A 72089-nucleotide genomic window follows, 5' to 3' on the forward strand; every position below is an offset into this window, starting at 1 on the left:
GACGCGATACGCTAGCTTTGTTCAACAGGTCATGGAGCCCAGTGGTAGAGGCAACAACCAATGGAACCGTATTCGCTTTGACGGAGATGAAGGGAACTTTGAATTATGGTTGGTGAAATTTCTCGGTTACCTCCGGCTGAAAGGGCTGAAAGACACCATACTGTACGAGCCCGATATCGACGACGAAGAAATACTCGATGGAGATGAGGCCGCAGTAAGAGACGCAGCAGCCGAGGTAAAAGCCGCTGAGGACGCCGAGAAAAATGAAAATGCTTACGCTGAATTGGTTCAAGTGCTCGATGATACGAGTTTGTCGTTAGTTATGCGTGAGGCAGCGGATGACGGAAGAAAGGCGTTACAGATTCTGAAAGATCACTATGCGGGCAAGGGGAAACCGAGGGTGATCAGTTTGTACACAGAGCTGACGTCGCTCCGGAAAACTGCAGATGAAACAATGACAGCATATATTATACGAGCAGAAACAGCTATCACGGCACTGAGAAATGCGGAAGAGACTTTGAGTGATGGCTTGCTAACAGCAATGGTTCTGAAGGGGCTGCCAGAATCTTATAAGCCATTTTCCATCCACATCGCACAAAGTGATGACAGGATCACCTTCGCCGACTTTAAGTCCAAACTGAGGAGTTACGAGATCACTGAAAGGTTCAGTAGCAGTTCCGGGGATGACAGCGTGATGAGACTAAGAAGCAAGGACAACGACGTGAGACTGTCCTGTTATAACTGCGGCCAGAGAGGGCACAAATCGTTTGAGTGCGGAGATGCTGCTGGTCAGAAAGAACAGAGACAGTGGTGCAGTCTTTGCAGAAGTCCAACACATAATGATACCAACTGCAGACGAAGAAGACGGAAAGACAACGTCAATGTGACGCAGGATGAAGAGGAGCACGCGTTCGCCTTCAAGGTGGGCCAGGTGAACCGCAACTCGGACGGCGCCGGGAGACCGAAGCAGAGACTTTGTCGGAGTAATACTCTGAGCAGAGGGCTGATGGTCGACACCGGGGCTACGTCACATATTGTGACCGACGTGAAGAAGTTCCGAAACTTCGATGAGAATTTCGAGCCACGGAGGAATGTTCTGGAGATGGCTGATGGAGTGAGGGCCTCTGGCGTAGCACTGAAGAGAGGTACTGCAGTGTTTTACCTGAGAGATACCAAGGGTCGAGAGGTGGAAACGATGCTGAAGGGGGCGCTGTATGTTCCATCCTTTCCCCAAGACATTTTCTCAGTCAACGCAGCAACATCAAATGGAGCCACATTCATCTTCAAAGAGGGACAGAACAAGTTCATCCAGAGAGACGGCACGACATTCGACATTAAGGTACATGACAGGTTGTTTTATGTAAACACCGTTGATGAGAGTATTGATGTTGATGAATGTAATGGATGCTATGACATCAAGACGTGGCATGAGATTCTGGGACATTGCAACTATGAAGATGTGTTAAAACTGCAGAATGTAACTGATGGTATGGAAATTAAAGGCAAGGTTGATATTTCCAAGTTGTCATGTGATGTGTGTATAGAAGGTAAATTTGCTCAGAGCCGAAATAGAGAACCAGACCAAAGAGCTAAAGCAGCATTAGAACTTGTACACACTGATTTATCTGGACCAATTGATCCAACGGCTAAAGACGGATTCAAATATGCTTTAGCATTTACTGACGACTATTCAGGAGCTACTTTTGTTTATTTCTTGAAATCTAAGAGTGACACAGTCCAAGCTACAGAGAAGTACATTGCCGATGTTTCACCTTATGGGAAAATTAAGTGTATTTGTTCGGATAATGGTACTGAGTATACTTCTGGTCACTTTCAGGCATTGTTAAGCGGAAAGTCCATTAGACATGAGACCTCAGCTCCATACTCACCCCATCAGAATGGGACAGCTGAAAGAAATTGGCGAACGCTGTTTGAGATGGCCAGATGTATGCTGATTGAGTGCAAATTACCAAGGGAATTGTGGACATATGCGGTAATGACGGCTGCTGTTATTCGAAATAGATGTTTCAATAAGCGTGTAGGACAGACCCCATATTACATGCTGACAGGAAAGAGGCCAAACCTTTCAAGAATGAGAACTTTTGGGTCCCCATGCTATGCATATAAACAAAATAAGAAAAAGTTGGATTCACGATGTGAAAAAGGGATATTTGTGGGATATGATAAGAATAGCCCAGCCTATTTAGTGTTTTGTCCCGACACTGGGAAGATAACTAAGCACAGATTGGTAAAGTTCATTCAAAGGAATGTCATTGAGATTCAGACCCAAACAGAGTGGGATGATGATTGCAGTGGGGGAAGGACTGTAAACCACCTCCCTGAAGATAGGGAAACTAACGAGACACAAGAACAAGAGGTGGTTGTTGAAATGAGTAATTTGGCAAATGTTCAGGCAGGTGAAGATGGCCAAACCAGTGAGATACAGGAACAAGAAGTCAGTGCTCAGGCAGGTGACAGTGGCCAGAGTGCAACATATCCCAGAAGAAAAGTGAAACCACCTCAGTATTTGGAGGATTATGAGTGTCAAGTAAAATCTGATGACCTAGATGACATAAGCTTTGATTATTGTTATAGAGTCATTTGTGATGTGCCACACACAGTAAAGCAGGCAATGGCATCACCTGACTCTAAGTTATGGGCAAGAGCTATGGATGAGGCAATTGAATCACTAAAGGAAAATGACACGTTTACCCTGACTAAACTGCCAGAAGGCAAAGAAATAGTGGGGGGTAGATGGGTGTATGCTTTAAAAACAAATGCAGATGAATCTAAACAATTCAAGGCACGTTATGTAGCCAAAGGTTTCAATCAAAAACCAGGTGTGGATTATGAAGAGACGTTTTCACGAACGGCAAACCAGACTAGTGTGAGGGTATTGATGCAAAAGGCAGCACAAGAGAATATGATCTTACACCAAATGGACGTCAAAACGGCCTATTTGCATGCACCAATAGATTTTGAGATTTACATGAGACAACCAGAGGGATATGAAGTTACATCTGAGAATGGGGACATGCTGGTGTGTAAACTAAATCTTTGTATGGTTTAAAACAATCAGGGAGCAATTGGAACAAGATGTTGCATGATTTTTTTAACTAAAAATCAATTTATTCAGAACCCAGTTGATTATTGTGTTTACACAAGGGAAATGAAGGATCAAAAGGTATTCATTTTATTTTGGGTCGATGATATAATAATTGCAGCAAGTGATGACAATGTGATGATTGATGTCAAAGAAATGCTTACAGCAAAATTCAGAATGAAAGACTTAGGCAAATTGAAACATTTCATTGGTATTGATTTTGAACAAGGTGAACATTATGTGACTATGTCACAAAGGAAATATGTTGACTAGATTTGACATGCAGGACTGCAAGCCAAGAACGACCCCCTGTGAGGCAAAGCTGAACTACACTGACAGCAGTGAGTCATTGGGGGATGTGAGAAAATACAGGGAAGTTGTGGGTAGTCTAATATACTTGACTACTTGTACCAGGCCAGATCTGAGTTTTGTAGTGGGAAAACTTTCACAATATTTTTCTAAACCAACAGAAGAGCAGTGGATCACAGTGAAACATGTGCTGAGATATCTGAAGGGAACCAGGGAAAAATCCTTATGCTATAGGAAATGTGAGGAACTAGGCTTGATAGCATATAGTGATGCAAACTGAGCAGAAGATGCAAGTGACAGAAGTAGCACTAGTGGTTATTGTGTCAGCCTAAACCCAGAGGGCCCTTTGATTTCATGGAGGTCTAAAAAGCAATACACCGTAGCACTTTCAACTTGTGAAGCTGAGTACATGGCTTTAGCGGCAACTCTACAAGAGTGTTTGTATTTGATTCAATTGTTACAATGTATTGATGGATTTCTTTACATGCAGCCAAAGATTTACGAGGACAATCAAGGTACAATAGCGTTACCTAGAAATCCTGTACAGAGACAGAGGTCAAAACATATTGACATAAGATACCACTTTGTAAGATCAACTGTCAATGATGGTAAAGTGATTCTCGAGTATTGTCCAACTGAACAAATGGTTGCCGATGTTATGAGAAAACCAGCCAGGCTGTGTCAATTGAGGAATTTTGAGGGTTTCATGTTTGGAGAATAACATACAGTCCAAGGTTGTTTTTTTTTTCTCTTTCAAGGGTTCTTTTTTTTTGTTATTTCTTTGTGTACCAATTCACGATCAAGTGGGGGTGTTGGAATGTATGATCATTAATTGCCTGTATATATATATATCACTGTATGTATATTTATATCTATACCTTTATTGAGAGCACGTGACCTGATACCGGTCACGTGATCATGTGATCTGTGTATATAAGGAAGTGAAAATAAACACACAAGCTCTCAGCCATTGTCTAAGAAGCAACAGTATATCCGTCTCTCTGAGTTTCTTTGTTTGTCCTCCGTCATGTTTCCGGCTAGCTTTGAGTTATTGGTGGTTTGACGCGATACGCTAGCTTTGTTTAACAGTTTATATTTTATTTCCGTTTTCAGAACTTCCTGGTTTGGTCAAGGAGCTAAAGGCTGTTAAGGAAGATTTTGTACAGGCCTTAGCAGCCCTTAAAAGCCAGCATTGCAAATGTGCAATGGTGGCTGGAGAGGAGGGCACAGATGATGTTTGTGTACCTTCAGCAGAAATGGTATAGTTCAGTTCCTTTAATGAAAACATCTGTATGATTCCTGGACAAATTAAAATGATCTCAATATTGTTGTATAATGAAATCTGTGTAACTATTTTGTCTGCAGATGTATCTCCCACATTCGAACATCAAGGTGTCAAAGATTAAGTTTGAACGGCTGAACAAGGGAAAAGTAACGGTTTACACGCAAGAACTCTGCCACCTGTTGTTTGGGAGTGAGGTTCTTAGAACCTCAAATTTGACAGGCAGAAGCCCTGAGGGCAAACCATCCAAAGCCCAACTGGACCCAAAATTAGTTGAGGCTGTAATAGGTAAGTGTACAGAATCAAATCCCCAAAAATTCCAGTCCAGTAGCCTCACTTGTATAGACCCTAGGCTCACCGTGCGTGCGTGTGTGTGGATACTTGGAGTGTACTTAGTCTTTCATTTCATTTCTTACAGATACTGTAAAAGAGCAATTTCCACTTGCACAAGTGTCTGAAATCAGAGCATCAATTAGAAGGAAATGCAACAACGAAGACCAGACGCACAAGACCATGAACCGTCTCAGTGGTTCAGTGCTCGCAGGCTCAGAGAACTAGCCTGCTTTTTGTTTCATTTAGTTTTTTTTCCTGCAGTTAGTCGCTAACGCATTCTTTTGATTTGTTTTGTATTTATTTTCGTATCCTCAGTGACGTATCCTGAGGTCAACGGGGTTTCGGGTCTTCCAACATACCCCTCACTCAGGCGACCCAGCCGGGGTGATCAAGATGGATGATATACTTTGATTTATTCAGATTAAAAACAAAATGCATGTACCATTGTCTATCTGCTGTTCTTGATTGTATACATTATATATTCAAGTCAGTTAGTATGTTACTATACCAAAAACGTACTGCAGGATAGTATATTTTAAATCAACTTTTAGTTCAATTGAGTTGTATACAAACTTGTATGAATTTGCCCAAGTGAAAAATAAATATACTAAAATGATTTTCAGAAGTATATTTATTATACTTATTATACTTTGTATAAATGTATTATTTTATACAAACTTAAGTTGTACTTAGTTGCACTAAATTTGCACTAAAGATATGCTAAAATATATCTTTAATGTACTTTTATGTACTTTCCCCCCCGAGAAAAATACAATTTAATTACAAATATACTTACAGTACAGTACACTTTTGCTGATGTAATTAAGTATACAATCATTACATTTATAGTGCATTAACAATACATAACAAATACTAAATAAATATATAATATAGCAATTATGCTTAAAATAGACTATGAATGTATTACACATATACTTAGAGTATAAAATAACTGAATTTGAAGTGTACTTTGAATAGTTTCAAGTATACTATCAATGCATTACAAATATACATATTTTTGTTTCAAGAATATTATCAATGTATTACAAATATGCTTTAAGTATGCAATACATGCATTTGAAGTATACTAACACAGTATTACAAATATACTTGTACTCTGACATAAATTAATTTGAAGTATACTTTCAATGTATTACAAATATACTTAGTTTCAGTTGAAGTATATTTGTATTGGTTTTAAATATACTATCAATGTATTACATATATACTTAGAGTATGTAATAAATTAAGTATGAAGTATATTTTCAAATATACTATCAATGTATTACATATATACTTAGAGTATGTAATAAATTAATTTGAAGTATAGTTTCAAATATACTATCAATGTATTACAAATGTATTCAAGTATATTATCAATGTATTACAACTATACTTGTAGTATGAAATACATTTATTTGAAGTATACTTACAATAGTTTCAGGTATACTATCAATATATGTCAAATATACGTATAGTATGAAATAAATGAATCTGAAGTATACTTTCAATAGTTTCAAATATACTATCAATGTATTACAAATATACTATGGGGTGTTGTGCTAATTTGCTTATTTCCATCGAAATAAGTAGTAAAGTGTGCCGCTTGGGATATTATTTACATTATGAAGAGAGGATATATACAAAAAAATAATAAACATTTGAGTGATGGAAATAAGCGAATTAGCACAACCCCATTAAATTCAATGCAATTCATTTAGGGCTTATGGTAGGGGAAATAGCCAATAAGGGGCTTTTGCACAAAATAACACCTGGACCTCTTTGGTGGGGACGTAACAACTACAAAGAAAAGTAAAAGAATGTGATCACTTCCCCCTTCCCAATTTAATTTAAATTTCATATGGATTAAATACATAATTCAGTAGCTGAGAATAATAATACCACTAATAATGATATATTTTTAAATTGGCCTACAACATTTAAGGTTTTATATAATTATTTTTCCTGTAAAACTATGTTGCATTATAGTTCCAGGTATTTAATAATAGCACAGATAGTACAACCAGTAACAGTACAGAAGTAGCATACATTAAATAATCTAGCCATTACTAGGATTCAATTCTAGAGTTGATTTACTGAAGTAAACATTCAGTTGCACACTGCCCATCCCCATTAATATAGGCTACTGTATTAGCCTAATGTCTCTTACTAGGAGGGAACAGAAAATAAATAGTAGTTAACAGTAAAGACAAATATACATTTTATTATAAAGTTGCCATTGTGCCTTTATAATACAATTACACATATTATAGGCATTTATATATATATTTTTCGTGTTGAAAAAAAAGGCCCACTTACTTCATCCATAATCGGACCAAAAAGTCCAAAACAAATACTTTTTCCATAACCAGTAGGTAATAGGGCAAATACATTTGCAAGGGCACAAATTACTTTTTTTTGTTCTTGTTTTAGCGGAAATGGTACAGAAATGTTGTCCAGTGTCTCTTCTAATGAAATCATAGTTTGTGGTTTCGTTAGAACAGCATGGTCAGTGTTTACTTCCATCAGCTGGACTACAGAAAATAACATTGCAGGTTAACGGTGTATTTATGGTGTAATGCGGTTCTCTGACCTGTGTGTGGCAGTAGTGAGTTGGCGCTGTGATGGCGCCGCCGTAGAGTAAACCATCGAGGAAATTGTGTTTCTGCTCGGTGGATTCTGTTACATTTTGGCAAAAAAGTGCATTTTATAGTTGTGGTGGGGGGCTCAGAGTGCGTCCACTAAGGAAAGTAGGCTTTCTATTGACACAACCCGTCTTTGTATTGGTGAGTAGGTCAAACGTTCATGAGATTTCCACAAAAGAGGAGAGGCTGGTCTGATTTCCATTTGAGATTTAAAACCGAAAGTCCCATAGCCATAAGCCAAATTCCAATACCGCAACTTTCACACTCGCTCACTCCCCTCGCGTCCTCCACTCGCTCCTCGGCTCCGCCCCCAGCGAGGAGGAGTGGAGGAGGAGAGGATTCAATGCGAGGACAGAGTGGTGGAGTGGATTTGCCTCTAGAATCGGAATGTACTCCGCTGTCATTTCAAAGCGACGTCACATTCCGCGATCACTTATGACGTGAATCAATTCAATTCAATTCAAAGGGCTTTATTGGCATGGGAAAACATACGTTTACATTGCCAAAGCAAAAGTGGTGGAACAATACAGTGTCACACAGCTGGATCACTGGAACTCTGAACCCAGAGCCATACAGTCTACAGAATAGACAATTCATTTGTGTGCATGTAACCGAGGCCAATGTGTATGTATTGGTAACATGTGCAACATGGCTATTTATTCCTGAAATAGTGAATAAGCGCCAGGATGCGCACACTTTTATATTATATGATTGTGAATGTGAAGGGAATTCCTGACCTGCCCGCAGCCCGCGTTCCTTTTTGCTCGTATAAATACCCCCCCCCCCCCCCCCCCCCTCCTCGGACAGTCCCTCCTCCGACGGTCTTTGCAAATAACGGACACTATAACAGGAATTATTATAGGTAGTCTCTCTGACTTACATATTCAGTTCAGTCCACATATAAATAAATACATATTTGTCACCGTCATTCATAGCAGTCTGTGCATTCAGGCATGCACAGAGATAAATTAACTATAGCTTTTGAGGTGCGCACAATATAGCCTACTTTTATTATGCTTATATCACACAACGCAATAAAGCCAGTGGCTTGTTGTGGTCCTTTCACTTTCACATAGGCTATAGGCTACTGTATCATTCTGAAGCTCTGCTCTATTAATTCAGCGAAAATGTGTCTCTTCAACAAACAGCAAAGCTTTTTAGTTTAATGTGTGTGCGTGCATGTGTGTGTTGGGTCAGCGACAGCGTCTCATCAGCCGCAGCGGCCGGCAGCTAGTGGATGGGGGGGGGGGGTGCATAGTATCGGGTTTCAAGCAGTGTTTTCTGTGCCACATGTGGAGGAGGCGGACTTATGTCACTGGAGAAGGAAAAAAACATGTACACGTGATGCGGAAATCCGCAGCGAGGAGACAACATACCCCACCGAGCCTGCACCTGATGTACACTCGCTCTATACGGTCTCGGAGAGCCCACTCGGCTCCTCCACTCGACTCCACTCTCCTCCTCGATGGAGCACTTTAACAATCGGAACGTTAACCATTTCCGGGTCAAGCTGGAATGACCCCGAGTGATCGAGTGGGAGTGAGCGAGTGGCCGAGATTTTGGGTATTGGAATTTGGCTATATACTGCAGGGCAGAATCGTAGAAGCAGTAGAAGGCTATGGACCAGAGCTACCTCCAACCCTCATCCTAACCTCCCCCGGGGCAGCACACCTAAACCTAACCCCAACCCCCTCCCGACCCCCAGCGCACCTCGGACCAATGATCCTTCGAACCAATGCTCCATCGGATCATAGTATGCCTCCCGTTGAACGGATATGGTTCACTGTTTTAATCACCGTGGTTTCTTTCATCTTGCCAGACAGCTTCGCACACAAAACAGTGATGAATGATGCAATGAAGTGATGCCCCCCCGTCGGTAATAAGGTTTATTTTACCGAGGTCCAAAGCATTTTCATTAAAAAATGTCTTCAAAGCAGCAGTCACCTCTCCAGTTGTGTTAGTTTCCAGGGGCAAAAGGCACAGTAACTCCTCTTTGAACACATGTCCATCAAAGTACCTGACAAATACAGATAGTTGAGCTGTATCAGTTTGATCAGTTGACTCGATCATCCACTGCCATGGACATGCACTCTACCTCCGCTGATTTCAGATGTGACACCAAAGAATACCTAAAAAAATCGCATCTTGTAAGGTCAAGTTTGAGAAAGTCTCAATTTTAGAAACAGACACAGAAAGCACTTTTTCTAGTTCTAAATGGTCTCAGCATTGTATGAGGTTGTAAGTCATTATAATAACTAAATATATTGTCATAACCACTAACATTTCTGATCAAATAACTTGGCAACCACAATTACCTGAAATTGACGGAACACAACACCTGTGTTTATGCATATAAAGGAAGCTTTAGTGTAATGTGGAGTTGTGATCATTATAAGCCTTTATAACGAGTGGTATGTGCCTTACAAGCGCATTATAATACATAAATATAGCTAATAAATGCAAGCAGCGATAAGGTGGGACCAATAAAGAAGACAATACACAATAAAAACAATATGCACAAATACGACTGACGAGCTGAGTTGACAGTATCCGGATTTGAACACACAACCTTGTGGTCCGAAGGTGAGAGCTCTACCGACTGAGCTATGCAGACACACTTGACTCATTCTAAACAGTAACATATCATCCAGTATTTTTGGTAACAACTGTCCTGGTCTATCCATTACTACAGTGTGTTTTCACGTACAAACTTATCTTTGTACACTTTCAGTTCTATTTGGCATGACCCTCTACCATACTGTACAGTTGCAAAAGCATATGATGCTGCATGTATGTATTAGGGACAAAAGAAGAATTTTCACAAACCAGACATTTTCATTTGCTCATACATTTTTTTCATTTTTTGACTTAAAATAAATGTACTACGATTATTTGTCCGTATAGGTCCAAAGTTCACGTGTAGACGTTTTTGTGCATTTTTATCAAAGAGCCTGGGAGGAGATACATTTGAACTGTTTTTCATATAATTAAAAATGGCGGGTGATCTAAAGGTCAGAGGTCAAAAGTCAGACCACGAAAGTTGTTCGGCATGAGGAGACACATATGTGTATCAAAGTGTCATTGCCAACGGTCAAACGGTTCATGATATGCACGTTCAAAGCATTTTCAATTGAGTGCTATAGCGCCACCATTTGGCCAATCGTCATGGGCTTCGCATAGTCACCGTTTAGCATGGCCCTCTACCATGTTGACAAGTTTCGCAAAAAACGACTGCACGGTTCAGCCAGAACAGCTATTTTTGGCGGAAGGAGAAGAAGAAGAAGGAGAAGAAGAATAAACACAAAAGCAAATATAGCTGCAAGCAGCGATAAGGCGGGACCAAGAAAGAAGACAATACGCAATAAGAACAATATGCACAAATAAGAATCACAGGCTGAGTTGTCATTACCCGGATTTGAACACACAACCTTGTGGTCTGAAGGCGAGAGCTCTACTGACTGAGCTACACAGAAACAATCAGTGACTACAAGTTTGATAACGATCATGTGTATCCTCGTTTTGGGCATGTCATTATCCATTATTACAGTGTGTTCGCTGTTCATGTTTTCACGTACAAAGTTGTCTTCAACTGGAATTTCAGATAATGGTCCATACATTGTGTGTAGAGCGTTTCACGCAAATTGCTCAAAAAACCAGGCAGAAAATCAGGTATAAGCATTCTTCAAACTGCTCAAAATGGCGGAAAATCTGAGGGCGGAGCTTACTTGTCAAAGTGACAGATGTGTTCCCGATGAGTCAAGGAACATGTGGAAACAAGTGCCATGATTTTTTGCCAAACGAGGCATGAGTTATGACTGTTGAAAGGTTTCATTTTCAAATAACTGCTATAGCGCCCCCCTTTGGCTAATTGGAGTAAGACTGCTTTCAGTGCTATTTGGCATGCCCCTCTACCATACTGTAAAGTGGCATAAGCAAATGACGCTTCATGTAGGTATTAGGGGCAGAAGAAGTTTCACAAAACAGCAATTTTCATTGGCTCATAAAAACATTTTTTCACTTAACAAAAATGTGCTACGATTATTTGTCCGTATAGGTCCAAAGTTCAAGTGTAGAAGTTTTCGTGCATTTTAACTGTTTTTCATATAATTCAAAATGGCGGGTGATCTAAAGGTCAGAAGTCAAAAGTCAGATGTGTATCAAAGTGTCATTGCCAACGGTCAAATGGTTCATGAGCTATGCACGTTCAAAGTTAGCATTTTCAATTGAGCGCTATAGCGCCACCATTTGGCCAATCGTCATGGGCTTCGCATAGTCACCGTTTGGCATGGCCCTCTACCAGACTACCGCGTTTTGCAAAAAACGACTGCACGGTTCAGTCAGAACAGCTATTTTTGGCGGAAGAAGAAGGAGAAGAAGAAAAATAAACACAAAAACAAGGGACCAAGAAGTCACTGTGTGACTTATTGGTCCCTTAACAATAAGTGACCAAAGTCACTGCGTGACTTATTGGTCCCTTAAAAAGTGACCAAAGTCACTTCGTGACTTCTTGGTCCCTTAATAAATGTTGTAACAGGTGACCCCAAGAGCACATTATCGAAGGGCCATATGCGATGCTGAGGGAACATTACATTTAAACCTGCATTTCCCGTCAGTCGTATCATGTCACGTCACGCCTCCATATATATGGCCATCTCCATATATTAAGATCATGACACTGACCTCATCAAACCTATATAGGGTTTGATGAGGACAGACAGGATCATCACCTAGATCTGCATATATGCAGCCGGCCAGCAATCTGACCTCAAATCCTGTTCTGACATTCCATAATGTTGATCCTTCCCCATCCATTATTCCTCTTCGACGTCTCCCGTTTGTCTGATACCTGTCCATTCAAACTCTAGCCGCAAAGTTATTAGTGCAGCCGCGCCCGGTAGCCGGCGGAAACTAGAGTTCTCAACAGGCCCGAAAATTAAGGCACGGCCCTACCTGGGCCCTCATCAAACACTGTACACTCAAGACACTGCACTGATGGACTGGTGTAGTTGAGCCCTGCCGTTACATTCCTTTCATTGATTATTCATTTCCCTCCTATGTTTATGATTTAGTTTAGTTCCAATTGTTGATATCAAAATGTGTACGACTACTACGTAATGTACACATGCACAAAGCTTCACAGTCAGTCAGCCCATTTCCCAGAAATGAATCCCTGACAAACAAAACAATTGAAAGTAAAGGTGTGTCTAGCATGTATGACTTCATGTGCCGAGCTACTCTTTGCACACTACTGATTCTGCAATAAGCCAGTAGATAACAGGGTTTTATCTGATAATTATATCAAACAGGTCAATCTACAGTATGGAGCAATGCTTAAGATTCATGTGTTGATTGTTTCACATGCACTTACGATACAGCAGTGAACAGTGTGGCCACTATAAAAATACATTTGTTTGTTTTTCCTTTATTTACCCAGGGTAGTAGTTGAGCAACGCCCTGCACATAGAAACACAAAGACAGACACACCATTAAAACCTGGGAGCTGACCAGTACAAGTTACAACATCAGTCTGATACTGTTGGCCACTAAGCAGCTTCACTGGAGCAGTTGGGCGTTCAGTACCTTGACCCAGATTTGTCCTGCCTGGGGAATTGAACCGGCAACCTTTCGGCAACAAGGGCGCTCCTCTAACCCTTAGGCCACCGGTGCCCTAATATGGGCAGACTCTGAACCCCTAATTGCTCCTGATGTGCCTTGCATGGTTTCCTCCGGCATCGGCGTGTGAAGGTGAATGTAATGCACAATCTCTGTAAAGCACCTTGGATAAAGGCGCTATATAAACATGGACATACTCCACATACTATTTGGGTGAGGAAGGCAGAGGCTAAGGGGCTTATATTATTCTGTGCCTTACTCTATCCCTAAACTTTTTTCTTTTGCCATTTTTACTATTTAAATAAACATTTTTGAAAAGTTAAAATAGCTGATCTACAAGCTCACAACGTGTAGATGAAGATCGGGTAGTTGAACAATTTTGTTTTTCTTTTTTTCCTTTATTTTTCAAATAGCCAAAAAAGGACAAAGATGAGGGGTATGGCACTGATGGAATTAGGGCCATCTACAAGTGTCTAGACACGCAGTTATCAGAATCGATCAAATAAATGTATGACAGGCTTGATCCAAGGCCAGGTTCCCTCATTCAAAAACATAGCCTGTTTACTTTTCTCATAATGAGTGAATGAATGTTCAACAAGTTTGAAGTTAGGTAATAGATGAAGAAGTGCTGCTTGGGTCCGTGAATATGGCAAACTGCAATCAGGTGCTCTTTGGAAGGGTTTAGTACGTTTCAGGACAACACAAGTGTCACCCAACAAGGGCTCAATGATATCGTACCCCTGAGACACCACAATCAGCAGGCGAGTCGTTAGAAAAGTAACAACCTTTATTATATTCTAAAATGTCAAACAGGTAATGTAAAACGTATAACAATATATAACTGTAGCAATTGATAAGTGTGGTACCTTATAAAGGTGGCAGTTATATAAATAGTATAAATATAACAATCAGATAATTTTAGCACTTGGTCAACGTGACCACTATAGAACTGTAACAATCATGTACATCTAGTAACCATATAAAGGCAACATTTCTGGGGATGTGACAATCCTACTAACAGAGTGACCATATAGCAGTTAGATGTGGCAAAATACACATAGGTAAGCCAAAAGCCAATAAAACCCCACTTCAAAATGATGCTTGCAGGAATTTAGACATTACCCCTGTACTGTTCCCGCCCGAAGCTACAAGCAACCCCACATAATTACACTACACACTTCAACCAATAAAAAGATGGCACAGCAAATCGAATGCACACACAAATAGGATAACACTTCTATTGAATTTAAAGCAGCAAAAGTCTCCACACATGCGTTCACCAGAAGGGGGCAGCAAGATACAGGCTAAGGAACCACCCCGACAATAATCCCACCCCTGCAAACAACCACTCTGAATAAAGGCTATACTAATTAGACTTGGAGAATATACGACAGTGGGATAATGTTATCAAATGCACAGTACAAATAGTATTTTGCAAATCACAATGAATATACTCTTAAAACTAATATAACCCTGAATCCCCAACTCACAGCCCCAGAGCCCAGATTGTCCGTCCTCCTGTGTGACGTCACTGTCCTTTGTCCAATTGGGACCCCGGACGGGGAGAAACCCCGTAGTAGCGTCGGTTGCCTGGCAACGAGCCTAGCGGTAGTATGGAGCCGCGTTGAATGTTGTCTGCTGGTCCACGGCCGTGGATCGAAGCTGAAGAGGAGGAAACAAAGTGTCTATAAGCGACGGTAGGTTGAAAACAACGTGGCTTCACTCACACAATGCTGAGGCATGGATTGACCGTCCCTTTTAGGCCAGGTCAGCTGGCATGTAGCAATACAATCTGCGATGGCGATCGGTCAGCTCTGCTTTGCGGGCGACGGCGGCGTTCCACGGCGTCAGGTCAGGGAAGCTGGGAAGGAGGATAGCACTCGTCAGTGACGGTGAGCGAGATTAAATATAGAGCCACACTCATGAAATGCTGAGATCTCGGGTCACGTCCCTTTTTATGCCGGGCAGGCTGGCGTATCACAAACAAAGGCGGCAGCCGATCAGGTCTGTCAGGAGCTCGGCGTGTAGTCGGAGGTGGCGTGGTGGCACTCAGCGTGGTGTCTGCCACGGCGTCTCGTCTCAACTCACTCAGCGGTGTGTCACTCTGGCTCGCGCTGCCGACTCTTCCCCTCTTATACCCATGCCATCCAATAACGGTGCGCCACTACCTTCTCGTTGTCTGTAAAGGGAGAGAGGGAAACGCAACACCACCCCCCACAGTCCAACACAGGCACTATAACGTGCATTTCAGTTCAGCTCTATATTGTCTGTTTATATCCCTTCATTTATGTATCACAGTTCGTGTCCACAGGTGACACAAGTTCTAAGTTAATTTCCTTTGTAGGCATCACCGTGGAACTTACAGAAGATCCAAGGCTAAGGTTCAGTTCAAGTAAAAAAGCAAGGTTTAAAAAAGGCAGGTGAGCCTTCATCAGGGTCACACATTATTATTAAATAGTGAAAACAGTATAATCACCACTTGACCATCACAACAGAATGCACCTTAATACATGCATGTCCTACACATTACCTGTACATGACACAATAGGAAATAGGAGAAATACCTGGCTGAAATATAGAGCCCAAATGGGGAAAACATAGAGAAATAGCAAAAATGGAACCACCGTTGCCTACATACATATTAAGAGGAAATAGCATCAATAAAAGGATAACAAAGTTTTACATTATTTGTGATGCTCTGCATTATGCAATTCTGCAACGGCAGGAAAATCACATCATACAGCCTTTAACAGCTACTATGGCTCTCTGCTGCATGCTTCCTGCCTGCTCTTTGCCCTGTCTAGTTTCCTGTCTTCAGAATCTTTCTCACTGCTGCTACAGTATCACTTGAACCCATTTCTCTCCCTCATTGACAACTACTGTAAGCACAAGCTCTTTTAAAAAACACTGTAGGCTTAATGCCTAGTGAGGCCTATACTTTGAATTGTCCCGACTCATACAAATTGATCAGGCTTGCCGACAGATCACAAAAAAAATCACCAAAACCTACTTACAGTAAGTTGATTTAAAATGTATTTGTGTGTGCTCGTGCTCCGGAAAAGTGACTTTTGACCACTGACCTTCGCTCTCCGTGGTCACGGAAGTATCAGATATGACGCAACTAGTCTGAATAGGTGTGTGTGTGTGTGTGTGTGTGTGTGTGTGTGTGTGTGTGCTGCTCCCATTTCTTGTAAATGCAGTGAAGCATTTATATGAAACTGTCCCCCTTCTTGTAAACGGCAAACATTGGCCTGGAAACCAGACAAATCTAGCCAGTGAAAAAATAAATAAATAACTGCCCTGCTCGGTTGTGATTGGATGTCCCTGCCCCAAAGTTGTGGGGCACCAATCAGGGTCCAGTATGGAATGGGGCGGGTTTATGACCAGAGGCATGTGGCTCCCCCCTATTGGAGGAATCCCAGATTTAGCTATAAAAGAAGTGGAGAACCCAGAGCTGTGTCAATGTCTTCATATTCATTCAATGCAAGTGTTTATCAGCAGAATCTACTGTGTGTTTCTCCAGACCTACATCTACATTGAAGGTAAGACACTGAGACCTGTTGCCTTTTAGCCACATTTAGACGGTAAAGTGGGTAGTATTTGCCTATAAACTATATTATATAACTATATTATATACAATACATTTTAATTGAATTGTGATTTATTTGCCTATAATTCGATCAATTATTCACTTAATTAAGGGATATTTCAAAATAACTTTTGGTAATTTCATCGTCTACTCAGTCTTATTACCTACTGATAATTCCCTCAATCTGTGAGGTGACCATGTTTTTTAATTACTTTTTTAATTTATTTTTAATAATTGTTTTGGTGTTTTTGTGCAGTTTTATTTTCACTTAAATAATAATAATAATAATAATAATAATATTAAATATTAAAATACTGAATCGAGCAATTTATAAACTGTAGGGTGTTCACATAAGCCTGAATAGACGATACAATGACCAAAATGTTGTTTATGTTGTTTTCTTTTTAGTGATAAATATCCCTTTAAAAGTAGGGATGGAGCTTGTTAATTTGTATTGATAACGAGCACCTTATGGATCAGGCTTATCGAGTCGGGTTCTTATCGAGCATTTTCTATTATTTTGTGGAAAGACAGGAGACGACAATAAATTCTGAACAGAACCAGTATCTTTTACTACGGCCTTCAATTACAGAACTTTTCTAGCAGTTGACATTTTTACCAATAAAATAATAGTACAGAAACTGTTAACTGGTTAATATGTATAGGCTATTGTCACTTAATTTTGTCTACCCAGGCAGCGCTGTTTAATTGGCAGGTATAAATACACTTTGACACTTTTAGTGCCAGCATGGATGATTAGATTTTATTTGTTAATCGCCTCTTGTCTTGATTGTTTAAGTATGACGTCATGGGCCGCTATGCTCGATAACAGGCTTGATAAGCCCAAAGCTTATTGATATATAACGGGTAATCAATAAGCTTGTTATCGGGTTTTGTCGGGTATCAGTTATCGAGCTCCATCCCCTTTAAAAAGGTTGCTGATTAAGTTGCTGTAACATCGGTGTCTCAATGAAACAACTGCATTTTTGCACAGACATATTACTTGTGTGGAGCGGACCAGTACTCAGTAGCCTAATGCAGGGGTTCCCAACCTTTGTATTATCACAGACCGGCTGACAGTTCATGAAATGTCTGCGGATGTCTGTGGACGTTGACTGGCCTAATGGCTCGTACATACTGCCCGATATTTCCTCCGATTATGCTGTCGGGAGCATTTTTGGCGCTCGCCGATAAAACCCCCCGATCTGACGTAAAATCGGACTTTGATTGGCGAGGTTTTGCTCGCTGTGTGTGAAAGGAGCTGCGAGAACATCCAGCGCCGATAAAAGCGCTCGCCGACGCCTCCCCGACCATTTCTGAACATCTAGCACGTTTGATATTTGACTCTGTCGCCGACTGGATATCATACAGTATGAACTGGGTTGCGACTGCGCCCCGATAAGGCCTGTATTACAGCCAATGAGAGCACACTGCTCACAGCACTGCTGTCTGTCTGTCTGTCTGTCTGTCGCCTTTATCGATAGATGATCAGATGATAATATATAACCATTATTCCTTGGGTAAATCCCTGTCCTGTGTCGTACATGGTAGCATTAGCCCAATGTTGCTGTTAAATAAACCATAACCAAATCATTTCACTTGAATAATGTTCAAGTAAAACCGCATCGGAGCAAACTTTTGGGCTCTCTCTCTCTCCCTGTGTGTGTGTGTGTGTGTGTGTGTGTGTGTGCACGCGCGCGGAGAGAGTTATTTAATGAAACTCAAGATTATAACGTCCTGTCTCACTATAGTGCTATCACAAACATGTCACCCTGTGTAGCCTGCATGGCTATTCCTGTGTGTGTGGCGTGCCGGGCGTGCACGCAGAGAGAGAGAGAGAGAGAGAGAGAGAGAGAGAGAGCGATGCGCCCTGTGTGGGTCTCGCGCTTGATCACGGCATCCTGCACGTGCATGTCAAAATGAATTGGAATAAAAAAACAAATGATGTAGCCGCTGCCTATATGTATCGGATCTGGATCGCATCTTGGTGAACTCTTGCAGTGTGTGATCCCTGGTCAGCGATCAATCGTTTAGTGTGAAAGCCACAAAGATATAATGACAGTCGATTTAAAAAAAAGACTCCTGCAGTGTGAAATACATAACGATCTGATGACTCGCCGACAACTTTAAAACTCCTACAGTGTGTATAGGGGCCATTAGTAGACAAGGATAGTATGATTAAAAAAGGGTTTGGCCTGTCATAAATGACTTTGGACATGAGGAAAACTTAAGTTAAACATGCAGAGTGACGCATTACTTTACCTGGGTTACATCATCTTGTGATACTTGAATGTTTTGACATCTCCATATATGGGCTTAATTGCGACCACAGGTCGCATTTACAAGATCCCTGATTTACTATCATCCATGATGATGTCATAGTGATGTCACAAGACCTATGTCATAGTTATGTCACAAGACCTGGGTACAATATGGAGGCTTACCCCATCTATGGGGTTTTGAGTGATGTGACGTGACAAAAAAAACGCAATGTTTCATTGTTAACTGCAGTGACCTTCGGTCGCAATAAATCACAGTAGTGACGCGTCCCTGACCAATCCTTGGTATTTTCATTCAACCGGACAGAGTCAACTTTTCACCGCTGTTTGGCAAATCCTGGTGACGGTCGGGAACACTTGGGATTCCCTGCCGGACCGGTGGTTGGGAACCTTTGGCCTAATGAACTTCATGGGGTCTTAATGTAGAAATACAGTAGACTTATCTTATCTGTATGAAGGAGTTGTCTCCACTATCGTCTCCGCTCCGATAAATTAACCCTCTGAAGTTGGCAGAGGGAGAGTAGTTTAGGCAATTGGCACCGGTTGAAAAATGGGTTACAAATTAAGTTGAATGAATTGCATACAGTGGTGGACAGTAACTATATTGAGTACAATGCTGTATTTTAGTACATTATTATGCCACTACTTTGACATAATATATTTCCATTTATGGGCAAAAGTTCAGCCTAATCCTTACTCCATTAACTAGTATAATTTGAAAATATATAAAAGTTTAAATAGTTCTAAACATATAAAACATGTGCAAATCTAAACTGTTATGTTTAACAATTCATGCATAATAGTATTGTTCCAACCACCTCCATCACGTTGCTGTCTCCTAAAATGTAAAATATCTTTCAGTACATTGTTTGGAGCTGTGGTCATTTGTGTCTCAACCTTTCAGTCCATTGTTTGGAGCTGTGGTCATTTGTGTGTCAACCTTTCTCCTCTGTATTCTTACTTTGCAGTGTTCCTGTCATTCTGGGGCTCATCCTAACTCTCCACAATCCAGACGTTCTAAGATGTAAGCTCCAGTCTGTGTGTTAAGCTCATACAGGTAAACCATTAAGGCTCATAAAGATTAGAGAATGTACATTATGGCTGGACGATATATCTCAATTAATTCAAACATAAAATACTTTTGCACAAAAATGATTTAAATGTGCTATTATTGTGGGCTAGATAGGCAAGCACACTGTTTTGTTGTTACTTGCGCAAGCAGAGCGCGCAAGTAATAGTTTTCGTCCAGGGCGATGTTTGCGCCGTGCCAGCGTATGACGTAATGACTACTTGTGCTTGATATGGCAGTGGTGTCAGATGACATACATGTATACATAGGGACATTACCTTTAATCCTCCCGACACTAAAACATATTGTCATTACATCACCATCGAAAACCAATTACACCCTGGCAATGGGTCCTTTAATCCACATCTTTATTACGTCATCATTGAGAGCTAGTTATACCAGTTATACCGTCGTCATATGCTGCTACGATACATACGCATACGCAAAGTAACCACAGTATACCGCTAATCAACTTACAAATTACATATACATAGAGGCATTTCCTTTAATCCACCCGAAACTGATCGACATATACGTCACCAGTACTTGCGCGCTCTGCTTGCGCACTAGTAGGTGTGCAACAAGCAAGTAGGCACTCGTCAGAATGCAGTTCTAGTTATTACAAGGATTAGTACATGGTGAGGGAATGACACCTCTTAGGACTTTTTCCACTTTCCCTCCAATTTTGGACAGAGACACGTACAGACTGTCATGGTGTTAACATGTTGAAGCTGCTCACATTTAATCAATGTGAAAGTAAGCAGGTTCTTCCTTGCCCTTATATGGTCATCATGCCCTTATGGGGTTGCCATGACAATCAATTGGCTGAGGCTGGAAATTGCACAGGTATGGGGATTTAGGCTGATTAGGCCCACTGGCAGAGCCTTACCAGAGCCTTTTGTGGTGTCTGTGGACAACCGTGGGTCCGACCGACTCAATACCGGGCACTGCACTCCCTGCGGGGGTGTGGAACGCATGTGTCAAATTTGAAGTCGGTGGCCGGTGGGGCAAACAGTTCTCGAGTTACGTGCATTACAACCGTGCGCACGCACGCATGCACACGCACACGCACACACACACACGGCACATTTAGGTCACATTCTCACCTAATACTTCGGTAGACTCGATGCGAATGGGCGGAGAAATTGGGATTCTTGCATATTTAATTTGCTGCGGTTTGCCTTCACACTGGCTGTGTCAGGCGCAGCAAGGAAACGTAGCAGGGAATTTTATCAATGTGTTAAGAAAGCTGATGTTTAAAAAAAATAGGACTTTTGACGTAAAGTGAGGGTAACGGATGCAGTGTGTCGTCGGGGACTTACTGTGTGTGTGTGTGTGTGTGTGTGTGTGTGTGCCACTGTTCTTTTGGGCACATGAACGAGGCACAGCGGAGACGGGAGCGCAAAATGATCCGAAGTTTACAATAGTATAGCCTACTCCCAGAGTCCCATTGATGATCCGATCACAATTATTATGCATATGCCATGTTAGCTATACAGTTTATAGATCATGCTGAGCTAAACATGTGTTTTCATTTTGAAGTATTTATATTTAAACAAATCAAATCAAATCACCTTTATTTATAAAGCACATTTAAAAACCATTTCCATTGTACCAAAGTGCTGTACAGACATTTTATCAACACCACAGATAGACAGCAGAAGAAAATTACAGACAATGAAAGCACGATTATAAGCAAACTATCAAAAAAATTATCAAACAATATACTATTTAAAAAAACACAAACAAGGTCACGGGCAATCAAATGGTTGGGATTAATACAGGGTTTTAAGATGAAGAAAGTCTCCACTCGGATCCCCACACAGTGACAAGCCCTCCATGTTTACACATGACAGACAGACAGAATATTCTGTACACTGCAGTGTTTTTTATGTGTTTCCTTAAGCAATAGATTAATGTGCTTGTCCTCATATTTCGATGAGGGCTTAATTCGGTCTCCTTATTTGACCACGTCACATGATAACGGGGCATCTTTGCACTGCGTAAAATGAATATCCCTTCTCCGTCTTCAACTGTGTTTAGCTCCTTATCCGCCACATGATAGTTTGCTTCATTTCCTTTATTTGCTACGGATTGCATTCCCACCTGCACCGAATCGAAATCAAGTGCGATTGGAAGCGAAGCGAAACCCCCGTTTTTGGACGGATTAGAATGTGGTTCTTTTCTGCGCATTAGGATTCGAATGAGCCTTCACAGTTCACACCTGCCAAATGAAGTGAACTTTCGGACAATGCGCAGCAGGATTCGTTTTAATCGCAGTAAAGCTTTCTGGTGTGAATGTCACCTTATAGTAGGATTAGACCTGTACGTGCCTGTCGGCCACCGGAATACTTCAGAACGATGCAACTTGGGAACCTAATAATACCCGTTGTCAACTTGTCATAGCACCAGTTTTAACTATGTCTGTGTCCCACATGGAGATCTCTGTATCTGCCAGTCTGCCTGTGTCTGAAGTAGTGCAAACTGACTAAAACGTGGTTACGTAATCAATTTGCAGGTGTGGGGTTGCCATGGCAATCAATTGGCTGAGGCAGAGGAAATTGCACAGGTGAGAGGAGTTGGCCTCATTAGGCCCACTGGCAGAGCCTGACCAGAGCCTTTTGTGGTGGTTCTGGAGAACCGTGGGTCCGCCCGACTTGATAACGGGCACTGCACTCCCTGCGGGGGTTTGGACCGCGTGTGTCGAAATTGAAGTCGGTGGGGCAAACGGTGATCGGTTGCATTACAACCGTACACACATGCACGCAGACACACAGAGATGTGGCACATTTATAGTAGGATATCAGTCGGTTGGTCGGGGTGCCCTTGAAGTGCAGGTCCAGCGCTGTCATGTCTGTCCTGGAGAGCTCTGACGTGTCTTTACTTTTTCTGACACTATATCCTTCTGCACAACTAGGGCTCCATTTTAGTCACCGCTAAACCCCTTATCCCTAAACTTCTTTGCCTTTTTTTTACTATTTTGCAAAACATTTTTGAATAGTTAAAATGGCCAGTCTACAAGCTCACAACATGTCAATGTAGATTGGCTAGTTGAACTATTCAAAAATGTTTTTCAAAATAGTAAAAAAAGACAAAAAGGTTTAGGGATAAGGGCTTTAGCGGTGACGAAAATGGAGCCCCTAGTGTGCACACTCTTATAAGTAATGGTAAATGCTTTAAAAGGTCTACTTTATCTCATCAAAGTCTACACAATTAGAAAATCTAGAATTATTGCTATTTTGATCGTTTGCCTGTTATCTCTCCTAATGGTACCAACATCAATATAGCATGGAATTGTGGACAAAATATTATCAAACAACAAAATATTCTAAGCATTGCATGGGTCTGAGAGGCTAAATGTCATCAAATGGTGGTCCGTGGCTGAAATGGGTCTGAGAGGCTAAAAGTCATCAAATGGTGGTCCGTGGCTCAAATGGGTCTGAGAGGCTAAAAGTCATCAAATGGTGGTCCGTGGCTCAAATGGGTCTGAGAGGCTAAATTTCATCAAATGGTGGTCCGTGGCTCAAATGGGTCTGAGAGGCTAAAAGTCATCAAATGGTGGTCCGTGGCTCAAATGCTGATTAAATAATGGCCCTTGAAATGAAAAGGGTTGAAAACCACTGATCTAGGATCATAAGTAAACCAATAACCTATCATCAGTCTAACAGTAATATATATAGAAACACACACACACACACACACACACACACACACACACACACACACACACACACACACACACACACACACGTGATTAGGAATGCTTTTTGATGCTCTCTCTCTCTCACTCTCTCTCTCTCCACTGTTATCTAAGCAGGTTTCATTGATCGTCAAGTATCAACTTGTATGTGATGCGTCTACTAAATCTTCATGGCTACAGACAAGAGAACCACTGACACACATGAGTCATAACAGGTAAGAAGGTATAGGCCAATGCGAAAAGGGTGGCATTTCTTGTAATGCCTTTGACGGCAATTGGACGTTCAAATTCATGATTTGAGGCATTTGTTATGCAAAAATCCACCTGCTTGTGGTGCTACTGTATAACAGGCCAATGTGAAAAGGTGGGATTTATTCCTCGTCCTACTAGGAATACAAAATATTTGCACGCTGCGTTAATGATTTGAGGCACTTTTTTCTCGTTTTCCTTTTTATTGTCCTTACTTGTCCAACGCACGCTTGATGACGTCAGCAAGCTCGTTAGTACCACAGACGAAAAACAGTCTAAGTCCAAATTTCATTCTGAGCCCTCCACGAAAAGGCCTCGTTGTCCTGAACCCTTATCTATCATTTATACATTATGGATCAATAGTGTGGACTTAGACTGTTTTTCGTCTGTGGCATTCATCGATAATTACTTTTTTGCCGATAACCGTTATTGTCGATCCAACTCCTAATGTCCGATACCTACCGATATATGCAGGCCGATAATATTGGGAGGCCATTAATAACGGACATCCCTAGCAACAATTAAATTGAAAAGCAATTGCGCGACAGATTTGCTGCTTTACTTCATTGCTTTGCATCTTTTGTCGCTGTGAGTGTGAACAGTGAACACAGCATTAGAACCATGGAATGTAGACATCATGTACATGCATGTGTATTTCCTGATGTGTGTAACCACAACTACATTTTCTTTGTTCCAGGAGTCAACCATGGAGACACTCAAGGACCATATCTTTAATGCTCTGGATGTGCTGACAGAAAACGAGTTCTCTGACTTCAAGTGGCATCTGGAACGGCCTGTTAACCTTCAAGGCCTCAAGCCGCTCCCATGTACAGCCTTGGAGAATGCTGTTAGAACGCGTACCACCGATCTTATTTTGCAGGCCTATCCCGATGATGCAGCTCAGAATATCATGGTGAATGTTCTGAAGAAGATAAAGAGGGAGGATCTACTGCCAAATTTCTCAAATATACACAAAGGTAGGGAAAGAGAATACATGTTTACCAGCAAGTTAATACTACATTAAAATTGCAAATTCATAGAAACATAATAAAGGACCTGTTAATAATGTTAATACAGGACCTGTTAATGTTAATAACAATGTAGTTATTATTTAGTAACACACTCTTTAATACTTTATTGGTTCAGCATTTATACAACCCATGCACATTAACCACATTTCAAGAAAAAGATCTATAAGCTTACAGCTTACAATTTGTAAAACACAAAAAAAGAAAAGGAACACTTGATCCCCGTCACACTTGTAGATCGCCTACTTTGTCGACTTTTGGGTAATATGTGGGATGGGAGTGGGGGTCATTCTACTAGGAGTGGGATGGGATTTATTTTTCCATCCTTTTGGCCCTGTATAGAAATGGGACAGGATTACTTCTGTGGGAGTGGGATGTGAAGATCCACTCCTGTGTCATCCTCTACTGTTAGTCAAATATTCATACAGCATCTGTTGTCTCTGTCTGGTGACTGGTCCAACAGATGCAGCTTCAAGCTCAGAAACCCATTCTCCTCATCCCGTTACCAGTGAAGCAGCTACAGAAGTAGGAGGTGAGTAGAATCCTTATGAAGTCCCAACTCAAACCGGAACCGCAATTTGATTTGCTATGTTCTCGCACATCATATCTCAAACTATAACATAAACGTCGCCACTATGTACATAATGCTCTTTTGCATTCCGCCGTCATGTTGACATTGTTATCTAACATTTCTACCATATTTATTTTCTTTGCCTAATGTTCGTGTGTCAAACAACTGACCCTTCCGTCAGGGGGCACGCCGCCATTCGCCACGGTCAGCACAAAACGCAAACATTTCCACTAACCATGTCTTCATAGTTCATCCCCTCTCTGGGAAGTGGGAGGATATAAAAATGCACACAGGTTCTAGACTTGTAACCGTCACCGTCTCGTCTGCCGGTCAAGTTCACGGCCACGGCTCGAGCGCGAACTCCGGTTGTCTCATCCCTGGTTAGTTGCACAACTCTTCCTGTCACTCGATCACCTCCCATGAACGGGCCACGCAAGCCATCTTGGTAAGCTCCATGGCTCGGCCTGGGAGACGTCTCCTCGTCGGTCCTATCGCCCGTACACAACAGACCCCCTCCTCACAGGCCCTCTCCCTTTACTGTCTCCTCTTTAATGGCCCCATTTGTAGCCAGTGGAGCTCCACCCCACTCATTGACCGGGCTGGCACTGAGCATGTAATCAGGGGAACACAACATCACATTAAAGGGACACTTCACCCCTTTTGCAACCATATCTTATTTTAATGATGTTTGGGAGACAATAAACACTTTTCTGGGGTTTTTAATGTGGGTAATATGTGTTTTAGTATTTTACTTACTTCCTGGACTGCATGTTGTCGCAGTAAGACAGCCCTCCCCCTATCCACAAGGAGGAGCAGTGCACCAAAGCATTATGGGAATTGTAGACCAGGAAGGACGTGAGTCCAGTGTCAATGACATCATGGACACTTTGAAATACAAAAATATCTATAAACACATATTAACCTCATACACACCCCAGGAAAGTGTTTGTCTCCCAAACATCATTTAAAAAAGATCTGGCTGCAAAAGGGGTGAAGTCTCCCTTTAAGACAGTGACATAAATGGCACAATAAAGGGAAACAATATTACTGATTTACAAATAATAAGGCCATTATGCAAAAGAGAAAAAGAGAAAAGGAACACTTGACACCCCCCCCCCCCCCCCCCCCCCCCACACACACACACACACACAGACACACTTGTAGATTGCCTACTTTTGCTACTTTTGCCTGACATGTGGGATGGGAGTGGGGGTCATTCTACTAGGAGTGGGATGGGATTTTATTTATCCATCCTTTTGGCCCTGTATAGAAATGGGACGGGATTACTTCTGTGGGAGTGGGATGTGAAGATCCACTCCTGTGTCATCCTCTACTGTTAGTCAGATATTCATACAGAATCTGTTGTCTCTGTCTGGTGACTGGTCCAACAGATGCAGCTTCAAGATCAGAAACCCGTTCTCCTCATCCTGCTACCAGTGAAGCAGCTACAGAAGTAGGAGGTGAGTAGAATCCTTCAGACATGCAAAAGTGTAGCTTTTCGCCGTTTTTATTCCAAATATGGCACCTGTGTGATTTATGGTAAATCCGTTAAAAATATGTTTGGGGTGGTGAAGGGGTCTGTGGTGAGCGTGGAGCCCGCTGCCCGGAGTCTGACGGACTCACGAACCGTAATGAACGATATGCTGCTTGCATCTCTGCCATAGAGGCGTCATGATTTGCATGTGCGTCGCCACCGCAGGCGCTCCGTGGACACGGGACTCGGCAGGAGTCGGGACAGACGCCAGTCAATCCCATAGAGTTTAGCTGCAAGTGCTACTAGTTAGCAACGTTAGCACCTCACGTTACTCTCTGTGGTGTGGACACGGCGTGTGTGTGTGTGCCTGTGTGCTCACGTGTGTGCATGCATGCGTGCAAGTAAATAAATTAAGCACGCGTGTGCGTGCGCGCGTGCGTTAGTGTTGCGCGGGTCAGGGTTTTTCATAACCCGCAGGTCCCGCATGTGATAATAATCTGACTCGGCCCAGCCCGCCCCGCAGCACCACATCAATTTTCGAAACTCGACCTGGCCCGCAACCCGCCATCATTAAATGCACGCCAAATATGTCTTTGAACGCGGCTTTTATTTGTCAAAAAAGGTGCTTCTAAACTGTCTTAAAGGCTAATAATATCACTGGCAAGCACGCATAGTCCCGGGTGTTCCGACCACCGCATCGCATTTTATCGATGCCATTAATTTGTCACACACGTGTGCGACATGGCAGATTGAGAGGAGACAGAGAGGTTGAAGGGAAAGAATAAAGACTCACCCGTGCGTCGCAGACATAGCCTACAGTATAACAACAGGACACTAAACGCCACTAAAGACCTGAGGACCTAGTCTCCTGTTCTTCTCAGCATCACTGTGAACACACAATGGACACGCCGCCAGTTTGTCCATTCACAATAACCTAACTCCACAATGACAGCTAAAGACAGTATATGGTGGCAAGATCAACTTCAAGGTCACAGAGGGGGTACTTAGCTTGAACAGGGGCATGTCGCAACTTTACCCCTCTGCTGCGTCGGTTTGGCTTCCCCTCCGTCACTGTCTCGTCTGTCATTGAAAAATAGCAGATCTACAAGCTCATAGCGCGCCACCAAGTGTAGGTCTGCTATTTTTGAAAAATCGTAAAAATGTGGCGCAAATCTTTGAATATATATAATAAGTGAATGTTTTTAACTCAGGTCTAAATGGGTTAAGACAGTGACATAAATTACACAAAAAGGGAAACAATATTACTGATTTACAAATTATAAGGCCATTATGCAAACACAAGAAAAGAAAAGGAACACTTGGCCCCCGTCACACTTGTAGATCGCCTACTTTTGCGTGACATGTGGGATGGGAGTGGGGTTCATTCTACTAGGAGTGGGATGGGATGGGATTTTATTGTTCCATCCTTTTGGCCCTGTATAGAAATGGGACGGGATTACTTCTGTGGGAGTGGGATGTGAAGATCCACTCCTGTGTCATCCTGTACTGTTAGTCAGATATTCATACAGAATCTGTTGTCTCTGTCTGGTGACTGGTCCAACAGATGCAGCTTCAAGATCAGAAACCCGTTCTCCTCATCCTGCTACCAGTGAAGCAGCTACAGAAGTAGGAGGTGAGTAGAATCCTTCAGACATGCAAAAGTGTAGCTTTTCGCCGTTTTTATTCCAAATATGGCACCTGTGTGATTTATGGTAAATCCGTTAAAAATATGTTTGGGGTGGTGAGGGGGTCTGTGGTGAGCGTGGAGCCCGCTGCCCGGAGTCTGACGGACTCACGAACCGTAATGAACGATATGCTGCTTGCATCTCTGCCATAGAGGCGTCATGATTTGCATGTGCGTCGCCACCGCAGGCGCTCCGTGGACACGGGACTCGGCAGGAGTCGGGACAGACGCCAGTCAATCCCATAGAGTTTAGCTGCAAGTGCTACTAGTTAGCAATGTTAGCACCTCACGTTACTCTCTGTGGTGTGGACACGGCGTGTGTGTGTGTGCCTGTGTGCTCACGTGTGTGCATGCATGCGTGCAAGTAAATAAAATAAGCACGCGTGCGCGCGTGCGTTAGTGTTGCGCGGGTCAGGGTTTTTCATGACCCGCAGGTCCCGCATGTGATAATAATCTGACTCGGCCCAGCCCGAGTCAGAAAACCACATCAATTTTCGAAACTCGACCTGGCCCGCAACCCGCCATCATTAAATGCACGCCAAATATGTCTTTGAACGCGGCTTTTATTTGTCAAAAAAGGTGCTTCTAAACTGTCTTAAAGGCTAATAATATCACTGGCAAGCACGCATAGTCCCGGGTGTTCCGACCACCGCATCGCATTTTATCGATGCCATTAATTTGTCACACACGTGTGCGACATGGCAGATTGAGAGGAGACAGAGAGGTTGAAGGGAAAGAATAAAGACTCACCCGTGCGTCGCAGACATAGCCTACAGTATAACAACAGGACACTAAACGCCACTAAAGACCTGAGGACCTAGTCTCCTGTTCTTCTCAGCATCACTGTGAACACACAATGGACACGCCGCCAGTTTGTCCATTCACAATAACCTAACTCCACAATGACAGCTATATGGTGGCAAGATCAACTTCAAGGTCACAGAGGGGGTACTTAGCTTGAACAGGGGCATGTCGCAACTTTACCCCTCTGCTGCGTCGGTTTGGCTTCCCCTCCGTCACTGTCTCGTCTGTCATTGAAAAATAGCAGATCTACAAGCTCATAGCGCGCCACCAAGTGTAGGTCTGCTATTTTTGAAAAATCGTAAAAATATGGCGCAAATCTTTGAATATATATAATAAGTGAATGTTTTTAACTCAGGTCTAAATGGGTTAAGACAGTGACATAAATTACACAAAAAGGGAAACAATATTACTGATTTACAAATAATAAGGCCATTATGCAAACACAAGAAAAGAAAAGGAACACTTGGCCCCCATCACACTTGTAAGATCGCCTACTTTTGCGTGACATGTGGGATGGGAGTGGGGGTCATTCTACTAGGAATGGGATGGGATTTTATTTTTCCATCCTTTTGGCCCTGTATAGAAATGGGACGGGATTACTTCTGTGGGAGTGGGATGTGAAGACCCACTCCTGTGTCATCCTCTACTGTTAGTCAGATATTCATACAGCATCTGTTGTCTCTGTTTGGTGACTGGTCCAACAGATGCAGCTTCAAGCTCAGAAACCCGTTCTCCTCATCCTGCTACCAGTGAAGCAGCTACAGAAGTAGGAGGTGAGTAGAATCCTTATGAAGTCCCAACTGAAACCGGAACCGCAATTTGATTTGCTATGTTCTCGCACATCATATCTCAAACTATAACATAAACGTCGCCACTACGTACTTAATGCTCTTTTGCGTTGCACCGTCATATTGACATTGTTCCCTAACATTTCTACCATATTTATTTTCTTTGCCTAATTTCCGCGTCCTAAACCAACTCGGACCCTTCCGAAAGGGGGCACGCCGCCATTCACCACGGTCAGCAAAAACGCAAACATTTCCACTAACCATGTCTTCATTGTTCATCCCCTCTCTGGGAAGTGGGAGGTGTTGACCGGTGAAGTCCCCGGTCAACACTCTTAACTCCAATATAAAAATGCACACAGGTTCTAGTCTTGTACCATGTAAAAGAGCATTTAAACATAATGAAACCCAGGAATAACTTTACCCCTCTGCTGCGTCGGTTTGGCTTCCCCTCCATCACTGTCTCGTCTGCCGGTCAAGTTCACAGCCGCCTCTCGAGCGTGAACTCCGGTTGTCTCGTCCCTGGTTAGTTGCACAGCTCCTCCTGTCACTTGATCACCTCCCATGAACGGGCCACACAAGCCATCTTGGTAAGCTCCATGGCTCGGCCTGGGAGCCGTCTCCTCCTCGGTCCTATCGCCCGTACACTACAGACCGCCTCCTCACAGGCCCTCTCCCTCTACTGTTATAGCCAGTGGAGCTCCACCCCACTCATTGACCGGGCTGGCACTGAGCATGTAATCAGGGGGAACACAACAGCACATTAAAGGGACACTTCACCCCTTTTGCAACCATATCTTATTTTAATGATGTTTGGGAGACAATAAACACTTTTCTGGGGTTTTTAATATGTGTTTTAGTATTTCACTTACTTCCTGCACTGCATGTTGTCGCAGTAAGACAGCCCTCCCCCTATCCACAAGGAGGAGCAGTGCACCACAAAGCATTATGGTAATTGTAGACCAGGAAGGAAGTGAGTCCAGTGTCCCAAACATAATTTAAATAAGATCTGGTTGCAAAAGGGGTGAAGTAACCCATTTTGGGCGGGAACCCCTTTTGGCGTTTTAAACATTATGTTATAATTTAGCTATTGAAAAATAGCAGATCTACAAGCTCATAGCGCGCCACCGAGTGTAGGTCTGCTATTTTTGAAAAATCGTAAAAATGTGGCGCAAATCTTTGAATATATATTCTTTCAAACTCAGGTCTAAATGGGTTAAGACAGTGACATGAATGACACAATAAAGGGAAACAATATTACTGATTTACAAATAAGGCCATTATGCAAACACAACAAAAGAAAAGGAACACTTGGCCCCCGTCACACTTCTAGATCACCTACTTTTGCTACTGGATGTGAAGACCCACTCCTGTGTCATCCTCTACTGTTAGTCAGATATTCATACAGCATCTGTTGTCTCTGTCTGGTGACTGGTCCAACAGATGCAGCTTCAAGCTCAGGAACCCGTTCTCCTCATCCCGCTACCAGTGAAGCATCTACAGAAGTAGGAGGTGAGTAGAATTAGTATGCATTTGGCAAAATTGCAGGGGGTCTGCTGGGATATGTTGTTTATGAAAAATAAAATAAGACAACAATTTAATTAATTAAGTGTGCCTGCCATGCCAATGGCAAACCACTTCCCCACATCCCCTCCACCTATATTATACATTAAAATGTGGGGCTTTTTCAGGCTTTTCAGAGTAGAACTTGAATGTCTGAACATAATTATTTTGATGATCCAGTTATCAAAATGTATGTATTTTGACATAATACATTAAATGATGCCAATAGAAATTCACTGTGGCTTCTAGTTTTCAAGATGGTGGGGTAGGGGCGCTAGCTACTCTTATGCCCAGCTTTCTCTGTTTGTGTGTACCCCATAGCAATGATTTGATTGGCTTATCACCCCATAGCGATGATTTGATTGGCTGATCACCCCATAGCGATGATTTGATTGACTGAGCAAAGTACATATTGAGGAACAAGTGAGGACAGAAAATTGAGGACGCCACAAGTGATTAGCCTTGAAGACTTGAGCATAAAAGTACTTGAGGATAAAAGATCACACCCGTGTGAAGTGAGGGGCACTCTTATCATCGTACATCATCATGACATAAAACACACTATGTCTAATTGTTCAGACACTATGACGTAAAATTCTCCATTCTCAAGCCTTGAGGACCTCAGGACTTGAGAATATAGTCCACTTGCCAGAATGTGAACCCAGGCCAGAGGCGTCTGGGAGAAATGCGAGGCCCTGTGCGATATGTTTTGGGGGAACAATGTGATGCGATTTTTTTGAATTAATTAATTAATTAATACATACTTCAGTGTATAATTCGACTGCGTTGCGCGGTCGCGCGGCCGATCTACAAGCTCACAACGCGTCGCGCTGCAACGCATTGTGAGCTTGTAGATCTGCTCTAATTCTGCAGCGCAAGCTAGCACGGCACTGCGCAGCGCAAAGGGGGACAACAGGGGGCCCCACGACCGAACGGCCGGGCGTTGCTTAACGGGAGGATGAATAAGTGATGCCGGTTAGGAGGAGGAGGAGGCGACGCGCGGCCGTCGGAGGCCCCCCTGGGGGGGCGGCTCCAAACCGACCGCAGCTTAAATAGGTGAAAAATCAACTGCGACGGAACGGGCTGCGATGCGATTATTGTTTCTAAAAAAAAAAAAAACACTGCCTAGCGCGAGGCCTCGCATGCGCGAGGCCCTGTGCGGCCGCACCACTCGCACTACCCTTAAAGCGGCCCTGACCCAGGCATGTTGAGTACACCAACGTTTTATGTTAGAAATATTGAGTATGGGTCCCCAGCATGTAGAAACTGCCAGATGCTAACTTGCAGTTGAGCAATTTTCATAACTGGCATAATATGTGACAAATACCATTAACAACCTATATTAAAATATTCAACATTTCATCATGCTTTATGTAGCATTTGACGTGTCAAACCAGGGGGTTTTCATGATGCTGATCCAAGCATTAGTTTTGCAAAAAAAACACTCATTGGGCTAAAAACGGCCATTCCCACTTGCCGAATTTGTGATTTGAAATTTTGAATATTTTGCCTTCTATAGGTTGTTAATGGTATGGTCACATGTTATGTCAATTATGAAAATTGCTCAACATATGCAATTTAGCATCCGGCAGTTTCTAAATGCTGGGGACCCATACTCAACATTTCTAACATAAAACCTTGGTGTACTCAACATGTCCGGGTTCACAATGTGGCTCTATGGGCCGGCAAGTAGACTAATAAAAGGACTTGAGGATATAATGTGAGGACAGACAAGTGAGGACGCCAATTGTGATTGGCCGGAATGTGATGATGTATGATGACAAGAGCTTCGGGTGTGATTTTCATCAATTTGATGTCAAAGCACAACCAGGGCATACTGGTGACATCATTGCTGTGAGACGCAGTTATAAGTATAGAGCACCGATGTATGTTAATCCCCATAGGCTGGGGATCTTAGATCGCGTCGTATAAGAACTGTTTGAAAAATAAACAAATCATTTCACTCATATGAAGAATCAACTGACGCTAATCAAAACGCTAATGTTACTGCTGCCAAATTAGTTAAATCTTCGCTAGAAACAAAAATCAAATCAAATATGAGTGACTGTCGTAAATGATACAGAGACATCTCCTCGACAATATCGCAGAGACAGTTTTTTTTTGACCACAAGTCTTATATGAGGCGATTTTAAGGTGGCCCAATGTTATTCTCCATAGAGACAAACTTCTGCGAACCCCTTGAACCAGAGGATGAGCGAGTGACATCAAGACTTTGCCGCTCTATAGCACCTCGCCCTAAACCATCACACAAAATGTCCACTTCTAATCCACTGTGTTGTGCAGCTCAAGCTGACATGAGAAAATGTCATCCTGAAAAGACAAATGTACCACTCTTTAAAGAAATAAACCAGCTGCCAATCAGGTTCAACATTGTCCCAATTGGATGATGGAGGTGTATTGAAGACACATATGACGATTTACGTGTGTCCGAGCAAATACAAATTTCGAAACATTGCAACTGTTTTAATTCAGCTCAGGGCTTATTGCGACCGAAGGTCGCAGTTAACTATGGAATCGAGCATTTCCTGTCAGTTAGTGTGTCGGGCACGGGGTGCCCAGGTCTCGTGACATCATGTGACATCATCAGGGATGGGGATGTGGAGACCCTGATGTCATAGTAAATGCGACCTGCTGTCACAGTTAAGCCTGTATCGTGCCTGCTTCAAGTTGTTTCCTGAACAGTGAACCGTACACACACTTCTCTCGCTTGTCTATTTTCTAGTAGTTTCTAGTTGTTTGTTCAAATATTGTGTTTTATAGTAGGCCTATAGAAACATAGTCATGCTGAAACAACAGCGATAGGTTGTGACACCGTTGTTCTGACCCTTTTAATCACCAGGGCCTTAAGCCATCAGTGCCCAGTCCTGGGCACATTTTTGAGTCAACAGGGTCATCAATGTCAGCTGCCCTTTTTCTGGCACACTCAATCTTGCTGTGATTGAACATCAGACGACAGCTTTGGTGATATTTTTGCATTATTCCTTCGTAAAGTGTCTTCAATGCCAGTGCCACCTCCATCATCCAATTAGGACATGTCAAAGCTGATTGGCAGCTGGTTAATTTATTTAAAGAGTGGTACATTTGTTCTCAAGATGACATGCATAATGAGTTGGAACTCTTCCCTTTAATCAGTCTGACAGAGACAACACCTTCTGCAGTCAGCACCAAGGTTCCAAGAATCTAGTACGGAACCAGTTCTAGAACCAACGTTATTTTGGTGGAAAAGGGGCCTTGTGTGACGGTTTAGGCCAGGGGGCAATTAGTTTACCACCTATCCTTACTAGAATATCTACTATAAACACATACATACCCACAGGTATGCGATACAACTATGTTGAAACAAAGTGCTCTACACCTAGCCCGGTCATTCATCCAGTGTTATAGAGTATGCGTGTGACATCATCATCAAACCCGGAAGTTATGCAGGAATGCCTACTGAGTGGCAAAAAACTACTTTCTGGCCTTGACAGCCCATGCATCCAAACAGAAAAGTCCTATCTGATTGCATTAAACAATGTTAAACTCACTTTGCCTGTTGCTTTGCCACTCGATTTGCCACTCGATGTGCCATTCACTTTAAGCATGCGCATACCCTCTATTAAGTCCAGTGCAATCTGTATACCATCCAGGTAAATGGCTTTCCCATGCTGGCACATACTGTCAATTCAGGTGGGGTTATCTAGTAACTACAATACTACAACTCACTAGACTACTAGTTGCTGTATATACAGGGCTAATTACATAGCATCTGTAGAAGTAGAACAAGTGAAAATAAGATGAAGTGTAAAATACGGTAAGAATAACACCATAAAGTACTGTATAAAAATAAATAAAGAAAATCACCAATTTAAATGTTCATTCCATTGCAGGGCTTGCCCGTCAGATGAGCAATGAATTAGTGATGGAAGCTCAAAGTGTCCTGGAATACTTCAGTGAACTTGAATTGAGGTGCAACAATGAACTAAAACGCCCAGTCGCACAACAGTTCCCACAGATTGGTGAACAGCTGAAAACCTTTAAAGATTGGTGCAACCAGTACAAGCTCAAGTTTCAACTTCCTTTAATCAGAGCAGGTGGGGAAGAGGAGAGTGTGCTCGCAGAGTTCCTAAAAACAAGACACTCATCTCCTTTCAACAGCAAAGACCTGACCAAATGGATGGACTGCAAAGAGAGAGAAATAAACAGCATGAGCTCCCTCACTACGATGATGGAAAACACAAAGATTGTCTCTTCCAATGAACTTGAAACAATCCTCAATTCAGAAACCCACCATGCTATATGCTTTGCTTTCACGTCACTGCAAAGTTCTGAACCATATCTGTCAGCTTTATCAAGCTACCTAAGAGATGCACCCAAACGTGTGAGCACTCAAGATACTACAACTTCAGAAGGGGAAAAATGGTACATTTCAGAAGTGACAGAAATGAAAAATAAAGCAAAGCTGTTGATTGATTTTTCAGAGGCTAACAAAGACAACAAGGACATCCAGTTCCTCATAACAGCTACAACAAATGAGAGTCAAAGGGGAGCAAGCATCTACCATTATGAAGATGGGTCATTGGCCAATGATAATTTTCAACCACCTTCAAAGCCTGAGAAATTATCAGCAAGTGACACAACCCACAACAGTGTGACACTCAAGATGCATGCACCGCAATTTGGAGCAGATAATATCAGCCGCTACTCTATTGAGTACTGTGTCACTGGACAAGATGACTGGCAGCAACACACAGAATCCAAAGCTGATGAAGTTACCATTTCCAATTTGTCTCCTAACACAGACTACGTGTTCAGATACCGAGCAGTGTGTCCAGTTGGCAGAGGGCCAGCCAGTGAAGTCAGTGATTCCATGAAAACTTTACCCACAAGTCCACCTGGAAAACCTGGAGTTTCACCAAACTCACATGGACTCTCAGTTACATGGGAGAAACCCACTGAGATTGGAGATGGGGTGACTGTGGAGAGCTACAGTGTAGAGTACGCTAAAGTATCCACTGAACAACCGCAATGTGACAAAGTGACATCACAAACTGAAATGGCCATCATTACTGGTCTTGAGCCAATGGCAGAGTATGAAGTTCGAGTCACATGTGAATGTGGTGCAGCTGGCAGAAGCAAGGAAAGCAGTGCAGTCACTGTTCAGACAACATGTGACTTAGTGAGTGTTAGTGAATTAGTGATGGAAGCTCAAAGTGTCCTGGAATACTTCAGTGAACTTGAATTGAGGTGCAACAATGAACTAAAACGCCCAGTCGCACAACAGTTCCCACAGATTGGTGAACAGCTGAAAACCTTTAAAGATTGGTGCAACCAGTACAAGCTCAAGTTTCAACTTCCTTTAATCAGAGCAGGTGGGGAAGAGGAGAGTGTGCTCGCAGAGTTCCTAAAAACAAGACACTCATCTCCTTTCAACAGCAAAGACCTGACCAAATGGATGGACTGCAAAGAGAGAGAAATAAACAGCATGAGCTCCCTCACTACGATGATGGAAAACACAAAGATTGTCTCTTCCAATGAACTTGAAACAATCCTCAATTCAGAAACCCACCATGCTATATGCTTTGCTTTCACGTCACTGCAAAGTTCTGAACCATATCTGTCAGCTTTATCAAGCTACCTAAGAGATGCACCCAAACGTGTGAGCACTCAAGATACTACAACTTCAGAAGGGGAAAAATGGTACATTTCAGAAGTGACAGAAATGAAAAATAAAGCAAAGCTGTTGATTGATTTTTCAGAGGCTAACAAAGACAACAAGGACATCCAGTTCCTCATAACAGCTACAACAAATGAGAGTCAAAGGGGAGCAAGCATCTACCATTATGAAGATGGGTCATTGGCCAATGATAATTTTCAACCACCTTCAAAGCCTGAGAAATTATCAGCAAGTGACACAACCCACAACAGTGTGACACTCAAGATGCATGCACCGCAATTTGGAGCAGAACATGTCAGCCGCTACTCTATTGAGTACTGTGTCACTGGACAAGATGACTGGCAGCAACACACAGAATCCAAAGCTGATGAAGTTACCATTTCCAATTTGTCTCCTAACACAGACTACGTGTTCAGATACCGAGCAGTGTGTCCAGTTGGCAGAGGGCCAGCCAGTGAAGTCAGTGATTCCATGAAAACTTTACCCACAAGTCCACCTGGAAAACCTGGAGTTTCACCAAACTCACATGGACTCTCAGTTACATGGGAGAAACCCACTGAGATTGGAGATGGGGTGACTGTGGAGAGCTACAGTGTAGAGTACGCTAAAGTATCCACTGAACAACCGCAATGTGACAAAGTGACATCACAAACTGAAATGGCCATCATTACTGGTCTTGAGCCAATGGCAGAGTATGAAGTTCGAGTCACATGTGAATGTGGTGCAGCTGGCAGAAGCAAGGAAAGCAGTGCAGTCACTGTTCAGACAACATGTGACTTAGTGAGTGTTAGTGAATTAGTGATGGAAGCTCAAAGTGTCCTGGAATACTTCAGTGAACTTGAATTGAGGTGCAACAATGAACTAAAACGCCCAGTCGCACAACAGTTCCCACAGATTGGTGAACAGCTGAAAACCTTTAAAGAGCAGTGCAACCAGTACAAGCTCAAGTTTCAACTTCCTTTAATCAGAGCAGGTGGGGAAGAGGAGAGTGTGCTTGCAGAGTTCCTAAAAACAAGACACTCATCTCCTTTCAACAGCAAAGACCTGACCAAATGGATGGACTACAAAGAGAGAGAAATAAACAGCATAAGCTCCCTCACTACGATGATGGAAAACACAAAGATTGTCTCTTCCAATGAACTTGGAACGATCCTCAATTCAAAAACCCACCATGCTGTATGCTTTGCTTTCACGTCACTGCAAACTTCTGAACCATATCTGTCAGATTTATCAAGCTACCTAAGCGATACACCCAAACATGTGAGCACTCAAGATACTACAACTTCAGAAGGGGAAAAATGGTACATTTCAGAAGTGACAGAAATGAAAAATAAAGCAAAGCTGTTGATTGATTTTTCAGAGGCTAACAAAGACAACCAGGATATCCAGTTCCTCATAACAGCTACAACAAATGAGAGTCAAAGGGGAGCAAGCATCTACCATTATGAAGAAGGGTCATTGGCCAATGATAATTTTCAACCACCTTCAAAGCCGGAGAAATTATCAGTAAGTGACACAACCCACAACAGTGTGACACTCAAGATGCACGCGCCGCAATTTGGAGCAGAACATGTCAGCCACTACTCTATTGAGTACTGTGTCACTGGACAAGATGACTGGCACACAGCATCCAAAGCTGATGAAGTTACTGTTTCCAATTTGTCTCCTAACGCAGACTACGTGTTCAGATACCGAGCAGTGTGTCCAGTTGGCAGAGGGCCAGCCAGTGAAGTCAGTGATTCCATGAAAACTTTACCCACAAGTCCACCTGGAAAACCTCAAGCTTCACCAAACTCACATGGACTATCAGTTACATGGGAGAAACCCACTGAGATTGGAGATGGGGTGACTGTGGAGAGCTACTGTGTAGAGTACGCAAAAGTATCCACTGAACAACCGCAATGGAACAAAGTGACATCACAAACTGAAATGACCATCATTTCTGGCCTTGAGCCAATGGCAGAGTATGCCGTTCGAGTCACATGTGAATGCGGTGCAGCTGGCAGAAGCAAGGAAAGCAGTGCAGTCACTGTTCAGACAACACGTGACTTGAAGTCATTTCTGAGAGACCTGGGGTTGGAGGATCAATACACAGAGAAGTTATCCTTGAGCACAATACTCCAGATTAATAAGAAGACCATTACAGATGAACCTGCTACTTGTCATTCAGATCTTGCATGGCATTTTCTGAAGAAGTTAATGATGGTCAATGTAACAGCGAGGAATGTGAAATGTTCGCCAGTATCTGAACCAAACAGTGATGCTTCTTTTGATTTAGATGTTGATAGTCTGCTTAAGAGTCAGGACTCAGATATGATTCACCCCTTAGACATTGTCACTGCTATTTTTCTGTGCTCCAATGGTTTGCTACAGCAGGAAATGGCATTGAAAATGTCCATGTGTCAGTTTTCATTGCCGCTGCTACTTCCTAATTGTGAAACAGGTCAGTGTCAGTTCATGCTTTGGGCAATGAGAGACATTATCAAGAGGTTCAGATCTCATTCACTTCTAGATCCGAAAAGCTTTATTGAAGACAGAATTGTTCTCGCTGAACTTCCAATGGTGTCTTTTGTAAGACTGGGTGAGTGCTCCTTGTCCAAGTCAAAGATTCTCAATGATCTACTGAGTAATCCCCAACAGTATCATGACACATTTGTTCACCGAAACATGGCAGGTGGTGATCGTCCAAGGAAAATATCTGATGGATTGGTTGAAATTAGTTGGTATCTTCCATGTGGAAACCCTAACATTGACATTTTCGGAGAGCCAGTAGCCATAGCTAACCTCCGGGGGGACATCAAATCCTTTGAAAAACAATACGAATTTCTTTGCCAGACATCGGCAGCAGTTTTTGTGTTCTTTGACAACATGGACTCTCAGTACAAACTAATGAGCAGCCAAAACAACAAAGCACAGCTGTTCTTGGTCGGTAACGCCCAGAGCAACGGTTTCACTGTTGATGCCCTTAAACAAGTGGCAGTTAAGTTTAAACTGAACAACAACAACTTAATTTTGAAGACTGAAAAGATTAATGATGCAGACTTCGTCAAAAACCTGAGAGAAAAAGTCACCAATGTGGTCAAAAGCTCAAAAATGACGATGAAGATGGAGAAGATGACTGCTGTTGCCAAACAACTTGACATTGAAGTTGATGAAGACTACCCAGAGTGTCAGAAGGCCAAGAGAAATGCAGACGCCATCACCTCAGACATACAAGACATTCTTAAGTACAAGGATGAGCAGCTTCCCCTGCAAGGGAAGATATTGAAAAAATTAGCTCGTTTAGAGAAGGAGGGATTCAGGCTTAAGAAAGCTGGCGATAAAAACAAAGAAAATTATAAACGTGAGCTCAAGCAAAAGAAAAGAGAACTTCGAGAACAACAAAACAAGCACGGCATGTCAGAGGCCATGGCCAGCTTCATAAGTGCATTATCAAGCCCAGGGATTGAGAGGTCTTATTTTTTGAAGTGGATGCGAATGAACCTTGATAACTTGTCCCGAGTAACACTCTCTTCTCTCCGTGAACAGTATAAAGAGAAATGTCAGAGTCCTGACAAGAAGGATGAAATTAAAGAGCTTGATAGACAACTTTCCAACATTTCACTGGGGATAGAACACTTCTTGCGTGAAATGGGTCAGCTATATGAGTCTGCAATGTCCCTTCAGGAAACTTGTAAATCACAAAAGCTACGCCATCTTCCCAAATTGTGTGCAGAATTGCTCCTTGACGGATTTCCCATGGAGTTGGTTGACGGTGATGCATCCACCATTCCTCTTACATGGGTGAAGGATGTTCTCACTCAGCTAAATGTCTTGGTAGGGAAGAAGAACAAACTCCTGGTCCTAACAGTTCTTGGAGTTCAGAGCACAGGAAAGTCCACGCTCCTTAACACCATGTTTGGAGTTCAGTTTGCTGTCAGCAGCGGTCGATGCACTCGAGGTGCCTTCATGTTGCTCGTCAGAGTGGAAGAAGACTACAAACGTGATCTGAACTGTGACTTTGTGCTAATCATTGACACTGAAGGTCTGAAGTCGCCAGAACTTGCACAATTGGACAATAGCTATGAACATGACAATGAGCTTGCAACACTTGTTGTAGGCCTTAGTGATGTCACTATAATCAACATTGCGATGGAGAATATAGCAGAGATGAAAGACATCCTGCAAATCGTTGTCCACGCTTTCCTCAGGATGAAAGCAGTGGGGAAGATGCCCAACTGTCAGTTTGTTCATCAGAATGTGTCAGATGTAGCAGCCCCAGACAGTAACCTACGGGACCGGAATCTACTGTTGCAACAGTTGAATGAGATGACTCAAGCTGCTGCCAAAATGGAGAAAAAGGAGGAGAACAAGAACTTCACAGATGTGATGAAATACAATCCAGACAGTGGGAACTCGTACATCCCTGGACTCTGGCATGGGAATCCACCAATGGCACCAGTAAATGCAGGGTACAGTGAGGCTGTTTATGAGTTCAAGAAGAACATAATCCAAATTCTGGCCAATGGAAGCAGAAAGGCATCTGCTAATAAAGTACTGGACTTTCTGGAATGGACAAAAAGCCTGTGGACCGCAGTACAACAAGAGAACTTTATCTTCAGTTTCCGAAACAGCCTTGTGGCCGATGCCTACATGAAGCTTTGCAAAGAATCCAGTGAATTGGAATGGAACTTCAAAAAACACATGTACGCATGGGTTAAAGATGCTGAAACAGCGATCTCAAACTTTGGAACTGTGAAGTCTAACGTACCAAACCTGGAAGAGTTACTGACTCATTTGAAGAAAGAATCCTTGAAAGAGCTGTCTACATGGGAGACAAAACTCCTTCAACATCTGACTGACTATTTCAAGCAAAAAGAAGAAAACATCCATCTTGTTGAGAGATACAGAGAGGACTTCTCAAACAGTGCAAAAAACCTACGAAAAGAAATTGAGAACTCTGTACGCAATCAACTGGAATCTGCTGTTGAAATCAGACGAGGGATGATAAGTCTTGACGGAATGAAGAAGACCTTTGCAAAGCAATTAGAGGACAAGGTGCTGAACATAATTGAGGAATGCCGTACGAGTGATAAGATGAGAAAAACGATTTCATCGTCACTAGACAAACAATTTGATGAGCTGTGGAAACAAACTGAGAGTGAATTAAAGTTAACGGCTTTACAAGACATTGATGTCTACAGTATAGTCGAACATCAGCTGTGGTCGGACCTATCTCCTAAGGGGAGTTATGCTATTGAATTACTGGAACAAAGACGCCTGCGACAATGTGGAAACGGGAACTTCGAAGTGGAACCTGGAAGAAACATTGTCTCACGCAAATGGAATCAATTATTTGGCAATGAAAAGGCTGCACAAAGGCTAGCTGACAGGATTATAAAGGATTGCACACGGGATGTGTCTGAGAAAGTGGAAAAGAAAACCAATTACCATGACACTTACATCTCAGAGATCCTACATAAGATTGATGACATGTTGAGTGTCAATGGAGATGTTAAGACGGATATTAAGTTTGAAGTGCACTTAAAACAACACGTGTGTGGTCTGTCAGCTCAAACGTTTCAGAAAATGCACAAAGATTTCATAGAGAATAATGACCCACAGGTTTGTCTAAACAAACTGAAAAACGAGCACCGTTCTGCCTTTAAAGATTTGTTCAATAAAAAAGACCAGTGTCAGAAAAAAGCTGAGCAATTCACAAACCTCTGCCTGAGACCTGCAGTGGAACACAATGTCACCAGTTCCTTGGGTCCAGAAATCGTTGATGCAATGCTGGCAGGCAAAAATGCTGATCAATTTAGCACGCGGTCATTCTTCCAGCATTCCCTTTTGAGCTATTTGCTGTCAGAGGACCGTCTTGAGACCTATGTGAGCTACATTGACTCATATGAAGATTTTGTTCGAGGCTGGATATCTAACAAAATTGTGGAACAATTCTCAAGTGGGCATGAGCTGTTTGAATTGGAACAAAAACAAATTGAAGCAAACATCAAGTACATAACTTGTGCTATCACAAATGCCCAAAAGGAAAACATCACTGTGGAGACTTTTGTCCAAAATATTTGCAATGGAATTGGTGATAAACTGGTCATTCCACAGGATGCTCTGGAAACTGTCTTGACCCTGAACAAATCAAACCAGAAGGATTTTGCTCATTGGCTTACAAAGTCTGTGAAAGAAATGGAACAGACACTTAAGACGACATTTAAAGAAAATGACCTGTCAGCAAAACTAAGGTTACTTGATGTGAAACCCCAGAATGAGCTGTTCAACAGAATCTTTGGATGTGGGAATCAGTGTCCATTCTGCAAAGTGCCTTGTGAGGCAGGAGGCAAAGAACACACGGAACACTTTGCCTCAGTCCACAGACCAAAGGGTCTTGGTAGAGTTAGATGGAGGGAATCAAAGAAACTCACTACTGATGTGTGTTCTTCCTCAGTGACAAGTGAAGATACATTCTGTAATTCTGAGACAAAGGGTGAGTTTCACCCTTATAAAGAGTACAGGGACATTTTCCCCAGCTGGAAAATTCAACCAGACGAAAGCATTGAGGCATCAGACTACTGGAAATATGTGATGAGGAAATTCAACAATGAATTTGCCAGAGAATATGAAGCAGAACCTGCTGATATTCCTTCAGCTTGGATGGATATTGACGATAAACAGGCAAAGAAAAGCCTTGATGAGTCCTTTAACATCAAAAATTAGTCTCCACTGTGCTTAACCTGGGAGCTATTTGACGGCATCACTCATGACTAGGATTTCCTGCAATGTATCAATCACCAGACTCCTCACTTTTGATTTTTCTTTTTCTTTGGTTCTTTGGACTTTAGTTAGAATCTTAGCTTTTGATCATTCATGTCCCATACTATGGTATGTTTACTCTGATTTATGTGCAAATAAAAATCTACTTTAGTATGTTTACCTGAATTTAAAACATATTCATTGCAATTGAGACCTGACTTTGTCGAATCATTATGTTATTGCAGAGACACGTTTAATGGCCGCAACATAATTTGGGCGCTCGTCAGAAACATTGTTTGGCACAAACATAATTTTGACAGCTCATAGTGAAATTTGGGGGCTTGTCAAAATGTTCTTATGTTATCATACCTGTACTTATGTTTGTAAAATGTTAAGTGCCCTGAAATTGTACAATGCACATACTTCATTGATATTGTGTGCATTGTCATAAACCAGCTGAAGCATACTTTAAGCTGTATGCAAAACTAACATCTAAATACATTTTTTTATTACATGTGAATAAAGAGACCAAATCAGCAAACTGCCTATGAATGTCTTTAACGTTTCATTATAAAGTGTATTAAGGGACAAACATAATTACCATCACATGGTTGTTTTTACTGTCTAAGACTCTAGTAAGAGTTTTATTATTATATTTACACTGTGTGTGTGTGTGTGTGTGTGTGTGTGTGTGTGTGTGTGTGTGTGTGTGTGTGTGTGTGTGTGTGTGTGTGTGTGTGTGTGTGTGTTACAACCCAGGCTAGGGGTCTCTAGGTGTAACATAAAAAGTGGACTTATTCCTTCCCAGTCCCCAAACAGCCAGGCCACACAGGTTCACAATCCCCAGAATTAAGGATTTATTTTCATAATTTACAATACAAGTCATGATAGTGCACATTACCTCAGGGTGGGATCAAAAAGCCTGATTACAAAAATAAACCGTTTCTTACCTAACAAAAGGAAACCAAAAATACAAATATCTAACCTAACCAACTCTAACAAAAACAAAGGGAAAAACTAAACACAAAATAAGTCACCCACCCCTACATTATACCCACAAATCTAAAAGCAGGACAAGCAGGACTGAAATGCTGGTGTTTGGAAGCTGGCTAGAAAGAAAACCACACACACACACACACACACACACACACACACAATTATACTGGCAATTATACGGAACATATAATACTCTTTCTTTTGGCTGACTAAACATTCCGTTTTAACCGTTATCTTACCGTTAACAAAAACAACTCACAAAACAGATTTCTTCAATTCAACTAACAGTAATGTTTTAAAAACAAATCTGTTCTCACTTTTGCTGAAAAACTATACACAAACCACTGCCACTAACAACATTTGGATACTACTGAAAATGCTGAGGTCTTTTGTATTTGGATATTTAACCTATAGGGGGGTATAACTGTAATCAGAGCTTTCAGTGCAGTTTGGGTTGTTCTCGGAATGGTGGGCAGGCTGGGAAGTTTGGGAACGGTGGGAAGGTTGGCAATGCGACTGAGAATGGTGGGTAGACTGGGCCGGCACGGAATGGTAGGCAGGCTGCGAATGGTTGGCAGGCTGAGAGTGGTGGGCAGGCTGGACCAGCTGGGAATGGTGTGTAGGCTGGGCAGACTGCACCGGCTGGGAGTGGTATGTAGGACCGCTGTAGCCTGGGTAGGGATTAGAGACTGACACGGGAGTGGATTTTCACTCCTGTCCTGTCCCACTCCCACAGAAAAAATCCTGTCCTGTCCCAATCCTGGGCCAGAGTTTAAAAAAAAATCCTGTCCTGTCCCACTCCTGTAGAATGACTCCTGATCCCATCCCGCTCCCACTCGAAATTACTCCCGCTCCCATCCCGCTCCTGTTTTTTTTTTTTTATGTTAGTCATTAGGAAAGGCAATTGATTGATCGATCCATCTATCCATCTATCCATCTATAGGCCTATCTATCTATCACTTCTGGCTTCTCAAGACAGATAGCCTACCAATAAAATTAAAATAAATAAAGTGGACAATGTTGGATTTAACTTTGACTACCAAATACAGTTCTGACACTTCATTTAAGTCCTATACGGTTTTTCCCTGAACAGAACTTAAAGCTTAACAGTTAACAAGTGCTTTGTCAATTAAGATAAAAAAAAAACCTCAGTGTCAATTTAACTCTATATGATTAATTATTCAGTGTACAAGTCTATGTGTATGGCAGTGGTCCCCAGGGGTCCTTGAGAGAGTTCCAGGGGGTCCCCAGCTAATTAATAGTTTGGAACCAAATGGACCATTATGGGTCTGTAACAAATTATGTTATGGGAGTGTACAAATGGAACCAAATGTTGTTCCATTTGTACACTCAGAGTTAAATTAACATTGATTTTACAATATAAATTGGGGGTCCCAGCGATAAAAATGCCATTCAATGGGGGTCCATAGACTAATGCATGTCAAACTGGGGGTCCTTGAAAATAAAATGGTTGAGAATCACAGCTAGAACCGTAATACAAATCTTCTCTTATGCCCCTGGCATCTTTTCAAATGGGGGTCTGCGGGCTAATAAATGTCAATTTAGGGGTCCTTGACATGAAAATGTTTGGGAACCACTGGTGTATGCGACTCGGTTGGGAGAAAGAAAGGAGACGATGTATTGTAGAACATTCGCTCAGAACAGAACAGCTGTTCAGAGAGCTGTAACAGCGTTAGCATGTAGCTAACATAGCATCACAATTGAAAGTTGCAACGTTGCCACTGCCAGGGGAAACAAATGCATCAGGATGATCTGGCTATAAATAATCGATTAAATCACGGCACCGGCGCGATGCAGAATCATACACGGCCGCATTACGATGTCTTCATATAAAACTTTATAAGACGTCCAGCCCGACTGGTTTGCAATTGGAGGAGGTGTTTGACTGTTTGTGTTGTGGAAGCACTAGCACTGCTGGATTATGGGTAATGTAGTTGGCTCACAGAAAGATGACTACATCGATGTCAATCCCGCTCCTGCACGCTCCTGTTGATTTTCATTCCCGTCCCGTCACGATCACGGGATTAATACAAATATTAATCCCATCCCGCGGGAATCCCGCGGGAATCCCGTGACCCGCGGGAGTCCCGACAAAATGTCAGTCTCTAGTAGGGATGCTGGGGCATCTGAGGAGGGTATGAGAATGCTGGAGCTCTTCCATAAACCTCAAGAGGATCCTCTCTTCCCTTTGATGATTATTTTCCTGTTGTTCTTCAATCCATCTGTGTTGAGCCTCTTGCATCTTCTCCTGGAAGGACTGTTGTTCAGTTGACCAAGTGCATAGCTTTTGCATAAGCACCTGAGGGTGGTCTTGGTCCTAAACAATTTACAATTTAGGCATTTAACAGACGCTCTTAATCCAGAGCGATTTACAATAAGCAACAAAACAAAAACCATGGCAATACATCACATACATACAAAGTAGTTATCATGAAACATGCGTAAGCTAAGAACGTAACATTGGAATATCTATATAATGAAACTATACATATAAACTATACATACTATACTATACATATATACTATAAAGTGCTATGACTACATAAAAGGGGCATTGTGGAATACATAAATTAGTCTGCATGATATGACCAACACACACACACACACACACACACACACACACACACCTCACTAATCAGGGGTTGACACTAAGGTCTCAGAGGCATGTGCACAGGTCATGTTGTACTTGTCAGGCCCACTTGCCCTTCCTATATCCAGTTTTAAGGGTTTGTGTAAACACAAACATTGAAGACAAAAGTGACGCAAATTGTGATTGGTCAGCATGAGATGATGTATGATGATAAGAGCGCCCCTCACTTCACACAGGTGTGATTTGTATTATCTTATTTTAAGTGTAGCAATAGTGAAAACAGAACCTTATAGCACCTTATAGTGTGCTTAATTTACATTACACAGACCAGAAGACAGCACTCTTTAGACAGATATCTGGTGTTGTTTATAGACGGTTGCGTCCCCTCACAAACGTGCTTGCTTGAAAGTTTTATTTATCTGCCAGGGGCAGGTGTGCAACGCTTAGTGTTTTATTTACCTGCCAGAGGAAGGTGGGCAGCGCTTAGTGTTTTATTTACTTAGCAGGGGCAGGTGGGCAACCCTTAGTGTCAATGCCTGCTAATGCTAATATAATGTGGCTGTGGACAGTTAAGAAACCCACCATGTATACTAACTTCATTAGCAAGTACTAGAATAAACAATATATTTAATCATGATGCAATTAAACTACGCTAAAAACAATTGAAATTGATTCCAGGGGATATAGGCCTACTGTATGTTTAGTAGGCTATAGTGTGCACTGTGCATCTTGAGAGAGAGAGACAGACATACAGACAGACAGCCAGCCAGACAGACAGACAGACAGACAGACAGACAGACAGACAGACAGACAGACAGACAGACAGACAGACAGACAGACATTTTAATTTGACAGAACCCATCTGAGTTGGTGGGTGGTCGCTGTCGTTCTGCCCGCCACACGCGGCCTGCTCTCCCAACACACCTACCTGCACCAGGGCCAGTTGAAGAGGACAAGGAAGTTGAGAGTGAGGAGGATGAGGATGATGCACAGAGGAGGGTGGACTCATGATGTTTTGTGTCTGTAAAAATTACAACCCCTAAATAAATTACTTTTCTATTCAAAAGTTAGGTTTTCACGCTACTGGATGGTGGCCATCTTGAATTCCGGGGCCAAAACGAGGTCTTATGATTAAAATGGTGTCATATTTGGAATCCTCATGGTTGACTTGAAAAAGTGTCTTCATACATGATTCTAGGTCATCTGGATCAAAAGTAAATTTTTGGATATGGTGCCGTGCGCCATTTTGAATTTGGCCCTCTAGCAAAAAATGCCGGGATTTTTGCGAGGGACATGGGGGCTAAATATTGTATAAAGGGTCCACAGAGGTCAAATCAATCATCAAAACATTGTTGCCAGAGGATGGTCACAGAACCTATAGTTTGTGACTCTGCTATAAAGTTTACAATGTTCCAAGCTTCTTGTACTAGGCAGACAGGCCTTTGGCTCCACCTAGTGGAGGAATTCCAGACTGTAAGCCAGACCCCAGCAGAGACAGTCAGTGAGCTGTGGTCCTTATTGAAGCTTCACAATAACTTTATATTCATTCTATTTAAGTCTTTATGTTTATTCTATTCAAATGTGTGTGTGTGTGTGTGTGTGTGTGTGTGTGTGTGTGTGTGTGTGTGTGTGTGTGTGTGTGTGTGTGTGTGTGTGTGTGTGTGTGTGTGTGTGTGTGTGTACTGTATACAATACAATACTGTATTGAGAGTTTGAGACATATGTGTGCATATTGTCATAAACATTGTCAGGTCACATTATGTTTACCATACTTGAGACCATGCCCATTAACCTGAAGAGTTCACACTATAAAACAAACATTGTTCATGTTAACCCTTACAAGATGAAAGACGCCAATTGGCGTCTTCATCAGAATTCCGTAAATGATCAATGACGCCAATTGGCGTCTTCAGCTTTTCTTATTAATCTAACCATATTAACATCCTCCGGAGCGCTGTTTAAACTCCTGAGCTTATATTCCAACTACATTACCCATAAAACCCGTGTCACGTGACACACCGGCATCCTTTGCTATAAAACCTGGCCACCCCCCCGGGATCTGCGTGGGGAAGACAGTTTTGGAGTAGTCTATGGTGCGTGTCGAAAGTGAGTGAGTAGTATTGATTGATTGAGCGAGTTTTATAGCAGTAGTAGTAGTAGTAGTAATAGTAGTAGTAGTAGTAGTAATATTAGTAGTTAGTTGTAGTAATTTAGGTTTATATTTAGTTTAGATTCTTTAGTTAGTAGTCTGTTGTCTGTCTGTCTTTGTCTGTCAAAAAAAAAACAAAAAAAAACCAAAAAAAAGTGTCCGCGTCTTGCCGTCTTATCTGTGTATAGTATAGCTTTAGATCGTTAGTTTAGTGTGTTTATTTTTACCTGTTTAGTGTGTGTCTGTCTGTTGGTTGAGTGTTGGTTTGTCTGTACGTCTTGTTAGTTTATATAGTAGATTACGAGTGTAGTCGGTCAGTAGTCAGTGTCAGAGTGTAGTTCGACATGGCGCCAAAAAAACGCTCCAAGCGTCCATCTCCCCTTCCCTCTACCTCCACTGGTGGTGTGCGCCAAACAACCATGGAGGAACATCTCCGCATGGTCTTCGTCGGGAAGAAGGGCCGGCCCCGTAATCCTGATCCTCTTCCACCTCAGACCGACGAGGAGTTGTCTGGTAGCGACGGAGAGAAGCCAGGAGATGCGGTGGTGCCTCTTGTCCCCCCCGGGCCTGATGCTAAGCCCCTTGTCCCCGATGTCGAGCCTACTGTCGTCCCCGATGTGAAGCTCTTGTCCCCCGTCAAGAAGAAGAGCAGGCAAGCGGCTTCGCCCGGTCCCCAGCCCGGTGGCAGCGGGTTGCAGGATCGCGGCCTTCTCGCATCTACTAGCCCCAAGCCTGCGCCCAGTGTTAGCGGTCCCTCTCCCCGGCCTGGCTCGAGCGACGACACCGTGCTCCGCCGATCTACACGGGTTACGAGGTATTCCAAGGGGTTTGTCGCCCCCCCCCCCCAATCTTCCTCCGAAGAGGACTTTGAGCCGTTTCGAGACAGCGATGGAGCCGAACCGTCCCCCGATGAGCTCGATGGTAAGAATCTTATTGTCTGAAACATTGTTACGAAAAATGCCAACACATTGTAGCCAACACACATCAAAGCAAAGTGTCCATCATCATCACTGCTACAGCGGTGGAGTCCTAAGCGAACCAATGGGGCTTTCAAATAGATCTGTATTGAGCTTGCATGATGATCAAATGAACGTATTGTACCGTGGTTTATATGCTATATATTATGAGAAATGTTCCATTACTTTTTTCCCCATCTATTCAGTATTGTTTTATCGTTTATTATGATCCCTGTTTTTTTGTATTACTTTTCCGCGCCGCTGGGGGAAGGGTGGTGTAATGCAGGCCGCAAAGCTAAGCTAATTCATTATACTACTAAATCTATATAATATTGCGCTTGCATGATAATCAAAATAGTGTATTGTACCGTGGCTTATAGGCAAAATCATATAAGATGATCGCTAGAAATAAATGATTTGGATGATGTAGCATGCACGATAAAACTATCATATAAAAAATGTATTTTGACGATGACGAAGGTTTTCAGGAGGAGGCCGCCATCATGCGGCATGGCCGCATGATGGCGGCACCTTCGTCAAACCTTCGTCATCGTCAAAATACATTTTTTATATGATAGTTTTATCGTGCATGCTACATCATCCAAATCATTTATTTCTAGCGATCATCTTATATGATTTTGCCTATAAGCCACGGTACAATACACTATTTTGATTATCATGCAAGCGCAATATTATATAGATTTAGTAGTATAATGAATTAGCTTAGCTTTGCGGCCTGCATTACACCACCCTTCCCCCAGCGGCGCGGAAAAGTAATACAAAAAAACAGGGATCATAATAAACGATAAAACAATACTGAATAGATGGGGAAAAAAGTAATGGAACATTTCTCATAATATATAGCATATAAACCACGGTACAATACGTTCATTTGATCATCATGCAAGCTCAATACAGATCTATTTGAAAGCCCCATTGGTTCGCTTAGGACTCCACCGCTGTAGCAGTGGGGGGGGGGATACAACGATGGACACTTTGCTTTGCTTTGATGTGTGTTGGCTACAATGTGTTGGCTGAAATGGATCAACACTGAATAGATGGATGTGTTGGCCACAATTCGTATGTGATTGGCTACATTTTTGTATGAAGGAATGTAATTGTAGCGTGCACTCCAGCTAAATGATTATTTATTTGTACATATTTAGAACCGGGTGATGAGGAGTGGCACGATGATGAAGATGAGGTGAACAGTGATGTGGATGGAGGTGAGTAACTAGAGAGCTAAATAACTTGTGGATGTGGCTAAAGTCTGTCTGCATTTGGCACTATGGAGAACGCTACACCATGCCTCTAATTGATTGAAATGGTTGTTGTTTTACAGATGATGAACAGCCCATCATCTCGACAGCTGCAGATGCTGCCCCTGTGCCCATGGAAGCAGGTATAAATACAATGCACAGAACAAAATCATGTATATCATTTTATAGTCTCATCACATGTTACAGCTCCACCAGATGTATTCTACATGAATAAAAACAATGTTTTTTATGCTAATAATTGTGTATTCCTGTAATTTAGGTGATGCCAACTCAACGGCTTCGCCAGGGTGGTCTGCTGGTGGGTGGGAGCCACAGGACATCCCGTTTACTGGAGAGCCGGGTGTTCACTGTGACCTCAGTGCAGAGAGTGATCCAGTGGAGTTCTTTGAGCTGTTGCTGACCGATGAGCTGCTCCAGTATATTTGCGATGAGACCAACAGATATGCAGCGCAGTCCATCGCAATGGTGTGTATTGTGTATATTCCACATTGATGTTTTCCCAAATTGATGACTTTGTTGTAATTTCTGCAAATAAATCTAACTTATATATCTATCTATCTAGATCCAGGACCCACTCCCACACTCCACAGTGAAGAAATGGACGGATGTCTCTGTGATAGAGTTGAAGAACTTCTTCGGGCTCTTTTTCCTGACGGGCCTTGTGAGGAAGCCAACCCTTGTGTCATACTGGTCCCGGCGTAAGGCTAATGAGACACAGCAGTTCAGGCGCACCATGAGCCTGACCCGGTTTCTGCTGCTCAAGCGGTTCCTTCACTTCAGTGACCAGGAGACTCCAGACACAGCGGACCGCATGTACAAAGTCAGATATCTTGTGAACTATCTTCTGGCCCGGTTTCAGTCCATGTACACCCCAGAGAAGAACATATCGATAGATGAAGGTGTTATGCTATGGAAGGGAAGACTGGCTTGGAAGTGCTATAATCCGTTGAAACCGGTAAAATGGGGAATTAAATCCTACTGCCTAGCCGATTCAGCGACGGGCTACCTCTGGAACATGAAGCCATATACCGGAGTAGGCTGTGGGCTGGACACGACCGTGATGGAGCTTCTCGGACCGTTGTCCAACAAAGGCTACCATTTGTACATGGACAATCTGTACAACTCAGTGAACAGGTGTATTATGCTACTGTCTTTGGGAACCCATGTATGTGGGACGATGAGGAAGAACAGGGGGGAACCACCGGAGATGAAGCGGCTTAGCAAACCAGGCGACATGAAGCTGGGCGAGACTCTGATGCGCCACAACAATGACGGGGTGATGCTGTTGGCTTGGCGGGACAAGAAGGTTGTCAAAATGTGCAGCACCATCCACCCACACACGATGGTCACAGTCACTGAGAGGCGTAAGAAAGCCAGAGTGACGCCAGGCGAGCCAGTCAGGGATAAAAAAATTAAGCCACATTGTGTCAACGAGTACAACAAGTACATGAATGGTGTGGACAAACTAGACCAACATATCTCCTACTATCCGTTTGCCCGTAAGTCCTACAAGTGGCCTGTGAAGTTTGTCTTTTACATGTTTCAGATGGTGATGTACAATGCGTTCGTGTTGCACAAACTCAAGCAGGGCAGGACAAAAACTCTCCTGGACTATATCATGTTGGTGGTGGAGAGGTGGACATCACTGAGACCAGGGAGGCCGGAGGAGGAGGAGGAGGAGGAGGAGGAGGCGGCGGCGGAGGGGGCAGTGGGGGGTGATCGTCCATATAGGGCAAGAGCAGGTGATGAGAATAGGAGACTTGAGGTGCATTTGCGTGGCCATGTGCCAGTGAGAATTGACAAGAGAACCTGCAGGCTCCACCTGCTCAGTAACGGTCCCAATGGTAGACCACTCCGGCATATGACCCTGTATTACTGCCCTGATTGTGAGGTGCCCTTGTGTTTGTTCCCATGCTTCTTCGTTTACCACAAGGACAAGAATATCAAGCACTACTTTGAATAACTGTTCTCTTTTTTTTTCTTTTTTTCTGTCTTATTTTGAAAGTCTACACCCTCAACGTCAATAGAACTGTAACTACCCTGTATACCCTACACACACACTGTCAACGTCAAATAGAACTGTACCCTGTATAGCCTACACATACAATGTCAACGTCAAAATAGTGTAACAGTGCGGCTAAGCTGCTTCATCTCCGGTGGTTCAGGGGGGGAGGGGGGGAGGGGGTCCTACACACACACTGTCAACGTCAAATAGAACTGTACCCTGTATAGCCTACACATACAATGTCAACGTCAAAATAGTGTAACAGTGCGGCTAAGCTGCTTCATCTCCGGTGGTTCAGGGGGGGAGGGGGGGTCGGTGTCCTACACACACACTGTCAACGTCAAATAGAACTGTACCCTGTATAGCCTACACATACAATGTCAACGTCAAAATAGTGTACAGTATGTACACTATGTATTGCATTAGTATTTATTTATTTTCTGTAATTATTTTAAATTATAATGTTTATGTTCTGGTTATGTTCTAGTTATGTTCTGGTTATGTTCTGAAAAAATAAAAGTGCACTTTTCCAATTTGAGATACCTGTCGGGCTATTTTTACACTATTCTGAGGTTTATGGTTTGACTAAGCGAGTTTCAACTGTGATTTACTCTGTAATTGTAGATGGTAAGAACCCAATTTTTTTTTTATAATGCAGTATACATTCAAGTCTATATTTTGATACATATCATGGGCACCAAGTCATATCAAAACAATGTCCTTGGATGTGTTTTTTATCAAAACTGTGTTTCTTCGTAACAGGTTTTTGAGATTCATGCATGAATATACAAGGTACTGGTAAGACTATGTAGACATGGTATATATCAAAATGTGCGTTAGAATGTCTACATTTACCCCAAAAAGAATTTGAGTTTCTATCACGTTCCAATGCAGAGCTATGGGAACTTTTAGCTGGATAGGTCAGATTGGTCCTGACTGACCATGCTATTTATAGATGGCAAAATATCTACAGTGGTACATGTGAGAAACTTTTTTCTTTTTCTTTTTCTAACTAGACAACTCACCCTTTAAAATGAGATATGGCATGGGTGTGTACGCCCAGCAGAAAAAAAGTTCTTTAGAAAATAAAACTTCAACTGGTCATAACTTTTTTTGTTGTCCTAGAAACAGAAAACAGTGTAAATGCAGGCTCTTTTAAATGGCTTCCAACACAAGAACTAAACATTTTATCAACTCAGTTCATTTTTTTCCTGGAAGCAGACAAGTCAAGCTTTCTCTGAAGGTCTTTCGTTGTCACACATTCACAACAGAGAATTTTCAATAAATCATTCAAAAACGCCATTCTGCCATAGAGAAGTCTAAAAACTATATAGAAATCCATGAATATCTCAAAGAGTTAACCATAACCCCCAAATATATGTATTTGACCACAGACCATTTTTCAGAAAACTGTTAGGATATAGAGACTGATTTAAGAGATATTTTTTAAGAGATATTTTTACCATGAATGAATGTCCATTTTGAAACAATTAAATTTAAATAATGCTAAGAAAAAAGAAAAGAAGAAGCGCTCCGTGGGTCGCTTATGTAGAAAACTGCAGACAGGTGCTCTTTGGAGAGGGTTTCAATAATACAGCACACAAGTTCTTTAAACCTTCTATACGTTTGAATCAATAAAAGTCAATGTAGAAGGAGGCCAACTTTAAAGATGATCCAAGGCAGCTCTGTGCAGTTGTAGAAAAATCCTTTATTTCATGAGATTTAAAAACAACAACAAGGGTTAAAAAACAACCAACGCGTTTCGGCCTGATTGGGCCTTCATCAGGGTCAACTGAAGATGACTGCTTGGGCCTTCATCAGGGTCAACTGAAGATGACTGTTTGGCACGTCATTAAACAGTGCCAGCAATCAGCATCTCAATAGATCACATGAACAATACAAAAGAAAAATAGCACCTGGGTGTGCACACCTAACTATTACAGACCAACATAGCAAGCTGCACACTACATACAATAGATCAAGTAGAAATACAATATATATAAATGGAGAAAATGTATAAATGTTGGTACTATGTATACTTGTATAGGCCTACTATGTATATTTTTAAATCTCATGAAATAAAGGATTTGTTCTACTTCAACTGCACAGAGCTGCCTTGGATCATCTTTAAAGTTTGCCTCCTTCCACATTGACTTTTATTGATTCAAAGGTATAGAACATTTAAAGAACTTGTGTGCTGTACATATAATGCTAAGTTGAATTCCTATGATAAATGGATGTAAACTACGGCATATACCAACAACGCATAACATGAACAGTCAGTAAATGTTAGAATTTAATCAAAACCTTCCCATCCAAACAGACAGGTGACAGACAGGTGTCATTAGTGCTGATCATGAACAGCTGTGGGACCAGCAGCAAGCCTTTTAAAGCTCTGCTGAGGACCAGCCAGACACTCACGTCTTCCTCAGCAGTGGTCACTGGTCCAGCACTTCTTCTAACCTGTACAGTGGCAGCATTTGACCTTATGCAGACTGCTGCCATCTTGCCAGCAAGGTGCTAACTAGTTGCAACTTCCCATTGACAGCCTATACATTTATAACAGAAATGGTCTATCTAATTGTATTAAACATCAAACTCACCAACATTGCAGCTGTACGGAAAGCTTGAATTATCCTCTTTCTATCTGCAAAATGTTTGTTCATAAAAATCACACCTGTGTGAAGTGAGTGGTGAAACTCCATGTGGTGGTCCCCGGAGGTTCCAGACCCACAGGAACGCACCCAGGGTGCCGGCCCGGTTCCGGCGAGCCTCCCCGCGTCTCGCCCCACATTACACTCCTCCCCTTTTAATTTACTAGTACAACAACACAAAACGTGTACTCTCAACAGTCACAGTGTAACACCAAAATGCACACATAACAGTCAAATGATTACAATGAATGGGGGAATGTGTTTCTACAGGTTCAGGTGTGTCATTAGCACAGGCAACCTTGTCCGCTGTAGGCGAGGCTGTTGGGCACACAACCAGGGCTTCCACTCTTATTATCTTATCTTATCTAACACCATGCCAAAATTCAAGTGCAACATTTTTATGATTTTTTACATATTAAATCACAGGTTGTAGGCATTTTAGCTAATTTTAGCCAATGTGGACGCCATCTTGAAAACTATGCCTTTCTGCTTGTTCGTTTTTCCTAAAAATGTACTATGTTGTTTAGCACACCCAATAGTAACATAATCCATTGAAACTTTTATTTTATCAATTATTTTGATTTTCAACCATACCTATACATATCTAATATTTGAGTCTGTGCAAACAGACCACTAGGGAGGCCTACCCAATGTGTTTGCACAGCTTTTTGAAAACCTAATACCCATACATACACCACGCCAAAATTGAAAAACTTGTCACAAAAAGCCAAACCTCGGTGATTTCTTACAAGTCCGCCCCCCAGAGGAAAACTCTGTCTCATTTAAAGCTGATCTATTGCTTCCGAGACAGAAAGGAGCTAACATTCTGTTGTGTCAAACCATGTGACTCCCATTGGAAATGAATTGCGAGCTTGCATCAGTAAACAAGTCTCATGCATCAGCTATACATCAATCTGTTGTGCACGTGTGAGTCAGGCCTAAGGCCAACATCAGGAATGACCCCACCCACCCACACCAGGGACTGTTCACTCTGTTGTCTTCTGGCAGAAGGTATCGAAGCATTGGAAGTAAAACAGCAAGATTTTCCAAGAGCTTTTTCCCCCAAGCCATTAGACTTTTGAACAAGTGCAATATCCCCTAACCTTCTTCCCTCCATATGCTGCTATAAGGACTCCTGTTGTGCAATATCTGTCTCTCTATGAACTAATGGTGCTTTTTAATTTATTTGTTTTTAAAAGTGGATTTTAGATTTTAATAGTATTTTAGTTCTCTTTTAACTAGCATACTAAAAGCCAGTGAAACGACATTTCGTTATCTTATGCATTTTATGTATCTGCTGAATGACAATAAAGTTATCTATCTATCTATCTATCTATCTATCTAACAAGCAGATGCATAGTGCAGTAGTGTGTCTAAACAAATATAAAAAGGGAACACACTGTAAAGACAACTACGAACAGATGCACATGAACATTAACATACACTGAACTCATACACTGTCAAACCCGACTTACACTGAACTCATACACTGCCAAACCCAACTTTTTTCCCCAATGGTCCTGAGTAATACAACTTTAACGACTTTTTACACACATACATTCAAGAAAAACAAAAGCAAGCCAAAAACGAAGACAAACCAGTAAAGGAACAAAACAAACATGGACAAAAAGCAAAACAAAAGAGGGGGGGGATACACACTATTCACTCTTGTTTAAATGCCACTTTTCCCAACGTTTTTAAAATCGCTCCGCCTTGGTCCTCAGATTATGAGTCATTTTCTCCATGAGACATATTTCTTCAATAATTTCCATCCAGTGCTCCTCTCTAGGAGGGTCTGCTTTCAACCATCTCCTCGTGATGGCTTTCTTAGCTGCTATTAGCAATATTCTGAACAGGTATAAGTCCTCATGTCCTATTATGTCCTCTGATGTCAGTCCAAGGTATAAACTATGGGGGTCATGAATGATGTTATATCCCATAATTTTCTCCAGGTTCTGGTGAACACAGTCCCAAAATGCCTGCACCTTCTCACACAGCCAAAATATATGGGAGTGATTGGCACTAGAACACCCACACTGTCTCCAGCAATATTGCTGCTCTCCCATTTGTTTGCTTTTTATTTTTGGTGTAATAAAGAAACGTATCAAATTCTTCCACCCAAATTCCCTCCAACTCTTAGAGCTTGTTGAAGAATGTTGTGTTTTACATATGGAATGACAACCCGTGAAGGTGTTCGTTTGTATGCACCCGTCAATACACCAATTACCTTCCACTGAAATTCCTTTTTTGATTTCAGTATCATAGAAATGTCTTAATTGTAAATATCTGAAATAATCCGTTTTCCAAATCAAATTCCCTCTTAAGTTGTTCAAATGATTTGAAGTGTTGACCATCAATAAGTGTGCATACAGCCGTCCCCATCTTTCATAGGTTTTATCCATTACCCCAGGTTTGAATTTTGGAGTCTGAGCGGGCCAGACCAAGAGTTTACTGTCGCCTGTCAATTTATACTTTTTAACCACCTCGTGCCACACATCCAATGTTTCGTTTATAATAGGGTTGGCACCGGGTGGCGCCTGGCACAGATGCATCTCAATGACCTATATAATTTGGAGAGTGTATACAATGTATCTCAATTGTGCCGCATAATAGTATTCTTTAAGATGACTTTTGGATGTTTTAATGTCAAGGCCAACCAAGGTCAGACCCACCACTGCAACATAATGTTGAAAGCTTCAACATGATACAGTGTGGCATTTCTGTACTACCAACTGCACAATGTACCAGAAACATTCCCCACATAACAAATGCATTAGTTACATCACATATCCATAAGCAAAAGGGGATCGTACATTGAAGGCTGAATAAGGCTCTTTGGATGCAAGAAACAGCCTTTAAAGTGTAAAATGTGGTGAAAATAACCTGACATAGAGCAGACTTTCGGTCCTCAGACCATCATCAGCACTGAATGCAGGTTGCCCATGTTGGCTTTAAGTATAGGTATGAGGCCAAGGTAACCCATGGTATAGTGTGGAATGTCTGGTGCCAATAACTAACGCTGGACAGGGAGATGCAGCAGTTTTCAACGTTTTTTATTCAACCAAAATGTAAATCGTACAGGAGCGGGTCGGAAGAGAAGCCCAACGTAGGTTTCTCAGATAAACACAATAAGCACAATGTCTGTTCTGCTCTTCAGGCGCTCCCTTGGCCTGTGGGGGGATGAGAGCAGGCGATTAGATTCTCATTAAGCTTCACAAACACAGTCTTTCCGTGAGCGTGCTCCTCACTGGAGGGCTCGGCTTATAATGATAGGACGTGACGGGGTTCCCGTGCTTCAGGGTGACGTCATCCGTATAGCTTTAACAGTTCTTCTCTCCCATTAGCGGGGGTTGTCAGCTCAGAGCGTATGTCTGTGAGCCGGGTGGCAAATCAATGAGCCACTGCGCTCCACACAGTGCTCAGTATAATAATAATAAGGGTTTCTTTCTGACCTTAAGAGTTTATGCGTGCTCCGCGTCACCGTCGCTATGGCGGGGCTGCGCTCCTCTCGCAGCGCGGTGAATGGAGTGAGATTTCCTTTAATCGTATGGTCCGGTTTCCTCCTCTGTCCCTCGGACCCTTTATAAGCCCTGCCATGTTCTGTAGTACGCTCTCTGCACAAGTAATACCTAAAGAGCAGTCCAGCGCTTGTCAGTCTGTCATTTCACAAGAACACTATAAATAGAAACACAAGACACCCTGTACAGATTAAGTTAACCATTGGAAATCTGTAAACCATCTCTGTTGGAATGACAACACCCTGTTTGGCAGGGTTTGTTTATCTATGTATTTCACATGTGGCTCGATCCCTCCCTGGACTCTGTTCTGCAGCCAGCATCTAGCTGGGTCCTCCTTTGGTAACTGGTCTCTCCACGCCGGTGTCTGGCCAGCACAGGTATCTTCGATCTATTACACTCCCTTGTGGAGTTCCGTTCTCTACTACATACCGACTAGACATTTCTGATCCTACCCTAACCTGAATGGCCCTCCCAAACAGAAAATCTTTAACCCAGTTAAACACTCTCCCTCCCACCCCAGCCTTATGTAACCTTTTTAAAAGGCCTTCTTTCCACATCATATCGTATGCCTTCTCGACGTCAAAAAACACAGCCACAACAGATTCCCTATTTCCCAACGCCTTCCTCACATCTGCCTCCAGGCACACAACAGGATCCATAGTACCTCGCCCTTTTCTGAAACCACTTTGGTATTTTGCAATTAGGCCCTTGCTCTCAAGGTAATATGTTAGTCTCTCCGTTATCATTCGTTCCATGATTTTGCACATATGCGACGTAAGTGCTATAGGGCGGTAACTCGTAGGCTTTGTTGGGTCTTTACCTGGTTTTCCTATCGGTATGATCACTGCCTCTTTCCACCTTGCTGGCAACTTCCCCTCCTGCCATACTGTGTTATACAGTTTCAGGAGTTTATTTGACCCAATATCCCCAAGTTGTTTCATCATACTGTAACATATTTGATCTTTCCCTGGTGAAGTGTTTCCAGACTTTCCAATAGCTCTCTTCATCTCCTGCAACGAAAATGGGGCATCTAATATATCTCCTGTGCTCTCCTTCCTTCCTAGTACCCCGCTATATTCTCTCAGGGTCTGTTCCCTTCCTCTCTTTCCCTCCTCTGACAAGTTGTCCGAGCTGTGAACTTTCACAAACGCCTTCACCATCATTTCTGCCTTGTCTTTGTCAGCTACTGCCATCACCTCATTTTCTTTTAGAACAGGGTAACCCAATTCTCTCCTATTCCCACCCATCTTCTTAACCATCCCCCATACCTCTCCCACCTGTGTTGTTCTGCCAATGGTTTCACAAAATGCCCGCCAACTTGTCCTTTTTGCCTGCCTTATTGTCGAGTTTATTCCGTGAGTGGGATCATTATAATATTAAGTGCCGGCCCAGCTTATATTTGTAACTTCATGTTGTGTCATTTATGTATAGAGTGTTGGTGCTATTATGAAGTTCACTGCCTATACAGTAAATACTCTGTGTTATATAAGAACAGAGATCCTCTTATCAACCAATTGCAGTATATCTCAGGGATGTAGATATTAATACAGCTAATTGGGGGGTAAATGTGTTACCAATGTGTTACTAATACTATATACCAGGAATGCGAGTTCATACTAGGACAGGACATGGTATGGCGATAGGAAGTGTCGGGTGACAGAGGAAGGGGCGAGCTATACCAGGGGGCACGATGTGTTCGTTCATTCCTACAGAAACAATGTAGCAAACGGGATGACGCGTTTAAGTAAGTCCTTTTAATGTGTTATATGTTCGTTAAATGCTCTAAATTCAGTCATAAATGATGCATCTATGCAGTCGCTATATCTGTGAATTAATAGTATGTATCTTGTGTTTCCCTTGTGTTCGCAGTTATTACCTAAACGCCACGGTCTCAGATTCCTTTGTTGTAATGATCATCATGCTATTGTATTAGATCTAACACGGGCCAGACAAGGCAAATAAGGCTTTATACTGTACACAAGTGTAGTAGAAGTATGTTTGTACGTGTGTGAGTGTGTTATGAGATAATAGTAATAAAATGGCCAAAATCAAGTGATTGTTTACGGGCATTATTGCAACGTCGAGGCTATGTGTGTTTGAGTAATATAAATGTTACCTTGGTGTGTGTTAAATCACAGTTACCAGACCTGTTTGTTATAACCCCTTTGCGGAGGGTCTGAATCAGTAATTAAGCAAAGCTATGAAACAGCAAAGTTTAGTTATATCCGTATAGTAATAATTAAATGCTCTGTAATTCACCATAGTAATAAGTAACCGTGTGTAATCACCGGTGAGTAATAATTCATTGCGGTGTAACCCACCGACGTGTTACTGAAGCAACGGTACTTAATTCACCGTAGCTATTCAAAGTAATACGAGCATTGTGTGATCCGCAATGCTAAATGAAAGCCATTGGCCCGTGTTAGCTTAGCTGTTAGCTTAGCTACTACGTGATCAATGGTGGTTGTCTGCTGTTAGCGTGACGCTAGCTGTGAAGCAAGACAACGAGAGACGGCCATCCAGCGTTTGCGGAGCACCGCTGACCCGTCATCGATCGCCGTGTCCAAGGACCAGCGACCGAAACCCGTAGGCTGCCGGAGTAGCTGATATCTGCGGGAATCATCCGTTGCCGTATTGAGGTGACCTGAGTTAACTCGGGAAAGGATGCTAGTGGCGTGATCCTGCTGCTAAGGAGGTTGAGCCCTGGGTGCTAGGAAGCATCCGGTTTTGCCGACCTAAATAAAGAGTTTCAGTGCCCACATGAGTGCTTGTGCATTGGGGGGAATATCGCTGGGATTGTGTGTTGCAGAAAGGAACTGTGCATTGACTTTGGGGGGTATACCAGACCAAGCTAAATTGTAAACAAGCAAGCTAGCCACCTTCCCATTGACATTGCATTGTGCCTAGCAACCAACTAGCATTAGGCTAACGGTGGCTAACTGGCTGACTGACGCTAATGCTAAGCTAAAGGAGGGCTGACTGGCGCTAATGCTAAGCTAAAGGAGGGTAACTCCAGTTGGATGTTGTTGGGGCTAGCCTAGCCAATGCTAACGCTAATAGCATAGGAATTGGGGCTACGCATTGTGTATGTTTCACAGCACGACTGGCCGCCAGAGAGGAACGCCGAACCGGCCATCTAAAAAGAGAGACAAGGTTGGTGGGGGGGGGGCGAGCGAGTAGCCTCGTGTAACCATGGCAGCCTTAGATGCGTTAAAGAAAGCGCGCTCGGCGAGCCAAGGCGCGTTAACAAGGTTAACGACCAGAGCCAAAAGTACGGCTGCCCATAAGTCCGAAAGTGAACTTAAGGCTTTACTGAAAGACATGGATATAGGTTTTGATGAGCTTCTAACCTGTAGCACGGATTATAAAAGTGCAATGGAAGATGCTGGTGAAAACGCTATGGACATAGCTACCGTTAGTACGAGACTCAATGCCGCAAAGATATCCTATCTTTTGGCTCGGACAGAATTGCAGGAAAACTTATGGAAGCGGTTCATAGAAGAGTCTGTGCGGCGCGCCCTCAAGTGGGCGGCAGAGGCAGCAGACAGAGCGCGTCCTGCCCGTTACGAAGAACAGGATATTAACCTAAGTCTTATTTACGGGCTAGAGAGTGTAATCGAGCGATCATTAACAGACATGCAGACGTTACTAAACTCTTGGGAAGGTTGCATTTCTGACGAGAATTTGGCCAAGGTATTAGCTGAGATATATGCTTTGAAAGCACTTAAGAGTGCCAATCTCCAGGATTTAAAGCACAAAGGCGAAATAGTAATAGAAATGAAAGAGGAAATTAAACAAGAAAGTGTACCTCTCGCCGTTGACAATGGAGGAAAGAAGTCAGCCGGTAGCAAGCTGGCTGCTCAGCCAATGAAATTACCCCAATTCAGTGGGGAACGCATGCAATACTTCAGATGGAAGAAACAGTGGCATAGGATTTATGCACTCTTTGACAATCCTGGGTGGGGTGATGACATGCGTTACCAGCTACTGATTGATTCCATTGATAAAAGGATAAATGATGAATTAAGGCTTGATTATTGCCAGACTTCAGATGAGGTCTACCAGAAATTAGAACTCCACTACGGAAACGTAGGACAGATTGTCAAGGAGATTATAATGAAGTTGGAAAGTGTGCCCGCTGTAAGCAGTGGCCAGCCAAGGGAGACATTACATCTTGTTAGATTAATAGAGCAATCGGTGCTGGATCTAGCGGATCTGAATGCTGGCGACGTCATTCAGAATCAGCTCGTCATTCACAATTTAGAGGCTAAATTGCCGCCAGAAATGCAAGAACGGTGGCTTGTGATGCGTTGTAATCCAAATAATAATATTGATAGCCAAAACCGGTTCCCGCATTTCATTGCCTTCTTACGCGAGCATACAAAGGTGCTCGTTGAACAAGAACAATTAAATGCAAAAGGCATAGGGACCAAACGAAGTGATCCGAGCCCACGTAGCCGTAATAATGACCGACAGAATGATAAGCCGGGGAACGGGGCGCGCGAGAAGCGTGCTTCGACAAGGGCTACGTTTAGCGGCGAGGAGGCGCGGGGTTCGTGCGTAATCTGCGGGGAGAGCGATCACTCAGGGGCATTGTTCCGTTGTAAAATGTTCATGAAAGCCAACGTGGAAGGCCGGCGTGCGTATGCGAAAAAACATAAAGCATGCTTTAAGTGTTTATATCTACATGACGGCCAATGCAGAGTGCGCAATGACAATTTCCTGTGTAGGTTAAGTGAGTGCAAAAGGGACGGCTCGTCGCCTCCTCATAATTTCAAGTTGTGCCCCAAGGCGCGTCCACGTAATGGGGATAGTAGCACTAGTAATAATAATAATAGTGACAGCGCGAGAGGGGGGGCTAGTAGCGTGGGGAGGGACTCACGTGGGCCTACACATGAAATTGAACTTAAGCTTGCTGAGGCCGAGTTGACGCCAAAGCAACTAGCTATAGTGCGCAAAGCTTACACGAACAATACAGCCGCGACAGGCTGCACTGAGGGCGGAGAGATGCCTGCTCTGATGATGACGCTGGAAGTAACCACGAAAAGCGGTGATTGGGTGGGGGCTTTGATTGACCTCGCCTCTGATACGAATTATATCACCCACAAAGCTGCAGACAGGCTCGGGCTGAAAGGAAGACCTGTCACTCTGAGCGTGCAGGGCGTTGGGGGGATGAGAAAGACATTCAAGACGAAAAAATACTCCATTAAGTTGAAGACAATGGGGGAAAAGGGCTCTTCTCCACTGGACCATGACATGACTTGTTATGGTCTGAATGAGATTGCAAAGATCAATTGTCCAGTTAATCCTAGGCGCATTGCAGATCTTTTCCCGGGCACCGATCCGGAGGAGTTGAGACGTCCACTGGAAGTGGAAATACTTATCAGTGCGCGTGAGGGTCGTTTAGCCCCACAGCGGTTGGCTAGATGTGGAGATTTGGTACTGTGGTCGGGGATTTTGGGTAAGACGGTTAGCGGATGTCATCCGTCTCTATTCGACGCCAGTGAAATGATCACAGGACAGTGGGCGTCAACCCATTTTGCTCTTTCAATGAGAGGTGGAGCCGTTGAAATTAAGGCTGCTACATGCCATACCGACACCAGCGCGGCACTGTCTTGGTGGCGTTGGGACAGTATTGGCGCGGCATGCGATCCCCTGTGTGGGGGTTGTCGTTGTGGAAAATGCGCCCCTGGTGGCAAAGAGATGTCTCTCGCTGACGAGAGAGAAATGGAGATTGTCAAGAGGGGCCTGACTTTTAAGACAAGCGACTCTCACAGCGATGAGTCGCATTGGGACGCGAGCTATCCTTGGAAAGAGGACCCGTCTACTTTGCCAAATAATAGGGCGGCGGTTGAGGCCACGTTCTTAAAGTCTGAGAAACGTCTCAGGCGAGATCCCGTGTGGTACCAGGCCTATGCTAGCCAGGTGCATGAAATGCTCAAAAGAGGTGCTGCTGTCAAGCTGTCTAAAGCTGCCATGGACATGTGGAACGGGGCTGTTTGGTGGATCAACCATCTTATGGCACCAAACCCACACTCAGTTTCCACGCCAGTTAGGATAGTCTGGGACAGTAGTCAAGAATTCCGGGGCGTGAGTTTGAACAGTATCCTGCTGAAGGGGCCCGATGTTTTGAACCCGATCCGAGCAGTGTTGCTGCGTTTCAGGGAGGGGGAATACGCCGCCATTGGCGACGTAAGCAAAATGTACCACTCCGTTTGGCTAGAAGAGCGGGAGGTACATTTGCACCGGTTCCTATGGAGAGACTCAGTTGACAGCAAGATTGAAGACTATGCAGTTGTACGGGTCAATATGGGAGACCGTCCAGCGGGTAGCATAGCTCAAATAGCGATGCGCGAGACAGCGTATCTACCTCAGTTCACCCACATGGTTGACGAGAGGGACGTAATCGTGGAGAACGCTTACGTAGATGACATTTTTCTATCTCACAACTGCCCCCAGAGGCTGGAGGAGGTACTGGCGGGGGTTAAAACCATTCTGGCTACCGGGGGGTTTCACCTAAAGCCCTGGGTACGGTCAGGCCAAAGTGGGAGGGAAGGAGATGGAGAAATGAAACCAGAGACTATGTTGTTTCCGAATCAGATGAGAGAGGAGGACAATAAGGCTCTGGGGGTTGGTTACCATGTGAAGGAGGACAGCCTCTTCATCATGGTTGCCATAAACTTTTCCGCCAGAAAAAAGAAAGTGCGGAGCGAGGAAAACCTTGCTCTGGGGGAGGTGGCGGAGAAGACGCCAGATCCTCTGACTCGGCGTATGTTGCTGAGTCAAGTAGCGGGGCTGTATGATCCCATTGGCCTTGTGACGCCTCTGAAACAGAAAGGCGTTATTCTAGTCAGGAGGGCGTTCCAAGAGGCGGGGTCATTGACCAAAGACACTTGGGATCAACCGTTGTCTAGCGATCTCCGCGTGAGAGCGGTTGAACTTTTTGAGGAATACGCAAAGCTGAGTGCGATCACGTTCCCCAGGTGTATCACTCCGCCCGGATGGGTGGGGAAACCCTGGGGCATCACCTTCTCCGACGGGAGCTCAGAGTCCTACGGAGCGGTGCTCTACCTGCGGTGGGAAACTACTAGCGGGGTGGAGACTCGTCTGGTGGAGTCAAAAGCCAAGTTGGCTCCTCTAGACCAAAAGGGTGATGCAGTGAAAGCTGAAATCTGCGGGGCTGTCTTTGCCGCACGACTGAAAGGGTACGTGCTGAAGCATAGCAGGCTGACAATCGAGAAGTGGTATCACTTTGTCGACAGCCAGACAGTGCTGGGTGCCATTCAAAGGGACAGTTATGGGTTCCAAACATTCTTCGCCAATAGGGTTGGGGAAATCCAGAAGGCGGGGCCTGTGACTGACTGGTGGTGGGTTCCCGGGGTGGAAAATGTAGCTGATCTAGTCACGAGGGGGGGTTCTCCTGAGCAATTAGACAGTGATTCCCTGTGGCAAAAGGGACCAGAGTTCCTAGCCAGACCAGTCGACCAATGGCCTATGAAGTCAGCTGCTGAGGTGGCTGCTTCCTCGCGGGAAATCGTGAGTACATTGCAGAGAAAAGTGTTCAAAATGAAAGCATTCTCTGCTGCTGTTACTAGATCCCAAACTAAGAACCAGGGGTCCGCGCCACTGCCAGACAGTGGCGGGTCCTCACCAGTCAGTGGCAGATCTTCACCAGGCAATGGGGGGTCTCCAGCGGTCAGCAGGGGTCCTTCACCAGTCAGTGATGGGGGTTCTGTGGCAGCATCTAATGACGAAACTGAACAGCTGTGGGGGTCAGGCCTTGTGAACCAAATGGACTTGGCTAGATGCAGCACACTGTCAAAACTCTGCGGGGCAGTTGGCTACGTCCGCAGAGTGTTGCACGGCCACGGAGGCTTATTCAAGTCCGGCAGTCGTGTACAGTGGGGGGCGGTGCTCTCTGTCGGAGAGCGGGACACAGCATTTAAGGAGCTGTGCCTTGCCGCCCAAGAGGGAATTTCTTTCCCGACAACGACACTAAACCGTCTTGTAGTTAGTAAGAACGACAAGACAGGTCTCTTGCTATGCCGAGGCCGGGTTCAGACCGTTGACCAAGAAAGCCAGGGCGTGCCCATCATTCCTTACGAGGCACGACTCAGCACACTGCTGTGTGAGGAGGCCCATCGTGCAAACCACGAGGGCGTGGCTGGGACACTCCTGCGAGTCAGGAAGAAAGCCTGGGTGGTTCAGGGGCCAAGGGTCGCACGTAAGGTGATCGACTCTTGCCTGTTTTGTCGCAAACGGGGGGCTAAGCTATCCAGTCAAGTGATGGCTAATCTTCCTACAGTGCGCACAAGTCCAGCAGCTCCGTTCGAGTACACAACGCTGGATTTGTTCGGTCCTTACACTGTCAGGGGCACTGTGAAGCGACGCATTAAGAGAAAAGTCTGGGGCGTGGTCTTCAGTTGCATGGCCTCACGGGCTGTCCATGCAGACCTAGTTGAGGACTTGTCTACAGAAGGCTTTCTGCAGACCTACCAGCGATTCACTGCTCTGAGAGGCCATCCAAAAAAGTTGTGGTCTGATCAGGGTACGAACTTTGTTGGCGCGAGGCCAGCACTGGAGGATCTATACAAGTTCCTAGGGGACATTGACAAGGAGCAGATCCAGCAAAGAGCAGCAGTTGCAGGGACCGACTGGGCATGGGAGTTTAGCCCAGCGGACTCACCGCATCGGAACGGGGCGGCCGAAGCTGCCGTCCATGTTCTGAAAAGGGCGTTGAGCAGCGTCGGCGACACCGATGATCTGTCGGCGTTGGAGTTCCAGACTCTACTCTACCTGGCTGCTAACCTGGCCAACGAAAGACCCATCGGAGCCAGAACTCAGGTCGACGAGGATTCCGTGGACATCATCACTCCCAACTCTCTGCTGTTGGGGCGGGCAGGGCCCAGGGGAGACATCCTGGGCTTTGACTTCCCTAGCTACCCGTACAGTCGTCTTCGGGCGGTCCAGCGCGAGGTGGACAAGTTCTGGAAGCGGTGGAGCCAGCTGGCGGGCCCTCATCTCTTCATCCGAGAGAAATGGCACGTTCCAGCACGGAACGTGGCCGTCGGCGACCTGGTGTGGGTCGCGGACCAGAATGCTCTACGAGGTCGATTCCGGATGGGTCGTGTCGTGGAGGTGAATCCAGATAACCAGGGTGTCGTCAGGGACGTAAAGGTGCGGACATGTCCAAGTCTGCCCATCAGTTGGTCGCAGGTGGTGAAAGACGTGGTGGCATGGCCATCCGTCATCCTCCATCGTGATGTGCGGCGGCTGGTTGTCCTAATCCCGGTTGAAGATCAGTGAATTAGACTAGAAAGACCTCTTGAGAAATACCCTAACGAACTCTTCCATATGCATGCTGCGCGAGTAAGACTAGTCAGTTGGGTGTTTACTTGAGGCAGCTGGGTGATGAGGCATACTCGTCACTCAGTAAGGAGCAAAGCGGTGGTGCCTACCTCCTACAGTCAGATTGAGATCAAAATTAATTCAGTGCATGAAAGTAAACTAGGTTTATTATTTCATAAGTTCAACTGGTGAGTGCCATCCGGAGGCGTTCATCGATTAGAAGCATGATTGATATACTTATTTTTTATTTTTGTTTGAATGTTTTTGTTTGCAAATGATTGTGGGGAATCTATTTAGCCTACTGGGTTTATTTCAAACCGTAGCCTAAAAGTGGGAGGTGTCGAGTTTATTCCGTGAGTGGGATCATTATAATATTAAGTGCCGGCCCAGCTTATATTTGTAACTTCATGTTGTGTCATTTATGTATAGAGTGTTGGTGCTATTATGAAGTTCACTGCCTATACAGTAAATACTCTGTGTTATATAAGAACAGAGATCCTCTTATCAACCAATTGCAGTATATCTCAGGGATGTAGATATTAATACAGCTAATTGGGGGGTAAATGTGTTACCAATGTGTTACTAATACTATATACCAGGAATGCGAGTTCATACTAGGACAGGACATGGTATGGCGATAGGAAGTGTCGGGTGACAGAGGAAGGGGCGAGCTATACCAGGGGGCACGATGTGTTCGTTCATTCCTACAGAAACAATGTAGCAAACGGGATGACGCGTTTAAGTAAGTCCTTTTAATGTGTTATATGTTCGTTAAATGCTCTAAATTCAGTCATAAATGATGCATCTATGCAGTCGCTATATCTGTGAATTAATAGTATGTATCTTGTGTTTCCCTTGTGTTCGCAGTTATTACCTAAACGCCACGGTCTCAGATTCCTTTGTTGTAATGATCATCATGCTATTGTATTAGATCTAACACGGGCCAGACAAGGCAAATAAGGCTTTATACTGTACACAAGTGTAGTAGAAGTATGTTTGTACGTGTGTGAGTGTGTTATGAGATAATAGTAATAAAATGGCCAAAATCAAGTGATTGTTTACGGGCATTATTGCAACGTCGAGGCTATGTGTGTTTGAGTAATATAAATGTTACCTTGGTGTGTGTTAAATCACAGTTACCAGACCTGTTTGTTATAACCCCTTTGCGGAGGGTCTGAATCAGTAATTAAGCAAAGCTATGAAACAGCAAAGTTTAGTTATATCCGTACACTTATTGTCCTTCTTACCATTGCCTGCGCTCTCTTATACTGTATTAAATTCTGAAAATTGTGTGTCCTCTTAAGTGCTCTAAATGCTTTGTTTCTACTTTTAACTACCTCGCTGCACTGTTCCGTCCACCATGGGACTGCTTTTCTCTTCATCCTCCCTTTACTTCTGGGAACTGATCCTGTGGCTGTGTCAAACATTGCTGCACTTACTTCATCATTAAAGCTGTCCACATCATTGTAGTAGCAGAGGCCTATGGATCTCTGCATTGGCTCATCACTTCATAGTTTGCTGACCACTGACTCCTTACACCAAAAACATGTTGTTGCCCCGGACAGGACATAGATACCATGTATCAATGTTACACTGGAAGCCTTTGAAGGCTAGCGCCCGCTACACTCCTCCTTAGCCCACCACTCACAGAATCCTAAACTCAGGGGTTTTTGGTTGATGGATGGACTGAGCAGAGACAGCATGTCTAGAACGAGGCCCGGGAAGCCATTCATACTGTCAGGAAAAGTCTAAAGAAGTGGACTGTTGGGGATGCCTCCCCACAGCTGCAAGGTCGTTCACTTGAAGATTAGAACGCTAAGGAATGTTATACTTCTTTGCCTTATACAAGTGTCTACTGTACGTTAAAATATATGCATGAATGCCCCTTTGAAACAAGTTGTGGGAAAGAATTTTTAATCTAGTATTGTTTTGATAACAGATTACAATACATGAGTTCTGGAAATATGTGATGGTATGTTTCTCTCACTCTGTCTCTCTCTCTCTCTCTCTCTCTGAGAAACTTGAGCACCCCAAGGGAACGCCCCAAAATATGCAAATACGCTTAAACCAA

At 43.2% G+C, this 72089-nt stretch overlaps 2 protein-coding genes across 2 annotated transcripts; both read left to right on the top strand.

The window, feature by feature from the left end:
• Nucleotides 1-39299: 39299 nt before the first annotated feature.
• On the top strand, nucleotides 39300-44465 carry LOC306935566 (up-regulator of cell proliferation-like; the record flags this gene model as incomplete). The annotated part of the gene is made up of 2 exons (XM_079518664.1): nucleotides 39300-42794; nucleotides 43785-44465. The coding sequence occupies 2 exons, from the start codon at nucleotides 39300-39302 to the stop codon at nucleotides 44463-44465; spliced, it is 4176 nt and encodes a 1391-aa protein (XP_079374790.1).
• A 7616-nt stretch (nucleotides 44466-52081) lies between these two features.
• On the top strand, nucleotides 52082-56329 carry LOC306935568 (piggyBac transposable element-derived protein 4-like; the record flags this gene model as incomplete). The annotated part of the gene is made up of 5 exons (XM_079518667.1): nucleotides 52082-52439; nucleotides 52556-52615; nucleotides 52753-52958; nucleotides 53056-54282; nucleotides 56285-56329. The coding sequence occupies exons 2-5, from the start codon at nucleotides 52606-52608 to the stop codon at nucleotides 56327-56329; spliced, it is 1488 nt and encodes a 495-aa protein (XP_079374793.1). The 5' UTR covers nucleotides 52082-52439; nucleotides 52556-52605.
• Nucleotides 56330-72089: the final 15760 nt, after the last annotated feature.

The sequence above is a fragment of the Electrona antarctica genome, assembly GCF_951216825.1.
Source record: "Electrona antarctica genome assembly, chromosome: 13".
Taxonomy (NCBI): Eukaryota; Metazoa; Chordata; class Actinopteri; order Myctophiformes; family Myctophidae; genus Electrona; species Electrona antarctica.